Source organism: Homalodisca vitripennis, chromosome 2 (assembly GCF_021130785.1).
Source record: "Homalodisca vitripennis isolate AUS2020 chromosome 2, UT_GWSS_2.1, whole genome shotgun sequence".
NCBI classification, from domain to species: Eukaryota; Metazoa; Arthropoda; class Insecta; order Hemiptera; family Cicadellidae; genus Homalodisca; species Homalodisca vitripennis.
Window position 1 is genome coordinate 38,065,495 of NC_060208.1, and position 72,089 is coordinate 38,137,583.

Below are 72,089 nucleotides of genomic sequence, written 5' to 3' on the forward strand. Positions count from 1 at the left end.
GAGTGTCCTTAAATTGATATTATAATCAATACAGGTGATGTTACTTGTGCTGTAGCTTGACATTATTGTAAAATGTTTTTTCTGTTAATAAACAACGGTTAATGTATTTCAAATTCCTTTAAAAAAATCTACGTTAAACGATTACTGAACCTTATAATTATTTTGAACAAAAACTTACGTGGAGTACTTACTTTAAGACCACTAAAATCTCTAATTCCTTAGTCGTAACATAATGATAATTTGGAATTTGCCTAAACAGATTTTGCTGTATGAATAACTCATTTATGATTAAAAATCAAACCGCCACATATTACTAAAGTAACAATTTTGGCTTAATCTTTCAAAAGAATTATAGGTTTTCTTAGCCTACAGAAACCTCAGGTAATGACATTTGGCTCATACACTCGGTCGAGCATTGGATTATGCTTAATTTCCTCCAAGGCTATATCCCGCCTTACTATTGGAGGGCGACGGAATCTTCTTGGAGTCCCATGAGCGAAGGCTAAACATAATAAAGCTTTACTAGACGGTAGCTTCTGTTGTAGAGGCTCGTCGCTCAAGCTGGGGCCGCTCAGTCGCTTGTGATCATATCCGCAACTGTATGCGGGTTAATTTAGGTTGACCTCTCGGGGAATTCAATGTTGGGACTCAGAATCGTCTTTGATTTTGGTACATTATTTATAAAATTTCTGAATTACAAACTGCATTTATTTAAGGTTTTTCTTCTATCACATAAATAGCCTACAAGGTCAAAATGATGACCGTATTTTGATGGGTATTGTGGATAATGACTAAAATCAATAGTTTCCATTAGTAATAATGTTGATAGACTGGTTTATAAGACTAAGAACTTAAAATTAGAGCCTTTAAATGAAGAAATTAAAAGTAAATGTATTATTTTAGTAAATTTTCTACGAGTTTCCTAAATTCTTAAACGATAAAACTTGGTACCTGTGACGGATTCTCTACTACATACACGTGATTTCGATTTGATTGCCATATGAATTTTTTCATGATTCCACACGATGTAAATAAGTAACCTTTTTTAAATGAATGAAAATTAGCCTTAGTCAAAAATTCTTACACACATTAACCGTCAGCTGTTTAATACCTTACAACACTTTAAAGTTTTGTTGTTCACAATTGTTGTAACTTTTGAAAAGTATATTTTCTTACAGATTATACACTATTTTGGAGCGAATTGTATTGAACAAGTATTTTTATATTGCAGTATTGTTCTCATAAATATACTTGAAAGAAACAAATTATGAAGTTATTTTGTACCAGTTTTTAACACGGATAACCTCCTCTAGATTGAATAGAGATTCATTAGCTAGCTGTAATTAATCTCTCAGAAGCGACGCCTATCAATGTTGATAAATAAACTGAAAGGGTTATCATCCACTACCCGTTCTATATACAATCTGTGTCTAAATCGCTCTGTTATGATTTTATTCAAAGCCTTTGATTGTAAAGAAACACGTCAAAAATACATTTTGAAAACACGAGCGATATAGAATATTAACATATTCAATAACCTGTAAAAGTAATAGTCTTGTAACATTGTGGTAAGTAGTTAATTTCTTCAATAATCAGTCAAATAGAATTTTGAGAGCACTTCGGAGAAGACCTCCGCCTCTAAATGACTATTTCTTTAGACATTTGAAAACGAATTATAACACTTATTAAAACACAATTTTACCTATTGTGATGAGAAACATTACAGGATATCCACGTGATATTTCCTAGAATTTTTGTTTTCAGTTCTAGAAGGTCTAGTCATACAATAAGATCTGATGATCTCACCTTGATAGTTATAAGGACAGTTTCTAGTCCTTATAAATAATAATAAAGTCAATAATTCCTTATAACAGTAATAAATATTTGGTGAATTACCAAGTTACGAACTATACTAGATCTCGCTTGGCAGTGTTAGACTTCAATAAGAGATGTAATAAGTGTTGCGTATCTTCATGAGAGATGTTTTCCAGCATACATGAAAATTATTGATTTATATTATCTCAGAAATGCAGCCTCCCACTACATTAGGATCAAAAGCTTTTGACTTCCATGTGATTAGTAATTGATAATATTGCCAATAATTAAGATTTAATTTCGGTATTCATAGCACTTACAAAGTACAATACAGTGCACAGTGTCGATGCATTTCACGAGTTTCATACATTTGGAATAATACAATTTGAAGACGTCCGAGTATGTTATACTTTCTCTTCCTAAGAAAGGAGTTTGCTCTACGATTGGGTATATTATAAATAGTAGACGAATTAAACTTGGAATGGAATAAAAATGTTACAACTTATTTCCACTACATAAAGATACCAAAAAGAATGATACAATGAAGACGAATGTTTTTTAGCTACTTTCAATAAATATTTTCTGTATGAAGTCCCTAAAATATGGTTACACATGAGGTATGACAATTTCTAAATCAATTTTTAAATTTAGTAATAGTTTATTAAAGTGTATTGAATGTTTCTTATTTCACTGTTGTTTAATTTTAATGTCAATAAATGTATATTCGGAAGTAAAATAACATTAATTATAATTATTTGTTAAAATATTAAGAGAGGATGTATAAAAGACTCTTTGTTCCCAACCAACTTTATCGCTCACACCAAGTTCCGCTAGTAGAGCCTGATTAGTCCTGTACGTTAAATGAGATCAATGATTTCTGTCCAATGCTGACGTCAGTCCTCAGTTTCCAAATTCTTGACCTAACCTCAAGCCTCTCACAATCAAAAGTAGGAAGTTTAGCAGCCTCTTTTTGACTAATTACGTAGTCTACACCTAGCGGCTTCAGTTCTAAGGTGAGAAAGTGTTTCTTAAACTGACCTGGTTCAGTAGTTAGAGAAATGATCTGTAACAATAGGTCTTTGTTTAGCTACATCTGCGAGTTCCTAAGATACATGTTAGTACCTCTAATGAGATTCTTGCCAAATGATTACACAGAGAACTCTGCCACCGATGACAGTGCTAATCACTGAACCCTATTCCCTATTACCATCATAGCTATGAGCTATGTGAAGTTATAGGACAAGTTATACAGAACAATACTCTGTAGCTATATTGGTTATGGAGTTTTGAAGATCAAAATAAACCGTAGTTTGTTTGAAGACGTTACTGTTCAGTTCTTACAGGATGCTAGATGACTTTAATTTTTTTAATTTAGTTTCTTAAACTTTACCTATTATTTGAAGAAGTTTTAAAATGTTGCACTTAATCAGTAAAACATCAAAAATTAACTAACAAACAAAATTAACAGTAAAAATTAACTTAAAAATTCTTTTCTTAAAAAATAAATCTGAAAACGATATATAACTTTAAAATCATCAAACTTAACTCTATAATTATTAGTAAAAGTTAATTTTAAGGACAAAAAATCTAAATGTAAGAGTTAAATTTGTAGAAGTGAAAGTAATAAAAAACTTCGTTTCCTCTGATTGTCTTGAGAAGGCTTGCATCTTATTTAGCCTAGCTGACATCAATAAAGAAAGACTGGTAGATTAAAATCTGCTCTTGAGATTAAATTTGCTCTGCGCTGGACTTTTTCTTTCAGACACAGCCGCAATACTTTATATTCAACTTGAAAGTAGTCTAATTTCGTAATTTAAAGTTGTTATTTCAAACTTTCCTTAGGTAATTTATTCTTTATCCATTAATTATTTAATAACACATGCTTTTTAGAGAAATTTTGGTAAAAGCGATCGTTGTTAATGAATTCTTAATTTCTATAACTGTTTTATATGGGAAATTTTACGTCAGATTTTAAAAATACCACAATCCAATATTTTTAAATATAATAAGTAATGACAACTTGTTATTTTTCACTTTGTGATATTAAATGTCTAAGGTTTCATGACAGCGACCATTCTAAGTCTAAAAATGGGATAGTTAGGTATAAATTATTATGCATCATAGAGAAAAGTTGATTTTAAATCTTCACTGATTAAAAAGTGGTTGTTGTTAGATCTCACGAGATTTCCAAATATAAGGCTTAAAAATGTTAAGTATGTTCAACGTTACGAGAGTAATTTATTTTGAAAACGATAAATACCGTAGTTCTTATTAAATTAAGGCTAAACCTATACAGAGGCTGTGTTTGTCTATAGATTGGATTAATTCGTTTTCTAGACGAATAAATAATTTTAAAATCACACTCATTTACATTCTAGCTAAAATTTTTACTCGAATAATTTCGAATAAATAGACACAAAGCTTACCTTTAAAATGTAATAAGTATTTATAACCAACTTTTTTGACACATTCTAATAGTTTAAAAATAGCGGTATTAAATTTTTGGAAAGAAAAATGCTATGGTTATATATGGTATATATATCCACACTATAAAGTGTATATACATATATATATATATATGTATGTATAAAAGTGTTTTATATATATATATATATATATATATATATATATATATATATATATATATATATATATATATATATATATATATATATATATATAAAGTTATAGAAGTATACGCTTAAAACGTTATAACTGAATTAAGTTTATAATCATAATTTCGGGTAAGTTTCAAAATATAAGGTTTACGTTTTTTTAAATCCATGATTTTGAAAATTCTAAATGTTTGAAGGATTTGATTATATCACATGAAAATAATTAGGCTATTTAATAAAATTTCACAATAATTCATCCATCTTCAGTATGAACTTAAAGATGGCATGTGAAATCTTCTTTTCTTCCTTCAGAGCCGAAACAGATATTTAAGTAAGAAAAGTTTAGATACCAAGTTATCTTGTGTAGATTTTACTTAGGCCACATGTGTTACAATGTTAAAATCTCATACATTTTGTATCAGTCTGTTCTAAAATTTATTTTTTCCTCTATTTTCTTACTTCAATCATGTTTACCCATGATACGAATGTAAATATTCAATAACGCCAATTTAGGATATTCAGTAGAACGAACTCACTAATCAATCATCGAACTAACTCTATATAGAAGTGAAGCTTAACGAAAATTCTCTTAATCTGTTGGTCAGTTCGTTTTTGAAGTAACTTGCGAACGGACAAACATAAATAATATATTTCCGGTCATAAGTAATAGGCCTTACTATCGCTCATCAATCCAACACTTTATGAACCTGTTTTCATGCTAATAAAAATATCACTTCGGTGTTAATATTGCCATTTAGTTAGTTATTATTTGAATGATTTTCGAGAGCTGTTTAGATGATTCAGCATTTATAAAATGATATACTGCTCTATGAACAACAAATTATTTTAGTAAATTAAAGCCTCATGTTTCACTCATATACATATACATACTTGCCCTTTATATTCTTTTAATATCAAAAACATTGTCATGCAATTTAAACATTATTAAAATAATATTCATATAAGACGTGGTGAAAAGAATGTAACACAGTACCTAAGGTAAAATGCGGAAAAGGCTTTCACTTGCAGGGCACTTCAAAGTACTCAGAGAACAGTGAATTAGGGTAAGTACAACCCTTGGCCAAGTTGAGTTCTTTGAAGTTTCTTTAATATTTTACAACTTAAATTTTGATTTATCAACTTACCCAAAATCAATATCATGTTCACTTTGGTAAAGGTTGCTTTTATATTTAGCATAGCTGTTTTAAAATACCTTTGCCAATAAAGTGAGCTTAAAGAATGGTAAACGCAAAAGCTATTGCTAATTAATAGCCACGCGATAAAATATTACAGTGTTGAAACATGATATGAAATCTATTTACAGACGTATTACGAATTTACTATAACTAAATGTATACTACACAGAGTATTGTCGAACGTGTCGATAAAATTACAAAATGTAACTTTATGAGGCTATACTAAGCTCGTCACAAAAGAATAAGCATATTCCTTAGAATGGGCTAGAAATTTTAACGAGCACCAAGGAAAAACAGTATATAGTATTTCCATTTTCATAATGTAATCGAGGAATCGAGCTCTAAAGCCATACATATAACACGCAATTAACACGTTTTTTGTGTATAAATATTCCTCAACCCATTCAAAAGTAACTTTAAAATTAAATTCTAACTAGTTACACTTTAGGGACTGGTGATCCAATTTACTTATTTTTTGCATCTAATAGACAGGATAATCCCATGTTTAATATTTAAAAGGTGTTTTTATAATATTTAAATAAATACGTTTATAATTGGATAGGAAACGATTAAAGTGTCTTAGTAAATTCACATTGAATGACTATGAAAAATAATGATGTAGAATCACGGATACATGCCATAATATTTTTCAGGGTTTATGCAAACAGTACTGATGGTTTTTAATTCGCAAAATTATTGAGTGAGTGGTTATTCCTAAACGAATTGAGAATAAGCGCAAAATTTTACAAAAATAGTTTAGTTCATAGAAATATCAAGCGATGTCCACTATATGAATTTAAAATCATTTGTAAGATGTAATGCCATAAAATTCTAAATGCAAGACATACATTGAAAACTTTGATCTTGTGTATCGCTTTGGTTACTTAATTAACAAGTACACAAGCCACAAAAACAATGAATTGGGCATATTCCTAAAATATTTTTGGTGTTTGTATAAAAATATACTTATATCAATCTTGATTATTTGGATAGAACGAATTGGATTCTGGTTATACAAAAAATTTACGCCTTAGGCAAACCAAATTCTTCCATCTATGAGTTTATTCTTTATTTGAAGTTTTTTTTTAGAATGGAAGTATTGTGAAGGAAACAGAACTTGTCCGGAAATTTTCCATCACTCATTTTTTTTTTTGATTTCTTTGTACACGTTTACCTCCCATTCTGGCCAAGGTTTATAATCACAACAAGCCAAATAAAAGTAGTCAGTGTAAACCTTATAACGAGGCCTTACATTTTAATATACCTGTAGGAGGTTAAATATGCACCCAAGCTCTAAGACCCGCTTGTTCAAAGACTAAAAGTGCAAAAGTTTCAGTAATATTACCTCAAAAACTGACATTCTCTCAAGTGATAGGCTTTTCTAACGCTCAGCTTACTAAATGACAGTATAAGGTTTAACTGGCTATCACTAACGTGCTTTGTTCGTTTATAGTTTTTTCGTTATGTATTATAATATGTAATTTTTGGCAATAATTACAAATGTATTTTTCATATATAAAAGGTCTGAGTAATAAAGGTACGTACGTGCAAATGGTAACGGTTTGGCAATAAACTTAATGCTATGTTTCTCAATATACAGAGTGAAATAAGGTTCTGTGCGTCTGTTAAAAGCCAACGGGAGAGGCATTGAGCAAATATTGCTCTCTCTGATGTCAGCTAAGAGCTTCATTGGCGTGTATTCTTCACAATATACGAGATAAAATGGACCTTATATATTGTCCTGTATTTCTTTAAATCTACTTTACTAAAGCACTGCAAAGCTAATTGTTTTATTTGCAGTTTTAAATAAATAAACTATTAGTTTCATCCTATACTGCAAAATGTACTTTAAAAGATAAAATATTTCGAATCTTAAAACGAGATTACGACGAAAGTTTCTTATATTTTATATCTGAATCGAATATGAATTATATATTGTTGTTATTATTATTATTATATTTACGGATTGATAGCAACTTATCTGATAATGATTTAAAATTTTTGACGACGAAATTTCTCAATAATTACCATTGCTTTTTATTACACGGTTTAGAATAGAGAAATTTCAACAAATTGCAATGTAAAAGACATTTTTAAAAGCATGAAAAATTCATAACTGAAGGTGAAAAGTCACTTAGTATGATACATTGTCTTACACGCTTTAGAATAGAGATATTTCGTCAAATTTCAATGTCTATTGCTTATTTTGAAAGCATTAAAAAAATCACAATTGAAGGTGAAAAGTCAGTTAGTATGATACATTGTCTTACACGCTTTAGAATAGAGATATTTCGTCAAATTTCAATGTCTTTTACTTATTTTTAAAAGCATTAAAAAATCACAATTGAAGGTGAAAAGACACTTAGTATGATACATTGTCTGTATTAGTGTATTGCATTTTTTATAATCACGACAATGCATTACAGAATTGGCAAATATGTAGTGCATTTCTTACTTGTAGTGCACTATTCTATGCCTTTAAATATACCTTCGTTTGTGTCCGTGTACGAGTTTTTACTATATGGCGGTAAATTTAATACTATTACAAATTCGAGCAACGTGACAAATTTAATGACTCTAGGTGTTTGGAAATTCAGTTTGCTATCCACAATATGATTTTACTAAAGAGACAAAACAATTAGTTGTAACTTTTTAACTCTAATACATGACATTAAATATTAGCCAATCCTATTTCTCATATATAATCACATAACATCACAAACATGCTTTACCGGTTAGCTTGTTTGGGAAATAACATACGAGCTAAGGTTAACATATAGTTTAAGGTTAACATTTTGAGCTTTTCAAAAATCTTACTAAATAAACGTAACAACTTTATATAATGTGCTGATAAATGTCAAGTAAATAACCTTCATTTCTCATTTTATTTATAAATTTGTTTTTTTTATTTTTCTCCCTGCCCACGTTGTTACTTATAACACAATATAACTATTGTCATTTGAGAACCTATAATTAAAACTCCTTTTTTTAGCCATATGACTCGCTCGCACTAAAAGGCCCAGGAATCCGTACTCTCGGAACTGCTTTCCGCATTACAGGAAATTCATTAGGTTGCCTACTTATGCCAACAGAGGGCTCCTACAGTACCTTTCAGTATCCGTCGATTAGGTAACACCGTGCCGTATTACATTTCTTCCAATTTATGGTTTTCAGCAACCCCTCTACATAAGCAGAAACAGTATTCCAAGTCTGTCTGTCAAAGACCATTTTCCGAACAAAGTTGTAAGGTGAGAGTTGGTCTATGGCAATCGTTTATCCACTTTCTGCACAAGAAGAACGTGTGGTTGACGACGGCGTGCTTGCCGGGGGAGTAATATAGGGGCAAGAGAAGTAAAAGTACACATCAAATTTCAATTCTCTAGGTCAATTCGTTCAACATTTCATATTGCCAGTCAGAAATCGTATTTCGTTTAACATTAATTGGCAGGAGAGTCTTTGCAGAGAAAGGACACAAATACAAATATTCTTAGATGATGCCTTCATTTGCTATGACAGAACTGAGATCTGAAACGTTATTTATTACTTTACAAATACGGGTATACATAGTTCTTCTTGATTACTAGGCTGATGAGAAATTTATTAAGCAATTCTGTAGCAACGGAGGGAAGCAATGATATAATAGTAAAAATTTAAAAATTGGGATTTTCAATCAAAGATAGGAGGCACAAAAACCATGTTCACGACATGTGAGCCTGGTTGGACATTATTATTAGCCTTTTTACAATGATTCCAACCGAGTAAAGAGAAAATACTGCTGGTTGCATTTATATATCTATTAATAATAAACAAATGTAGGGAACTATACAAACAACAGAGTGCAGAATATCAAACAAAATAGCGTTTACACAATTTTTAAATAAAAGACACACGTGCTTGTAAGTTACGAACTGCAATCTGTCAATATTCGGTCTAGGAGATATATAGTTATGAATGTTTTGCAATTCAGTAATATCATTGTGCTAGTAATTAGTGTTAAAGTATAAATTTAAACAATAATTTGAAGCACAAGGCATTCATAAAGAATAGAAACTGACATATCATCAATATCAAAGTTATATAATAAATCTACCCTACATGTGTAACATTGATTTACTTTGTACACGGCCACTTTAACAGTGATTTAGTGCGCACCCATTACAGTGATAGCCTCTTCCGTTTCCGTCTGGTGGTATATTACACCATCACACGGTGTTCAGTTTCGATAGGTATTAGTCGTGCAAAAATATGTGACAGATAAAGTTTGTCACATATAAGTATATAAAGAATTTCTTTAAGTAGTTTTTTCTACAAATATTACAAATAAGTATAGTACAATTTATTTTTACGTCATTATGAGTTCAGCTTATTTGGACCGCCTTATGATAGTGAGTATACACATTTTTTAATTAAGACTTAATAAATCAGTGGATTAAGTTCTGAATGTGCTTGAAAGTAAATATCCTTGACCACCCATTTGTTAACTTAATAATTATTGCAACAATCAATTAATTTAAATAATATATACTATAATTTCGTTCAATAAGTTTGATGAACAGTTTTAAAATTTTACGATTTGTTTTAAAAGAAGGTGCATAACTCTAGCCTACTTGTTTACTTAATTATACTCGATACTTATACTAACGATAAAACGTATGGTAGGAATAAGATATATCTAGTTTTGTTTGAAATGATTCACTTTTACCAATTCACTGTATAACTGAAAGTAAGTAAAAAGATTACTTAAAATAATTGGAATAATTACATAATATATCTAAAATAATACAATTGTTTATATTTTGATGTGTGAACACTGACACTGTTTACTGGTTACTGAAACTGGTTACCATTTCAATATATGTAACTTATGATGAATGGAAAAAATAAAATACTCTTCAAAAAAGTTATGAAATTTTTAATCTATATGTATCAGAAGATTTTAATATCCAGAAATAGATTTTACATTGTTTGCTTAAATAAACTTCACACACACACACACACACACACACACACACACACACACACACACACACACACACACACACACACACACACACACACACACACACACACACACACACACACACACACACACACACACACACATATATATATATATATATATATATATATATATATATATATATATATAAATTAAATTGTATAAGTGGCAATAGCCTTATTTAATTTCAATAAACATTGAATCACAAAAAGTACTTGCTCCGCCGGGAGTCGAACCCGGATCTCTCACTTGCCGGGTGAATGTGCTACCATTACACCACAGAGCGCTTACTTTTTTCCGATTCAATTATTTTGTATTTGGCCGTATCTGTCACATATGGGTTTAAAAAAAAACTCCCGGCGGAGCAAGTACTTTTTGTGATTCAATGTTTATTGAAATTAATTAAGGCTATTGCCACTTATACAATTTAATGTAAATAAAAGTCGTTTGACAGGTATTTGGTCTTCCGATCATATGTTAGTTTGCTTATTTTTAAACCCATATGTGACAGATACGGCCAAATACAAAATAATTGAATCGGAAAAAATATATATATATAAATAAATACTCAAACTTTCAACCATTTGTTGTAAATCTTCATCAAAATACGTATAAATTTATTTCAAGTTTAGAAATTGAAAAAAGTTTTTTTTTTATTTCTATAAGGAGAGGCTCTTCCCCTTTCAAGCCTTATTCTGTCCGTCCTCATGGGCCACTGGCCTGTGCGAGGATCTTATCAAACAGAATAATGGGGAGAGTCGATACAGTAGGAGGTTGATGGTACTGATGAAAGTGTAACGGTCACAGACAGGATTTGAATCTGCGTTATCTCTAACTCAGACCCAATGTCCAACGACTTAGAACGCTCGGCCATCGGCACTCCTAAAGGTTATTGTGTACTGATAATGTTTGTTTTTAATTTTAAAGTTTGCAAAAATATAATAAATAGTTGTTGTTTTATGGTCTAATAAACACTTTTATTTAATATCCATATACATCGACAGCAAAATTAGAATTGTAATAGATCGATTTGTAAGCTATAAAGCTGTCCGCATTGGCTGCTAAAAATGTATTATGAGTATTACATTGTTTTCTTACGCATACTAAAATAATCACGCGTTCAATGTGTATGTATGAAAAGATTTTTAAATCTATTGATAGGTTTTCCATAGTTATACAAAATAATGCCACATATTTTGTACTATAAAACGTTCTACACTCTGTGCACAACTTCATGTCAATAAAACAATATATAATTAGAGTTTATACGTTGTAATAGGAGGTAGCCTATATTGACATAATATGGAATTATATCTAATAATGGACTTAATGAATTAAATTACCACCAGTTCCCGATTATTATTTTAATATGCTGTACACGGATGGAGTACGAATGTATTAACATGTTTTGTAATATCTGCCAGGCAAATTTACATAAGCCTGGTCCCTGATCTGTTACTACTGTAATATTATACATTATGATAACCTCTTATATTAAATCACATTTACACAAAGTATTAGGTTTTTATGGTGTCATATTAATTATTGAATTCTTAATTAAAACTAATTTACACTTACAGTGGTAATTTGAATTGTGATGTTTTTTATATTTTTCTTTCCCTGTGGTACCAATTCTTAGTCATTTCTGTTAAGCTTCTCTCTACAGTTAGCTCAATATACCTTCAGTAATTAATTGTGTAAACAAGAAAAAGTAAGTAATTATAAAAATACACGTTAGGTTTAAACATTCTCTCTTTCTTTTAAATGCAAGAGAGCTCCGCAAACTCTTTGTCTACCTGAACACTCTCGTGTACAGTAGCGAGTGAGGAACGACGCATCCGTTTCTTTCCTCTACGGATGAGGTTCTGTATTTAATTACAAAAGTAAGTATTTGCCTTCCACTCTTTCTTTAATGTTAACTTTTAGTCACACACACACAATGGAGTTTTAAACTTCAATAAAAAAGTGAGCGTCATCCACTATTTCCTTATATTTACTTTTTTCTAACCAGCTCATTTGTACTCTACCATCTTGTTCTATTATTAGATTTCTTAGTATCTCACCTCAATTTAAGGTAAAAAGGTCCTTAATATCATGGGTACGCTTTTATAAGTCCTAAACTAATGAGTCCCAAATAGTAAAATTTTCATCCTGTAATATTATATGATAAAAGTGATATTATACCATTTTAATTTTAATTTACAGATATTACAATACTTCTTATAAATATTACCAATATCAAAATGAACGTGAGTGTTAGAAATACTAGATTTTTCGTGTTAAATATATTTCACATTATTACATGATTACAAACAACATTACAGCTTAGACTAAATAAATAAAAATGAATAAATAGATAATTTAAAAACCCTTCATGCCATTACTAACGCAGCCAAATTTATCTCGTGTGCATTCAATGTCTCAAGCTATAGTTTAATGCAATGGATTTATATTTCACTATATGTTTTCTAGGATTGGCTTTCAAATGAAATACTTGAATTTCAAGATTTGCATCAAGGCAGTTCTACTAATTCTGATCACTTACGAATGGTATAATTATATTAGTCATATAGTTGTTAATTGTGAGGTAAATATAATTTGGTGATCCAATTCAAATAATACATTTCATGACGGTAAATGGTAATTGGATATGTAACCGGTTTTAAAGCTCAAATATGCTATGTAACCTACACGCATTGTAGGCTTAAACTAAACAGCAAAAATGCTGTATTTTGATCAAAGACCTCTCATAAAACAAGTTTAATAATCTAATATTATAGTTTTCTATTTATATCTTTAAGTTGAATTGTAGAAAAGCGTTGTGTATAATCATAAAAAACAGATTTCCATACTAGGTACTGTGATATTTTATTAATACGTTTAACAGTTCTTGCTTCATCTCTTTTGTACTTTTGTCACAAAGAAATTTTTACTCTCATTTATTAGCTTCTGAATATTCTACTTCTGATAATAGGCCAGATTCCGGAGTTAAATTTATAGCTATCTTAGTACTAATAAATTATACTGCTTTTATTTTTACATCATTAACACACATTTTAGACCATTTATATTTATATCACTAAAACTTCATCCGAACATTATTTTTAATGTTGGTAACAGCCAAAAATTGCATCGTTAGAGGTTTATTACTCTCTCTCTATTAACTTCGGGAAAGAATTTAAAGGACTATTACTTGAACATCAGTTAACGAAATACTGTATTAGGGATGTTATAAAGAGTACTTCAAAGACGTTTTAAATACACCGAATGGAAAGTAAATTTAATTTTCATTTCTCAGATGCTGTCACTGGCACTTTCTCTGTATCTTATCACCGTATATGTGAGAAAGACATTTTTGTTTCTTTTAGACCAGTTGAACATTATTATTAACATAAATTAATAAGAGATAGTTAGATATTTCTTTATTAATTTAGTTATACAACTGTCTTAGTTATGTAGACTATTTTATATCAGTTACTCCTTAAAAAATTAACTTAGTTTAAAAATTAAAATAATTAAATATGTAGTTCGGTTATATTTTCATAAAACTCTTAAAAACTTGTTGGTCTTATTTAAAATAACCTTTATTAGACGTAATAAAATGCAAAAGCAAAACTATACACCAAAGGAATCTTAATAAACAGCTTAAAATATAAAATACTATCAGGAAACTAGAGATTTCATGATTGTCAATGTTAAATTTCAATTACCATGTTAAATGTTAAATTTTAGTACACTCTCTCTAAAAGCTTTTTATTGATTGCGGAACACGAACATATATACGTATAACATTACATATTAATATAATAGTATAGATTTACACTATTAGAAATTATGCATTATGTCTATTAATTACGTTTCTATCTAAGTAGAAATCCTTTGTGAGTATCTGTAGTTACTAATAATTATTTAATTGCATTTGTATTACAATCTACATAATATTATAAATATCTCTATATAGTAAGAATCTTAATAACGTCTTGAACAATGTTTTAATTTATTTCTATACATACGATGATGAGGAATATTTGTAAAGCTGTACGTTACATTTTTGAATTAAGCAACATTATGTGTTACAAAATAAAGCACTTATCAATTACATAATTAACTAATTATTTCATAGGTTTTTAAATTTTGAAATTGATTGTGAAACCGTGGATAACTAGTATTAAATAATGTATAAAGGCATTATAAAATATAAAATAAAACATTTTGTTATATATGACACCATGACATTTGCCATTATTATCTGTCATTATCGTTACTACTACTTTAAGTTATTATTGAGTAAAAATCTTTAAAAAAAACAAGAAAAAGTGTACCATACCGATGTTTTACTACTATGGATAATAGCTACAATTGTCTTGAATAAAACTGAGAAAACATCATTTCCATATTGGTATTTTATCCTGATTTACTAATAAAAAAAACTGTGTACCATATTTAGTATATTGTGTTAATGTATAAATGTAAACAGAATCCCAAATAAACTCATGACGTTAAGTTGTAGTAGTCACGAAAAAAATAGCAAAACAAACATCTACTGCTGTATATACACACCACCTAGTGCATTTGTTGTGTTACTATTTCATTGTAAATATTATTAATGTTTTGAAACATGTACTTAATTCAGTTTCTGTAGTAAGGCAATATTTGTAAGGAGAATTTTAGTGTGTTATACTATTCGGTTATTGTCAGTTGGTAGCCACAAACCTCATAAATATTTAGTTGGTACCTGATATTGTAAAACTATATCAGACATAATTTATGGAATTGTTTAATTTTTGCCTTTGAATAATGCATACCTTTGAATGCATACTAAATTCTATTAAAACGAATAATTGAATCCAATATATTTAATAATAAATAAACAATAAAAACTTGGTACTCAGGTATAAATAAAGGTAACTCATATCCTGACTGAAAAATCTACTTGGATTCGGTGAATAAGAGATAATATTATTAACAAAAGGCAAAGAACCCACCAACCATTTTACAAAAATCATGCTATATGGCTTTTAGAGACAACCAAGCTAAAGAAAAATCCTAATTATGAGAACGAATCGTTTTACCTCACGACATACACGACACGATAACCTATTAAACTCTATCCATAATGCTGTAAAGTTGCAATAAAGATAGTAGAGCTAAAATTTATCTATATCTGTAATTCGGTTCAATAACATTTGTGAATAAGACCTAAAATATTGGGCACTTATGATTTTACCAGTTGTACATGTGACTTATTAAAAATATCCATTTTATAGGGCAACGAACTGTACATATAAAAAAGGTACGCATATTCTTTGTGGTACAAAACAAAGATACGATGCTCACTGACTCTTACAAACAATAGAGTAATGACAGTATGGAGTTATTGTTACGTCTTAATTAATGTTTTATATGTTTGATAAACGTGATCTACTTTGAAATAAGTACGTAAACAAGCCCAATAAATACTTCTATCGAATTAAACATATCAATAACCACAAAAGCAGGTTTTTTCGTTTCATTCTAATGAACTAAAAGACAATTCGCACTTGGGTATGCTACTTCATTATCAACTCTTCATATAATTTATGGACAAAATTAGTATTTTTCCGTTACATACATATCCAAACCATGATTACTCTCCTGTTATAAACCCATAGCCCGCGATAGTGCAATATACCACTAGCAGGAAATAGTGGAAGCCATCACTCTAATGGCAAACCACTAAATTATTCCTACAGCTTTCTTGTACCACTAAATCAACAATATCTAGAATGGAGAACTTTACCGGAGTGCCAGATCTATTTCATTTAATTTTTTTGCTGATCTATTAAACATTACAATCATTAATAAAAATAAATTAATGCTTCTTTTGCATAAATTCTAATAATTTTTAATAACTTGTTATAGTGTAACAGAATTTATTCAGTGATTGTATTTTTTGTTACTTAATAAAGAACATAAAAATATTACAGAAGACAACACTGTACACTTGTCCCAGTAGGAGTAGATTGCACTCATAATAAGTAGCAGAAAAAAATGGATGATTTTGATAACAGTATTGTTATGTATTATTATATAAAAACGGCATAAGTGAAAAACATACAATTGGCTTATACCTATGATATTTTTTGGTAACTAACAATGTTTTATGGACAAGGCCCAATATTAAAACAAACAGTGCGAGAGAACCAAAAACGCTTCCGCAACAACTTTAATAGGGAAAAAATAAAGTCAGCAATTAAAACTTAACTGGTTAGGAATATGTTCTAAAGCCATATATAATGTATTTATAACATAAAGGTCATGTAATACACAATTTCTTAATGTATAAAGCTGGCTACCTTACGTAAATCGTAAGCCAAGTTTCAGGCTTCCTAATTGTTGAAATAGTTATTGTGGATGAAGTTGTCTGCTGTAGCAATATCAGATTCTGCTCCCCTATCTGACTGTCTGGAGACCGGGCATCTTAAATCCCTTTTTATTGCCTTATAGTAGGAGATTCAGGTTTTGTGAGCCCTGGTTAACACTGAACTGTTTATTTAGATCCTCATAATATGTAAACGGCATGGCGTGGGGAACCCATGTGCCAGCGTACGTACCATTCATACGACTCTGGATCAGTGCAAAAACGTGTATCACTGTGAATAGCATAAACCTGGCTGCACCTCAGCTCATTGAACTATGAGTGACATTACCTATTAGTGATTCATTAAATACTTTGTGATGTGCTCAAAACAACACTCAGGGGAACCTATATATGTGTGTGTGGCCCCCACAAATATTTCTTGTCCCTACAAATGGGTTAGAATAGATAGAATACACCTTACCTAATTAGTAGCATTGGTCTAAAAATTAAAGATATTAAATTAGTATTAGAAAGAAACTTTATGAAATTATTTTGTCTCAGGATTACTAATAATCCACGTTTTATGTGTTATGTTTACGGGAGACAATAAATAACTGAGTATTTTGTCATAGAAAGGAAATTGTAATTTTTCAATGGATTGTTAGGTTTACGTAATAAAACTTTAAGTGCGACTAACAAAAACGATATATGATGCTTGTTTATATTATTGCTTTCATTGCTCTTCTTATGTATAAATTTAACTTGTGGCCACTGTAAATATTATTTCCGAGACTCCAAAGTGTTACAAATACAGTCTTAAAGGCCAATACAGAACAGTAAACTCACTTTATAACCGACATTAATTTTGTATTAAATTACTACATTGGTTGTATGGTAATGATCATGGGGCATTATGTTTTTTATCAATAATTATTATCATGATTTTAATACAAGGAATCACGATGTACAAAATTTGTATAAATCAATATATGAATAAGGAATAAAAATTAGAGAAATACAGCCCCAGTATAAACAAGTAATTGCATTAAAGGAAATGTAAAGTTCCATGCATCTAAAAGAAATCTAATGCTTAATTATAATATTGCATATCTATATATTCAAAATTAAGAGTCTGATCAGAAATTGATCGTGGAATGTTACAGAATAAAATAATCACAGTGACATTCGTTACAAGAGACAGATATCTGTCAGGCGAGGATTAGATTTACTTTCAGTCTTTGTTTTGTAACATTTCCAGCAAATAAAAACTTTTCTCTTCCATAGGAATTTGTGGTAATACAAAAGATTATGTTCACTTATACGGTTATAAAAAATTACATTACGAAAGAAATTAAAACACAACAAACACCTTAAACCTTTATCTCGAAAGGTCGTTATTAAATAAGTATTTAACTTGTATGTGTATGGCCAAGATGACACAAGTGAACGGGTTGATTAAATGTAGTTAGGCCTATTAATATTATTTAACAAAGGAACGCTAAAACTGTTCATAACAAGAGCTAAACTAAAAATCAATTAAACTTTATTGTGTTTTTAAATGGTCAAATAGGCAAAGATATCCTCACATGCGCGATATAATACTTAAAATAACCTTGAAAGATATTTGAAATACAACTGAAACGTATACATAAGTTTCAGTTACAATCAAGATGTTCCAAACTGAGTGGGTCCAATTTTTAGTAATCAATTAGTTAGTAGTTAGCTGTAAGTGTTTAGAATATATAGGATTAAGCAGGTTTTTAAAATAATTTCTTTGTAAATGTTAATGTTATAGTTATATAGTTTATTCAACTAGCCAACAATTAACATGAAATAGTCTGTTATATGCGCAGTTTAAATGTTAATGTGTAGACATGAAACACGTACGTATACAAGATCAATTTGTTTTCCGGCTGATTGTTTTGGAAAGCGACTGACATTCCATTCCAATACGGAGTGTCTTGCAGTAAAATTTGTACTCTCTCTCTCTCTCTCTCTCTCTCTCTCTCTCTCTCTCTCTCTATATATATATATATATATATTATATATATATATAAACTTAATATTACAAAAAAGCAAATAATTGTATATATATATATATATATATATATATTATGTGTGTGTGTGTGTGTGTGTGTGTGTGTGTGTGTGTGTGTGTGTGTGTGTGTGTGTGTGTGTGTGTGTGTGTGTGTGTGTGTGTGTGTGTGCGCGCGCGCGCGTGTGTGTGTGTTTTGAGTTCTGTAATACTGCATTTCACAACACTGGCAGAATTTAGGAGAAAATATTTTTACATTCGTCATATGAATAACCTTAGTATGAACGAGATAGTAGCTGATAGTAGTATAAATTTAATGTAGATGATAAATACATTTATACAAAAAAATCTATATAACAAGAGAGATTTTAACATGTTCCATATTAACACATGTATTCTTACTATCCCAACACATAAAACATATATCGCAATACATCTCGAAAATTAAAATTAGCTATAGATTTTTAAATTTTGCTTGCAATATGTGGTGTAGTTATTCCTTGTTTATGTGTAAGGCGTCGGAGCATACTTAATTCCTAAAGTGTATGCACTAGATTAATTTATAGTATTTATAAAGTTGTAGTACTCAGGGTTTCATTAGATTAGTTTGAAACGATGTGGCTCCTACAAAAAACAATATCAACCTCCTTGTACCATAAACTTTATTCCACTTCGTATATTCCTCTAAGAATTGGGTTTAAAACACATATTATAATATAGTAAAAAATAAAAATTAAGTGTATTATATATAAAAAAAACGGGACTATTATGAGAGTAAATTGAAAAAAAAAAATAGAGTGACGAGATTTCTTGTACTTTAGTTTGATGTACCTCTTTAGAATGTATAGGATTTCAAGAATTGTTTATGTAACTCTTCTTTGCTTACATTTACTTTTTAACGATGCAAGAATTATAAAGGAAACATAGCTTTTCAGTCATTTTAAATCTTTTAGTGATATAATAAATCTTTGATACCGTGTTTAGAGATCGGAAATATGATCTATTTTTCGGGTGAATAACTAATCTATCACATAACTTCAATATAAGTTAAATATAAAAAAAATCATACCAGAATTTGTGACACTCCTAAGTCAGGAATAGCAACCAACATATTGTGACAGAATTTCATGTACACAATTTCCTAAAAAGTGGACTTAAAAATAAATCATTAGTTATTTAAGCTAAAATAATAAATAATATAAACAACACTATATATAATTAGCACTAAACGGCAAACTAATAGCAGCAAAAATAATGTACTTTTACACAGCTTTAATATCTTTGTACAATGGCATTTCTTACAAACAAACCTGCATTCGTTTTATATGAAAATTAAGGATTAATTACAAAGTGATATACTGTGACTAATATGGTATTAAAAGTAAGAGATGTTTATTTTACGACTCCCACCATCAAATGAAACAGAGGTCATTCTTAAGAGGACTGCATCAGTACTAAGTAACATATCGTCGTAAAATGGATACACAGATGTTGAACATCACTTATCAAAGTTACAATCCGAGAGATTAAGTAGTAACAATTACTGTACAATACGTAGTTTAACCTAACAATGGAATCTCTGTTACACAGGATAATAAGGGTATTACCAAGTAATTCACTGTAGTGGCATTGTTCATTCTCTATATGATTAATATTATTTAGAAATAACATAACCCTCATTACCTCATTAGTTATTGCAGTATTTATCATACGCTATGGTTAACGTATATAAGGGAAAACATTTATTTACTCTTTAACCTTGTAATGTTCGAATAAACGATAATATGTAGAACAAGACTTCATGATAAACTATTAATCAAGACACACAAGAAACTTTTAGTGTTATTGGCATAATAGAGGTACATGCAACTTGTTTATTGCAGAGTAAACATAAGAAAAGTTTAATGGCAAGTCACACCTTTCACGAGTATGGAGCCGAATGGAATTCCCTCAGTATCGCATGCTGATGTGCGTTTTTGTGTTTGAAAGTGTTGTTTATTTTTGTAAACAAAGGATATATATATATATATATATATATATATATATATATATATATATATATATACATACACAGACCTGAGAAGTTTGCATCTGTTTAAAGACATCTACGATGGTTTATAGCCTATAACAGCTTACTTTGTGATCTCAATACTATATATCAAAACACATTAAAATATTTTTTGAATTACTTGAATCTAAATTTTTGCTTTGCTGTCACAAAATATTGTTGTCACAGAACAGTTAGTGACATATAATAGAGTATTTCAATCTGTACTATAGTATAGCAATATCTTTCTTTTTCGAACTACCTGATTTTTTTCGTGAACTTTTACAATATTGTAATTATTGTTGTTTTGTTATTCAGTGCGGGAACAAATTGGAGATAATTACAATCAGTACAGATATTCTTGTTTAATAAACGGTGTAAATAACCCAACTTGTTTTACCTATATAGGTTATACAATATTAGTTGAAGTTTCATAATATTACCACCGTATTAGTTCAAATCCATGCTATTTGCATATTAGCTTTATTCCGCTATTATATAATGCTGTGTTTCCTTTGAACTTAGTTTTCTAATATAACAATTTAGTTAAAACTATTCTCTTGTAGTTCACAAAACGTATTTTGATGGTGTTTAATCTGATCAAATGCATATATTATATTGTTATAGTAAAGTGTCCATACAGTATTTTTTCACGATAGTACATTTATCCAACGGGAGCATAATTTATTGAAATCGTGTCGTAATTTTATGTTTATAAAACATATTATTGCTTACATTATAATCATAATATCGTATTCAATGTACGATAAGTCGTATACTATGCAGTTACAACGCAACAAGTACTATATCTACGTAACGTATATTCTTTCATATCCGCTATATTATACAAAAACAATGTTTTTCTAAGTAACCCAAAAGTTTCTAGCTCGACAAATATACACCAATAAAACGTTTAATAAACAAGTAATTATTAAGGTAGTCTGCTGATCCTATCACTGGGATTTATCTTTGTTCGGAGTGCACAAAAACATTTCCTGTTAAGGGAATTCTAATAAAAGAAGTGAAAGGAACTGTCTGGCTCGGCACAAACAAATGAAAACTCCTGTCCAATAATAGAACGTAATTTTATCTCTCCTGCCTATTACTAAGAGAAATCATGAAGAGAAGTAACTTTTATTAATCCACTTACAACGTAATGACCTCATCCTAATGCTTCTATAACTGTTATGTTCTAATCAATAATATTTAAATATATTATGAAAAATTGAGCGGATTGAAGTGATACTTTGTTTTTGAGTCTTTATAATTTTAGAACGAAAGTTAGAGTTTACATAAAGTAGAAGCATCTCATGGTAAAAATTAGTACCAATAAATATAAAATATTACGTAATTGCTATCACTAAATCAAAATACAACCTTTTTCTTTGTAGTAATGTGGTGAAATCTGTACCGAAATATGGCACCATCTAATAGAAATTTAGGTTTACCCCAATACATGGACCTAAAGAGGTGAAAATTTAAAAATAACTTTAATAATATATACAACTTCGTTTTCCATTTTAAGAGTTGTTCCTGCCATGCCTTGTATTTAAATGCCTTGTATGTATAGGCTAGCCACCATAATAAAAAAATAGCTCAAGTAATTATATTTAGCAAAAAAGTGGAATCTTATAGAAAGTTATTTTATGCCCACCAAAGTGCAGTTATATTTTTAAACTTGTAAAAATTATAATAAGATCATGTTTTTCACTATGTTATTCTAGCACTGTAGCGTAAGTCACTGTTAAAGGCATTAAAATAATTTTAATTATTGTAACCAATTATTGGAGAGTCGGTGCCTAGCCGTTTAGGGCACCGAATTTTTTTCGCGGGATAGCGCTGGTTCAAATTAAAATCTTGAGTGTGATCCTTGCACTTTCTATCAATAGGATACTGCACCGACTCTTCTCTTTATTCTTTTTTAATAACATTATCGCACAGTCCAGTCACCCATTATGATGGTCATAATAATACCAAAAAGCGGATTAGCCTCTCATTATAAAAAAATTAAATACCTGAATGATCATATACTACACAGTATAACTAATTGCCGTTAGTACAATGTAGTGTTGTAAACAAGACGTAACACGAAACCTGATAGTAACTTGTATTTTTAGTAATTTAATGTGGTATTTTGGCATTTCAAGGACTTATTTCAAATTTCCCATTTAAAGTATAACACTCTATGTATAACTTAGTTATAATTTAACTTAAAAAGGTTAAATACACAGCTCTACAAACACCAATAATTCTGTAATAGAGACTGTGGCTTGTTGATCTGCACCGGTTTTGAGTTTTGGTCTTAACTATAACGCAGGAATAACCGTTCTTCAAACCAACAGTTTAATAAATATATACATGCATGAGCTATGTATGAGCATTCCTGCGACAAACCTTGATAAAGTCATTCAGACTTGAGATATGCATACACGTTTCATCAAATCCAAGAAAGAACTCGTTCTATTAATTTATAGTTAGTTATAAAATAAAATATAAAGTAAAAAAATAAAATTCTAAAATTAACAGAACTTTTACACTTACTTACGGGGAACCAGGAAATTTAAAATCTGTACTTAAATTTTAGGAAAACTGAGTAGATACACATCGTATTTTAACATTTAATGCACTGTCCCATGTGTCGACGTTACTTAATGGATTGTTTGTAAGACTTTCTGTACGTTTTGTCGGGTTTCAAGATACACCGTTATATCTGTTTATTCAAATCCAAATATATATTTTTTGTTGGCATACCAGTGAATTGTATTCAGCTAATCACACCAACTACAAGAAGTTATTCATAAGGACAGCAATATGATAACTTGTTATTTATTGCGAAATATACTTTCGATTACCTAATTAGAAAAGAATCATAACTTTTCAATCATCTATTAAATATGCTGATTATTTTAAATATGATAGGAAGGAGAGAGATTGAAAGTCTGTAAAATAAACTAAATTAAGAATGACGCAAGCTGGCAACGCCAAAACAGGAAATAACAGCAAATATAAGTTTTGCCTCATGGGGAAAATAATGATAAGAGTTGATGTTTCTGGAAAGAGTTAGCTAACTGTTCCCTGATTTACTTCCTGTGGTTGTTGTTCATTTCCAGTTCAATGCCTTTGTTCGTTGGCCTTTATGGAGGCATATATACTTGTTTAACAACAATTTAGAATTTTATTGGTTGTTTTATTACATTTGATAAACTTTTAATAGAAGCAAAATACAATATATAATAAAAAAACTAAAACAAATTTACAGCTTATTTAGTGTTATTAGTGAATACATAATAAAAATTTAAATAGAAGCTAGTACGCATTATAAGTAATGTAACCTAACACTAAGATCTATAGCCACATAGATGTGGTAAAAAAATAAAATGAAATTAAAAATATCTGTTTTAAAGGCGAAGTTACTTTGAATGTGTGTGTGTGTGTGTGTGTGTGTGTGTGTGTGTGTGTGTGTGTGTGTGTGTGTGTGTGTGTGTTAACTGTGGATATATCAGGGGTTTTGTTGTTCTCTTCCCAAGAGTTACAAAACTTTGGTATTATTACATTCTGCAACAAAAATATGAAAAAAAGAAAGCACAATATTGTACAAGCGCCCATAAGATTATCCCTAAAAATTATCCCTTAATATAAAGGTAGGAGCAAGCCCCACAACATGCCGCACATCAGGAGAGATGGTATCATAGCGTAATATAACAGTTATATTACTAGTGTTTTAAATAGCAATAGTCCCTCTAGCTGTGTACCGAACTGAACTATTAATTACGAGTATTTATATTCCTTGGGTTTATTTTTACTCAGTATCTTGAAAACCATTCCAACAACAGAACATTCTCTTGCAAAATGTAGCAAATGTATCAAGCATTATAAACGTTTTCGTTTTTTGTACAGGTTCATAATATAACCGAGTTTTTGAAGATTTCAAAAGTTTAAATACCCCCAGATTGAATGAAATTGGCCACCAAGTTGGCAAAGGGAAATTATTCAAAACTTTATAAAATTATTTTATTTGCCAAGTAACAATTTTTGGGCTTTATTAAGACAGTTCTTTTCCATAAGTCGCGTATAAGGTATATAAATGTGTGTGTATGTGTAAAGAATTCATAACGGTAGGTAATTTTGGGTCTAAACTTCAAAACTAAGTGTTACCTAGGGGACGACTGTAATAGACTGAGTTTGTATACTAAATTTGTCTGAAAGTTTCGGTCCAATGCAATCACGTTTTTATCATTTTATTACATTGGATTTTTACTCTATTATTTTTTTTTTTATTTCAATACAATTACAAACTTCAAATTTTAAACGATATTTGATAAATTTAGACGTACTCAGTTTGTTTAAAAATTTATTTGTCGTTGTATGTTATAGTTGCTATCATTGTTTCCAATAAGACCCATGTAAAAATATTCGCTGACGCTCAGACACATTCCATGGAGTGACAGACGAAGATAAGAATTTTATACCTCTCCTTCGCTAACGCTCTGCTAGTAATATACTATCTGCCAAATCCCTACAAGCACATATTAAGGCAGACTTAATTTCATAAATTAAGTTTATTATACAAACTAAGAGAAGTAATTTTGTTTAAAATCACTTAAAGTCACATTAAACTATGTGAAATGTGACTTTTTCTTATAACTAATAACATTTATATTACTAACCAATATTAGAATTAGGATGATTATAAACAAACAAATAAGTCAAGTATATACGTATTAAAAAAATATACTGATTAGAAACCGTAAAGTTAGTGTAAAATGAATAGAAAATGTTCTGTACTTTGTAGTATTCTCTGGACTCTTAAGGATTGATTCTCTGAATCTAGTAAGTCTACTATAATGTAAGCCTTAGTATATATGCTATAGTAGTGTTGCAAACAAGACAGGTGCAGCCACGATTATTTGTAGGTTAATATAAATGTAATGGTAGTTACAGTTAACTCAATAAACTCTTTTTAAAATATGCACTTCTAATAGAGCAAAAAACCTTTGCAGGGCTTCTTGTCGTATATCCATTCTGGTCATAAAAGTTGACGTATTCATTTAATAGTTAATATTTATATTTCATAATTGAGTTAGCTACGTACTATCTCTCTGACTAGAGGTAAATATATCTTTAGAAAATAATAAAATATATCCTTTTGTAAAACGCCCTTACTAATGTGCAATATTTTTCACAATTAATGTAAAATTATTGACAGTTTGTTTTTGTCTGTACACCAAACCCTGGAATCGTTACTTGAAGCTTCGAGATTTAAAACAGCTGATATAAAAGTAAGTGGTAATAAATAACCAGTGAAAACATCTAGAGCCACTTTGGGATACTTTTAGCAATGTATATGTGTGTTTAGCTACTTAAAGACATGTATATCTTTTAAATAAGACAACAGTTTACTAAATTTCTGGCAACACTCTTTTGAGTTGGCTTTAAAACTTAAGTATCATCTGGTGCAAAATAATCAGCTATTTTGTATGTATGTATACGTTTCCGTATTATATTATATTAACCATATTATACACCTTATAATAACATTATCGTTTAAACTCTGACGGTTATAAATTATATTGAACTAGTGAATGAATCCAAAATATAGGATCATTTTTATAATTTGGTATGTATACAGATTACAGGAAGCAATTTTTAATATCTAGTATCATTATATATATATATATATATATATATATATATATATATATATATTAATATAATTATTATTATATAATAATTTACATTTATGAAACATGTTTTGTATATTTAAGCGCACGCACGCACACATACACACGCGCACACACACACACACACACACACACACACACACACACACTCATTCAAAGTAAGGTGAATTTTATCCATGTAATATTTATTTGATTCAAACGTTAACTTATAACGAACCTAAAGGTAGCTTTATATTCATGTTGTTGTGAGTATTATAACATACTTTAACCTTCTTAAAAATAAAGCAGTAGCCTTGTCATTACGATAATTATTACGGTGTTTGCTGGGTCTTAAAAATATCAGGTAATATAAGTCGTGATATAGTTTTTGTTCGATTCTTTTCATAGTGAAAATAATATTATTTAATTACTAAATTTATATGTATATATTAGGACGTTAATAACTCTGGTATGGGCTAAAATAAGATGCAACGATCATGTTGAAAGTCAATAATACATGGATTTTGTATCAATTTCAAATATATTAATACTAAAAATTATAAAATTCGTCAATATTTTTTATTATTGTTGATTCATTATGGTTAATTATCGTTATTTGTTTAGATTTTTTTTATAAGATCTTCCTTATTCCATTTTTAAACATCCCATATTGTTTATTAGGTTTATATTTCGGTTCTTACAGTAAGTTGGTTGCGTTCGTTTGTTTGCTGAATATGATTCTCATGGGACGTTCTTTTTGAACACTGTGAACCTAGTAGAATAAAATCCTTAAGATTGAATTTTTCAAATGTCACTTACCGTATGTGCTGTCGATTTTTAATATATTGTAAATGTAGTTTCTGTAAGTACACCATCTTGACAGGTAAAACACGAACATAGAAGTGTGGGAAGAAGCAACATTGGCCATCATCTTTACAAATAATATTATTAAACAAAATACTTGAAAGAACTTAAGCGATGTATGTTAGTGAGTATTTAAAGTCTGTCATTCCTTATGTTTTGATGTAAATTCAAATTAAGGCTAAATTCAGTACTAGATCATATTTGAGTCAGAGTAATATAAATAATAGAGATCGCTACAAAATATTTGATATTAAATATTTTCTTTTACCACAACTATTGCCATATTACGAACGATATTGGTATAGTAAAAGACTACTTTCTTAATTTTAAATTATTTTATTCAGATTTATATTTTTGAACTTATGGATTATGTAATAGAAGTAGTTTCTAAAAATATGAACAAAAAAGAGTATTAACAAGTAGATTTGTAAATTTAGTTAGTGTTTGTTAGTTTTTATTTAATTTATTACTGTAAATATATTATTAATCTACGAATCCAACATAAGTCACAAAGTAACGATAATATGTATTTATTACCTTATAAATATTTATAGATGTATTATTAATTACTTTTATTATTTAATGCCATTAAACTTTAGTATAATCCTCAAATGAATTTAAAATTCTTTGCAGCAAGCGCAAATTAAATGGACGATAGGCTCATATAATTTAACAAGAGCCAAATTTATGAACAAGTTCCAGGCCCAACTTAAGCAAAATGTTTAAAAATGTGCATGGAAATAAATATAATGAACAACGATTTTAAGTGGCGTGAGAAATAACATTGAAATAATCAACATATACTGGACGATAACTAACCAAAACTCTGATTCACTTTATACAGTGACGTTTCCCTCAACTTTTGACTTTTCAGATACTTACCAATCTTGTCACGCATATGCTGAGCTGCAGCATTGTACGTGTTGTTTGTCCTTTTTGTGTGTAAAGCCCCTCTTGTACTCACGGTAGAAAACACCACTCTCAACAGATCACATTTCTGCGCCGAAAGGTTGGTAGCGCGTTGCTAATAATCAGCGTTGGTTTTTACCTGATATTACTTGAGCGTCATAGTGCTTAGAGTTAATTAAAATTGTATCAGTCTCTGTAGACAGTATATGAAAAAATTATAATAGTGTTATTGCATATAATTTTTATGTTATTGTAATACAAATTTATTCAATAAAATTAATATAACTTTGTTTCACGAAAAATAGTGTATTTTAACGAACTTAAAAATACAAATCAAGAAAAAAATAATCGATGTTGGTCTAAATTGTTATAGCGTCAAGGACTGTGTTTATTGATATTTTAATTACCGCCTCTCATATAGCTTAATAGAATAGTTAGAAAGAATTGAATTTAAGGAATTGGTTCATATGGGTCCAAGGAAGAACTATATTGATTTTGGGGTTAGAAGGACGTAGGGCAGTACATTTTGTATAGTCAGTTTGTTTTTTTTTCTGCTGAGTCTCTGCTTACTCAATTGTATCGGTTTATTAGCATGGTATTCAAGTATTTTACTTAGTGAAGTTATTTACTGACAGTGTCAAGAATGTGACTGTTAGTCAAGAATCTCCACAGAATAATAAGCTGAACTGTAGATAGGAACTATAATATGTAATAGTTATGGGGTGCATATGCCAAACTATAAATAGACAGAATATTACTAACCCTAATCTTAGTCGCATAAATCGTGTTTAGAGTGAATACGCGTAGTGTATTATAAGATTACAAACTAAACTTTAATTCCTCCTTTAATACTATTATAAAGTCCTATAGAAAAAAACAATCAGTACACATGCTTATGTTTTAAAAGTACAGCATGATTTGTAGACGTTGTAAATACGTAAGACGATTATTGCATTTTAATTTACATACAAACTTAGGATTATTTTAAAATAGTCCTTTTAAGATCAAATACATAAAAAAAGTGGTCGCGAGTATAAATTACTCGTAGACCAAAGTGCTGTTATCGTGTTAAATAACTTTGGCAAACCAGGTGAGTTCGTAATTAGCTCAACCCTTTGTTGATAACAAGGTCTGTGTGGAAGCAGACACTTTAGTCAAACAAAGCGAACGCAATTACAGTCGCTACCTTTAAATGATTTAACCAGCTTTTATCAAGTTCTAGTTCTTACTTAATATTTGGATTGAGGAAATGTTGTTTATTTAATTTGATTAGATTTGGAACAAATTATATGAAAGTTCTGTTTGAATTAAACGCTGCAGTTTTTCAATCCTATTTTGTTATGTATGCAAAATTTTCCTTTTGCAAAAAACACGTTTACAGCAGCGAAATGTTATATATTGCTTATAGTGTATCATATTAATGTGACAATAATTTGTTATGTTAGTTCCATGTGCATGATATTTATAGTAGGAAAAGTGCTTGCACTTTTACTCTGTCATAAATATTTTCATATTATCTGAATATCCTTTGGAACATTTTACTTATATTTTATATATCTGCGCAAAACTTTGAAGTAAATTAAATAAAAATATAATAATATTGACTGTTTGAGTTATATTTTATATCATGTTAATTACTTATTGTATAATAAGCTTTATGTAAATATTTAAATTATTAGCGTTCATTTAATTTAATTTTCTTAGTTACTTACATTGAGAATCTTCAAACGGTTAAATAATAACTACACACATAAGGAGAAGGGATTCTCAGTAATTTTCTTAAGATGTTTTATTCGGAGCATATTAGCAATAATTCAGTAACGTAAAAAAAAAAAAACAAGCTTTAAATTGCTAAAACACAATTTAAAGAAGGAAGAAAATTATATTTCACTTTCACACCATTTTTCTATTAAGGAAAAATGTGAGATAATCTTTAATGCAGTAGGAGAACTATGACTCTGTCTGATGTTAAAGTACAAATTACTTATTATTTACTGGGCAGTTATATGGCTTGTAATCATTTTAACTACAGATTGTTGAATTACTATTGTACAATTACCTTCTTCTACTGTAAAATATATAAATATACATCACCAAATATTTGTATGTGTTTTGATAATTTCATGTACCAGTTTTTAGACACTGTATGAACACTAAATGCTTATCTACAATTCTTATTTTTTATTTTATTACCTACATCTTTTGTAGACTGTCTGTATTTAATACAAGTACAAATAATCACTACACTACTGATAAATACGTAGGATACTTGGGTATCGTGTGATAACTGCTTTAGTCATAATAATTCCAATACTCATGGCAGATTGCCGCAACACTATAACATACTGACTTGAGGAGGATGAAAAAAGTTCCCATTTATGGCAATATAATACCGATGCCATGATTAGAACGCCAAAATATTATTTAAAAGAAGGGTTTGTGTGGCATTCGTTGTAGTGTACAAATTTATCTTTTTTCAGTGCTGAAAGAAAAATGTAAATCAAGAAAAAGAATTTGATTTTTTAAATGACATTAGGATGGAGGAGCTTTGTTGGTGCGGCTAAATATCACCTCCGATATAAATGGCCCTGGGAGTAAGAGTAAGAGTAAGTAAGTAAATGAAATTAGAAAGAATATCTGACTTTGCTGACTGTCTATATTTATCAGTGAGGACGACTCTACATTGACGGCGACGAACGGAAGACATTCTTCGAGATACTATTGACCTATAAAATACTAACAAAACCTCTACAATATCTAAGTATGAATGCTAGGGAGACCTTTAAATACTGTCATCTAATTAACTTCGTATAAGTATTTTGGGGCAGATGATAAAATCTAACAATAATTTGATGACGTTTGTTCCGTTTAGTTGTTTTTAAATATTGTTTTAAAATTGTTGTAGATACAAAATATCGTATGTTTTGTTGTTTAATATGCCCTACACTCCAAAGACCATCTTATAAATTGGGATGAAGCCAAAATAATACATTGGGAACCTAATTTGTTTAAAAGGAAATTAATCGACGCTTAATAAAATAAATTGATTAACAAACCAAAAAGTCAACCATTAGTTGAGGTTAGGGCGCTTTGGTTGCTAATTCTATAAAATTAACTAAAAATAAACACAAAAGTATCAAACAGATTAGATGTTTGTAATAAACCAATGCGGAGCCACAGTATGGTTTTAAGAAGTTCACCAATAATAAGAAGGCCTACTCCTATTCACAGCAATCTTGTTTCTTGACGATTTCCATTTATTATTGGCCTTAGGTAGGTCATAGGTGGTTGGTCGGCGAATGCAGACCTTTTTTTTTTTTTTTTTTTTTTTTCTCTTTTAAGCCTCAGCTTTAAGCTATGCTGGCTTCGATGTACACTGGTTTTTTTATTATTACACTGATATTTATTAGCAAAGTACTCTGATTTATTATACTGGTATTTATTTGCAAAGTACTCTAATCGTGTCTATGCCTCTGAGAGCCGAGACTATATCCATTAGTCTACGGAGGAGGACTGAATGCAGACCTATTGGGAGCTGTATTCCGTAGTTCAGTTAAAAAAATACGTGATTTTTAGGTACATATTTTAGAGCTGTTGGTGTGAATATTGTAATGAAGTTGTTATACTACACAGTGGTACAATTTCTTTATTTGAACCTAGTTTGTAATTATGTGCTAGGTTAGTTATTTACCTGAAGAAGAGATCCGATTGCAGTTCTCGAAAAGTAGTGTTACTGATTTTATGTATCACTAAACGATGGCATATGTCCGAAAACATATAACTATAATGTTTTTAAGTTCTAACTAAAACTAGGATTGAGTAATAGACTTAATTCCATTTAGAACTCATAAAACTTTTAATTTTTTTAAATTGATATTTTATTCTTTAGCAAAATGTTTTCCCTTTCCCTAAGATTTAAAAGTTAGTTTTTTGTGACACACGCATTTATGTCACCACTTACTAAAATTACAAGAAATACAGTATAAAAATGAAATTCTAGTTTCCAAAATCCTCTGTGACAGCACGTTAAATGTGTTTAAGTAAATATAAGATCGTTAAAAATTTTGCATGGATGAATATAGTTAATATTGTTAGAACTTAACAACGTTTGAAACACTAGAGGCCAGTAAATTCCACGTAAAACTTGCAGGCCAGTACGGACGGCCAATTAGCTTTGAGTGTTGAACTTTGATCAATTCCTGGTCTAGTACCAAGTGTTCTGTGAACTACGCTATTCCTACATCATTGAACAGAATATTACACTGTAAATACAAAAATAATGAATGCATCATTACTTTCAAGTAAATTTAATTGTAATAATTTTGAAAATAATTAAAAGTATGTACTAAAAGGAAAGCATCCAGTGTATCGATGACCTCTTTCGTAGAGTTTTAATTAAAATCGTAATTGTCAGCTCTAATTAAAACATTTCATATGGTCTGCTGAGCACTAGGTTTTTAACTTATTTTTATATTCCTCGAGCCGGCAATTATTAAAGAACCTTTAAGCATTCAATTATTGTGCAGCAATTATTAGTGACTGACTATCGATTTGTATCGTTTTTACGCTGATTACTCAGCTGGAACAACTGCTCAGATGAGCGTAACGATTGCGTTGCCGCGTTTGACACCTAGAAGCATCGGTCCACCCATGACTGACTATTCTTTTTATTTTATAGTTTTCAACACATATTTTTAAGCTATGTTGATTTAAAAAACTGGTATATATGTTCTGAGAAATATTTAAACCAAACCACTTGGTTATAGGTAAACATAAGGATAGCCTAATATAATTAGACATATATAAAGTTAAATAAAGAGGGAGTGTGAATAGACCAGCTGATGTATCCTAGATTTAATCGTTCCTACTTTACCTCTGCTAAACCTCTCTGCTCTCTGCTTTGTTCGCAATGGTTAGTGGGTAGGTATAATGACTTGGATTGTTAATATTAATATTCCAGAGTATTGATATTTAAATCATCAATAATACATCCAAGACGATATAAAATATTTTTTGATTAGTAAAGATCCTAGTGAATATTTAGTACAATGTATTACTAAATTTGTTAACTATTAAATATTATCTGGCTTGTCTAAAATAAAAATTACAGTTCTAAATAAAAACAATGGATTTATTTTTAACTTGCAAATTAATAAGTTCAACGTTTCAAAATTTTTATCATTCTATTTTCCACAAAGAATTGACAACCCGTTTAGTAAATTTAAAAATTCCCTTTGGCAAGAAATAAAAATATTAATCAAATATATCAAAATAAAAATCAGAGCTCTCTTCTAAAATAAAATAATAAAGTTTTAAAATAAAAATGAAATACCACTTGGAAATAACTAAAATAAAAACGTTCACTTCTAAGTTCACTCAAAATTCAAAATAAAAATTTAAACTTCTCTTTACACTATTTGAACCATAACTTTCAAGTCTCTGCAATTCAGATTACAACTCTCTCTCTCTAACAATTATTAAAGTTCATTTAATTTTCAATTAATAATTCACAATAAAACAGTTCCAGTTAAATATTAATAAATTACTACTTTTCCAAATCTCAATTAAAGTTATTAACAAAGTTCAATTTTAATTCACTTCTCTTGCAAGCATGAACCAAATGTAACTTGTATGATTCTATTATGCTCTATTGTTCTTCGAGAATAAGTTATTCAGAATGCTCTGTAGTTTCTTTGAATTTAATTTTTTCCTATAAAAAAGACAACAGAATTAATTTAAAATCAGATCAGGATGACTATTTCAATAAAACGTACAATAAATTTGGTGCTTACCTCAGAATCACTCGCGGAAAAATTTAAGAAATACGGCGCACTGCAATTAACTTTACTCACGAAAAAACCAAAAGAAGGGCGAAAATTATGAGCGGGCGCTTAAATACTTCGCTTTCCAATCAACTTTGCAGGACATCCGTGGTGCTCTCTCATTGGTCCAGCTGTATCAAACCAGGAGAACAATACTCGCAATAAGACAAATTCTAATCAATTCAAGGCAGTCAACCTGCCATCCTAACAATTTAAAACTACCAGTACTAACTTGCCAAAGGATTACATGTTCGTTTTTACCCTGACATTTCACAATCTAATCTAAAATTAAGTCCCAATATTTCGATCCCAAAATTTTTATTTAATTTAAGTTTTAATAAAAAAAAATAAATCAATGTAGCTTTAAAAACGCTACAGTAGGTCAATCAACTTATTCACCTTGAATCACATAAATCTAAATTTGTTGTATATTTTGATAATGGTATATATATATATGTGTGTGTGTGTGTGTGTGTGTGTGTGTGTGTGTGTGTGTGTGTGTGTGTGTGTGTGTGTGTGTGTGTGTGTGTGTGTGTGTGTGTGTGTGTGTGTGTGTGTGTGTGTGTGTGTGTGTGTGTAAAAGAAAACAAAACACGTTTCTTCAACTCGAAATGCTTAATATTTCGTTACTTTTCAGTAACATTTCAAAAGCATGTATCAAATAAAACATAAACAAACAAAAGAATCAAGGTTATAAAAACATTGCAAACAACAAAAACATATGGTATCAAAACAAGTAAATTAAACATGTAACCTTTCCTAAACATAGAGATAGATAAAATGTTCGAATAATAAATTTAAGTTAAGTTATGTATGTGAATGTAATGTAATACTCAAATTGCAGATAAATGTGTAAATTTAAAATAAAAATACCCTATTCTAACTGCGTATTGCTCTAGAAATGACGCTTTTATAAAAATTAGGATAGCCGATCTTAAGTGCATCCTACAGAAAAAGTAATGCTTATCTTTGTATGCTTATCTTTACAATTATATCAAGAAATTCGCTATGATTTTACATAACTGCAGTTTCAAATATCTGTCAAATCCCATAATACAGTTTAAAAAAAGTTGTAGTTTTCAAATGATAAATGAGAAATATTTCTTATACATCGAATAAAAACATTGAAACGGTTTAGCACAATTAAAAAAATAGTCTGCTGAGAAATTTAATACTGCCATGACGCAAAGGCATGTGTTAGTGAAAAAAAACGGGGAGACGATATAATGATCTTCACTGGAATAATGTTGATCGGAGAGCAAAGGCTTGTTCTGTGACAAAGAAATGTGACAGAATAAACGAGGCATAATGTTACCGCCAAGTGTTTCTATAGTATTGATAACATTGTTACCGTAGGCTGTGAAGGTTAAGCATATGAGTACGATTTGTTATTATAATTATGATTTAATTTTAAATCATTTTTACAGTAACGCAATAAAACACATAGACTGTTTTTCGATCGAGGTCGTACATTTCACGTACTGTATTATCCAATAAGTCTCTTTTGTAATTTTCTTAAATTAGTCTTATTTATTACGTATTAATCTGAATTAATGAAGGTGATAACTTACTACAGAGCAACGAGCACTATGTCGTAGGATGATAGTCCTAAAAATAGTATTTTGTCTATTAGGAGAAGACACAATACTAGCTAATATCTGTAAACAAGTACAAAACTTATCTTTACAAAAACTAAACTGATCGTTTTTGTTTGTAAGAGTCAGTTGAAATTAGAGAAGGAATACATAATTATAATTGTGAGTTGATTAAGACGAAGCGTTAAAATCTAAAAAACAATAACCATTAATTTATCTACACACACACACACACACACACACACACACACACACACACACACACACGCACGCGTGCACACACACACACGCACACACATTCATCTATTCGTAAAGTTCATTGTTAACAGAATGCTATAATTTACATCAGATTATAATCGAAAAGGGCAACTTTCTTTTCAGATTTATATATTTAATACCATCGGTATATGTATGTTATTTCTCAATAGGCTGTCTTAAACTTAAGTTTATAAAAAAAAAAACCACCATAGTCGGTTATTAAACCCTTAGTGATAAAATTAATAAATTTTCGAAATTATTATAAAAATGTCTTTAATACTCACTTTTACTTAACTTAACTTAAGTATTTTTATTGTGCTGTTAACATGTGGCTACTAATTAGGTATAATTTGTAGTTTTGTAGTTATGAAATTCTTTCAAGTATCAAGCACAGCAGGTGAGTATTAAGAATTTTGTTTGTCTACATTAATTAACAATATATAACAAGATGAGGTGTATTGAATAACGTTTAAGCTACACAGTTACCAAATAAGTCTAATTCTACAGAAACAGAATTACACTCGCATGCATGTACATTCATTGATCCGGCAAAAACCGGGAATTAGCCGAGATAACGGGCTTAGATATTGCCCTTTACTGTTCCGTATGACGTTGATTTTTTCGTATGCCAAAATAGTATAATGAAAGGTTGCAAGGACATAAATGGTTTCCATGTTAGACCGATATAATTATTTATTCACTAGTAAAAACTTCTACATTTGTAGCAACTGTATTACATTTTTACATAGATAAGCACCTTCCGTGGCATGTTCAGAAAAGTGGGCTTTTGTTTAGTTGGCCCTTGGTAAATTAGAGAAGGGCAAAGGACTTGATAAAGGTTGAATTCTGTTTACTTCCGGTCCTGCTACTATCGAAGGAAAATGATTAGACCAAGTAAATTTAGTAAAGGAAGGGGTAAACTTCTTTTCATGATAATTAAAAATATTAAGGTAGGCGTTTATATTCTTAAAAGATTAGTTCTACTTCTGTTCTTGCGTTGTTTCAATGGTCAAAGAATACCTCATTCATCATTAACTTCAGTTCTAAATTTGTAGTTTCATATAGATAAGGAAAAATTGTGATTTTTGATAGTACATATTTCTGTCCTGGAATGTTTTTTGCACTTTTTTACAGGAATAGATTAAATTTTAATATTGGGTCAAAAGCCAACTCTCTAATCCTCCTACACTGTGGCTGAGGCAGGGAGGAATTTAAATTGACATGGACATAAAGAATTTCCTGCGTATTCTATCTTGTGCCCAGATGCGAATACTTACAATATAGTTGTATTTGATAACAATGGACTAAAAATAGTTACACTTCATTTTAATTACTTATATAGAAATTTTAGTGACGGGAAGTTGTGAGTATTTATGGCAGTAAACAATACTATGCATTTCTTTACTATTAATATTCCATAACTAGTAATCTAGAATCCTGCTCATTAATATTATTGATGATATTTTAGCACTTGTAAGCAAGATATATTGAATATCTCTTATATCATCATTCATAGTTCAGGTACATCAAGTTAGTTGGACATATTTACTAAAACTCTATTTCTACAGAATTATAAGGTTACAATGACATAATCCCCCTTTAGAAACAAGGATTTTTTTTAATTTTATACTCTCTACCACAAATATCACTGTCAGGCTGTTACTAAATGGCCTCCAAACATTGCTCTTCTAGGTTTTCTCACAGATCTTCATTATTCACGTTGTTGCTAAATACAAAGAAAATGCTTGTTTATAATTTGAATTAGCCATATCATCTCGCAACAACAGTGCTGATTTTATGAGATGGCTTTTGGCTATCTCAAACAAAGTTTTAAAGTTTTAAATTATATTTTCTTGAGATAGTTAGTTGCTTTTCCATGTCCTTTTAAATGTATTTAGTGGATCATAAACTATTTTGTAAAATACGGTTAGAGCTAAATGTATTCTACTAATTCATTGTACAAAAAATTATGTTCTAATTCCAGAGATAACAGAAATCATATTAATATCTTTTAAACAACCTTCATTTCACCATTTCACCTCAATGAATCATGGCACCACTCCAAAACATCTAAGGTGGTCAGAGTGGTTTAGATAGCCAATACTGTAAAGAGATTGACAACTCTGTAAAGAAAAAATCTCCTCCGAATATTTGAAAATCACGCGTATATAAATGTATAGGTATTTATTTTGTTTTAAGACATTATAGTTTAATTTTAAATATATAAATAAACTTTTTCCCTTACATGTTTGACAGTTAGACATATTTTGAGCGAACTTGTGAAATACATTTTTTATATACTTTAAACGAAAAGTATTTATTTATAAGCCAGGTATATGTTATACAATTTTACTTTGATGGTGTGCCAGGCCATGGGAGGCAATCTAGGAACCATCGTCTGATTAGGCGCAATTAATCGTCTGTAAGGCGAGAGAGATCCTGATTGCTTGAGAGCACATGTTTGCTCTCCTCTAATCCTGGATAGTTAGTGTTACTGAAAGCTGTAGCATTTAGTTACTCGTATTTTAGTTCCTGGTTGTAGTTTGAATATAGTAATAATATGACATACATTACCATATATATTACATATAATATCGATATAAAAGTAATAAAAATAATATATCAATGAAATAACTATAACAAATTAAAATACTAAAACGTTTTTGAGTGTTACTGAAGTTATCTTTCATTGAAATTCATGTAATTGTCATAAAACTCATTATTGACGTTGGTATAAACTCATTATTGAATTATTAAGTGGTATTACTTTATCAAGGAGTACATTATTCTTCTCACTATCAGGACGTTGGAAAATTCTAACTTCTGTAGCTAGAACCAATAAGGAAAGAATCCGTATCCATGCCAACATTTCCCGATATGTTATTCTGGGTGGTTAAATTGACTAGGATGCTATGCAATGAGATATAAATAATTCGAAAGAAATAGACTTTCATGTCATCTCAAATGTTGATATGATAGAAAAAGTTAGTTTTGAGCTTCTTCGTCACCGAATTGTTTTAGATCTCTTCAGAAGGACACTGACTCCAGACTCCAGGAGTAATGTCTGTGAAAGAGTCAGATCTTAGACGCTACACTAAATAGAAGGTGAAACAAATTTTTCGAGCAAATAGCTAACTTTACGTCCGCTATCAGTGTTTTGCTGTGTTTATGATTTGCCATAAGAGCTATAAAAGGATTCCCATCTAAAGTGGTTGGTTATTGTTTGTGACATTTATACGTTATCAAGTCAAAGATGAAGATTTTATATATTGACATGAATAAGCTAGCTTTGTATTTTAATCTCGTTGTAACTGCAATAAACCCCATTTCCCTGAACGGTCAATTCATGTCAGCAACACTCTCAGTGCAGGTTTTTTTGTTTAATTTTTATAGTTGACCAATTTATTGAAGTAGTGACGTGCATTGAAGTAAAACTTTTAGTGTAGTGTTATAACAATATTGAAATATATTGTGTTTTTAAAAAATATAGTAAATTTTGTTATGAGCTATCCTAAGCTTAATTATCACTTTGTTAATAGCAAATTTCTTGAAATTACTACAACTAATATTTTATTAAAATTTAATATTATTTAGTAACTGTTTTTCCTGAAGAAAATAATAAAGTAAAACAATCCCATTTCATGAAATGTTATACATATACAAATTTCTTTTCTCAAGATGATCTGTTATATAATTTTGAGATATTTTAAAATATAGGTGTAAATTTTGAAAACTTCACACATACTTTTGCGATTATAGTACTTAAAAAATTAAAATTTTCTAGAACGATATGGTTATAAAGTTATTTATTTTTTTACTAAGAACTTGCTTTAGACAATGCACAAAAACAAAAATTCCATGCTCGTATTTTTTATATGTGGTAATATTTCATAGTATTATTTAATAAATAATATATTTAAAATATGATTTTTTAGCAAAATAAAACCATAACAAATACAAAAACGTTAGGTACAAAATATATGTTTTATGATAATTATAGTAAAAGGTTTTTACAAAGTGAGCCAAATTCTGCTGTAAACAAGGAGAATTAACAGTCACGCATCTGGGGTTAAAGTTACTAAGTGTTTTAAATAACAACAACTAATCAACCTTTTTTGTACAATTTTGGATAAGTAGCTATTTTACAGGTAATTCACGTAGAGTTGCAGTATAAAGAATATTGAGAACGCCCAATTATGAAAAGTTTATTAATTGCTGCTACTCAAAAGAAGATGTTTTATAGTAAATTCATTTTGGGCCATAGAAGGTTGATTCAGGCTTATATGAAACTGATGGTGAGAGATTGTATTTTACAACGGTGTATAGTGTATTAATCTGCATGTTTAAAAGCAAAATTCATTATGAATCCCATTACATTAGTGAGATTCCTGAAGACTTACGGAACGTCAAGTAAATGCGAAGTCATGTGTTGAAGTGTTTGGAGCAAAACTCGCCGGAACCAGATAGTGGGTAATTACTCTCGAGGGAAAACTACAATAGAACCGTTGTTTGTGGCTCTTATTTATAGGAGCTGTAACCTTCTGCTCCGACGGAAACCTTCATTAACCGTAATTTGGTTTCTACAAAAACTTTTTGTCGTATACGTGATACTATACATAACAAAATAGAACTAAAGTACGCTAGCCTGCAGTATATTGCACTATCAAATAAAAATGTGGAAAAGACATGGTCTATCTCATAGCAATTTCCTTTAATCAACAAAGGTTTTTTTAATGTAGTTGTTTCCAGAATAATATATAGAACATAATAACCATAGGCATACGTTATTTAAATACATAGCATAGCTATAGTTTCCATTATCCTATAAAACAAAAATTGATTGTTAAAATGAGTTCGATGTGAGTACTTATGTGATAAACTTATGTTTATCAAATATCAACGTCTAGTAAAAAATTTAGAGTTTTTTATAAACTAATTATTTTTTAAGCCAATAAATTACGTTAATCTAATTTTACCACATGTTCTGAGTTTTATAATAATGTAAGGAATGGTTTAACGTTGATATAGAAATAAAAATCACTATTTCATACGAAAATAGCTACACCAACATTCAGATTGTATTAACATGGAATAATGTTACACAAGCACATATGAGCAAATGGCAATAACTTTTTTTGGAATCCCTGGATTTGTCTTTTCGAGAAACTGGAACAGCAGTTAGAATTTTATAAAATCGATTTTTGATATTTACAAAACCATATTTTAAAGTTATGTGACTGATGCATGTCGTTTTATACGATCACATAATTGCAAAGTTTATGGTAGCCTACATAATACTCTTTAGGGATGTATAAATATTATATATGTATGTTTTAGGCAGAACAATGTAATAGTGGATACGCATATACATCTCTGAATTGTTTTCGTAAATATTTTAAGTAAAATATATAGGTATTCCATGTTGCTGTTTGAAAATGGGGAATACATAATTAATCGTTTTTGCTAATAAGGTAATAATTTAACAACTCTACCTCATACGAAAAGTAAAAGCTCTAAGAAATTTATAATGTTATGAAATAACATTAGCTCAATAAAACTGCTCGGTGCTTGTAAGTACGTGTGGATGATTCAGGGAAACACAAATATACTATTCGTTTTGATTATTATTGCGTGTCTGTATTGCTGTACGGTAGCACGTACAAAATCTGAGGAGCAAGAATTAAAGTAGGTACCATTTCGAGGGATGTACTTTTGTAACCAGAAATGTGGGATGGCGACGCAGGTCGTAGGCGCCATCAATACCCACACTGATGGCAAGTGGCAATTCAGTATCAGTAGTTTCCACGGTTCAAATATTTCGAAGCCACAATACACTTTTGGAAAGAAGAAAAATTCCACGGATATATTACCTGAATTTGAACCACAGATGACGTACGGGATGTGATTTTTTAAATCATTACAATATGTAACCAACATAAAAAGAAACATAGAAAGAAACTGCAGCAAACGAAACTGTATACGCGGAAGCGGTATCTTATTCAGGATACTACTTGCAGCTATGAGACTTATCGTCTTTATTTGATCTAAACTGTCTCAGCGTTATCTCCTTACTTCAGGCGTCGCGGCTTTGGCCAATGATGCTTGAGCGCACAACATTGCAAAATTAAATAATAATCATAACTTATAGATATGTTCGTTTTCCCCTTACAAGCAATTTATCTTTATTATTAATAAGTATCAAATTGTTTTCTTTCCAAATAATCGATTTAAATTCAGTAGTCTGACCAATAACTAAAGTTATTATTGCAGCCGGTATTGTAACTAACTTGACGTAAAATTACAAACATGCAGTTCCTAAAGAATAAATAAAATACCTATATTTATGAAATTATTATTATTTTTCCTTTTGTGCTTATATTTAATTCTCATTATACTCTATGTACAGGCATGAGACGTTTCTTCTTTTTATATTACTACTTAAAGTGTTTTAGGCCTAATTAAATTTGTATTAGTTAATTTTTGCTCGCGTTATCAAATTATTTCAATTTATATTGCTACATAAAAGTTTTCTAATTCTCTTCTGTACTGTACATTTAATTGCATGATTATATACCATATATATATATATATATATATATATATATATATATATATATATATATATGAAAAAGCTAATTACAATTCTCAAATTAATTTTTGCATATAGTTATATAGAATATAGGACTTTTATTTTGTCCATGTCTGCAATTCACAACCGTGGTTGATTATTTACTACGATAATGTTGAAGATTCATTCCAACGTTAACGCTAAATTATCAATGAAATTTGGTAATGAAATAGTTATAGTAAAGACTGAATTAAGCTGGAGTATAAATTGATTCAGACACATACAGGCAAAGGGCTGTATCTCCACGATCCGTATATGTCTCGTCGTTAAACTTGGACATTACTCCAGTTATACCTATCCCTTCATCCCCAGCTGGCCTGGGACTGATAGTAGTATTTACATACCCGTTTCTACTTGTGCATTCGATTATTAACAGTAAGTGGCAGGTGGGTCATAGATCTTATTCATATGTTACTCTAATTATATTGGAATTTTACCAAGACAATTTTAATAAAATATAATTTTATAATTATATCAGTTAATATTTGTAATGTAATTTTAATGGTAATGAAGTTTGGTTGAAGATTTCAGGACAGATAAAAATTCATGCAAACTGTTCAGAAGTAGAAATTTCCATGTTAGTGTGAAAACCATTTCCGTAAAGTTCGTTTCTCCCAGAATTATGCACAATATTAGTTATCGGTAATACTCATGTTATTTGTAATATCACTTCAGACCTTATTAAGAATCCACATTCTCATTCCTACCCAGATCTATCGGTGCCAACGGAATCGTTTTACATTCAATGGAGAGAGATTATACTTTGAAAAGAGCAATTTTTTGCCATAAAACTTCCCGACATCCAAAAAAGATTGAATTCTACAATCGTATGTCTTATAATTTTCAACCGACGAAGTAAAGATTTTTATGAAGATCAATAGGGGTTAAAAAAGAGTTCAACCCATTGAAGAAGTAAATTTGTTTTTCTCTCATGATATGTTCAATTCTGTTTTATTTATAGTACTAAAATACGTATTGACGAATAAGTTTAATACTTAAGCCTTAAATTAACTATGATGGATATTATAGAAAATAAAAAAATACGCTTTTTAACCGAAGTAGCAGTATTGGATTGGATAGAGCAACAAATTGAATGCAAACGCAGTTAGGAAATATCTTATACCGGAAGCATATAACAATAATATTAACTGAATTATGCTACTCAGACCTACGTTGGAATGTAAGTTTTGGATCGTGGAAACTTAGTAAACTCTAATATGTCATATAACATAGAATTTATTTCATCCAGAAATGTTATTAACGTGGAAAACCTGGAATAGTGCTGGTTGCTAATTTTTAAACTTTTAACCATCTAAATAATGACTCTGAATTTGTGTGTACCTTAAATAGGACTATCGTGACTATAAATAACCATAACGCCCACCGTATTACATCATAAGACATTTTACATATTTTTAGGTTACCAATTAAAAAATACTATAGATGAGACAGAGAAAATAAAGATATACCTCTTATATCTGTAAAAACTTGTTTCAACTCCACATTCAGGGCCTGTAAACAATACTTTATTAAACATAATCCGATGTCATGTTCTATTTTAGAATAATTAAACTTTATCTTCCAGTGACCAACATTTATTTCAGAAGTGTTTTTATTACACATTTAACAAGGATAAGCCTATCACATGCATAAGGTTATTATTAAAGGAAATTGCGGTAAAATCCGTGGATGACTGCTACTAGGTCATATAGATAAATATATGATAAATAGATGTAATCTCTATTTTGAGCCAGTTCGGAAAATTATCGCACTAATTTATTTTACCTTATTGTAAAAACATCGAATGGGAAAATCCTGTGTAGGGTGTGGACAAAGTTATAAAACCGTGCATTTATCGTTTAGAATTAAGCATATATGTTCATATAAAGACAGACCGAATAAATCTACAATTCCTCTCAGAATAGGAATAACAGATAAAAACTAAGTCACTTTGCGTTTTTACTAAAAGAAAGCGACTGAACATTATTTAGAAAATAAAACTTTCTTTGAGGCAGATAAAGTGATACCAGTTTTAAATTACGTGTAAAATGAGTGATGAGGCCTATCATTTAATATAAATCATTTCAGGTTTCAGATACGGTATATGAGAATCTTTTCCTTCAGTTATCTAAATGCTCTATATTTTAGATTGTAAACAGTTTAGATTTTGCAAGAAAAAATTGACGATCCATTCCATAACAAAACTCGTAGACACAGTTTTCAATCCAAATATTAAGTCTCGAATACAACATAATGTATCTAGACGAAACAAGGCCCTTGAATAAGATCTACATTTCAGGATAAACGGAGTGATTTTATCCAGATTTGTATGCAGACAACGGGTTATACGTTAAGGCACAATAAACAAAAACAATGTTTTGCCGCCAAGGAGTCAAAGTTTATGGCAAAAAACAGTTATTGAAATACAGCTGTTGGACTATTTCATTGCATATTAAACTGACCCTTTATGTCAGTGCTTACAGACATAAGGAAAATGTTTTACAAAAGTTCGTACAAACTAAATTTAATCTTTAGATACGCAGTCACGCAACAGAGAACATATTTTTATTTTAGTGAGATCGTAAAAATTAAAGTATAAAATATATGTATATAATATTCACTAATTAAGATATAAATTATGAAAAATTTTCAGTCGAACAACACTGTAATCGTACATCGTTATTTTACATAAATATATTATTTGGCGAAGTTATTTATATTATATCATTCAGAAAATTTTTTAGTGACCTAATAAAACAATACTAAGAAAACTTTTTTTAAGTATGAGATCATTAAATGGCGGGATAGGAATTTGCCCCGTCCTCTTTTTCCACTGGCCCGTTGTAAGCATTTCATCAATTAGAATTAAGGGGAACAGTCGAAACCGTACAATTTTGATGGCACTAATAAAAGGTTCTATGGTCATAAACAGAATTTGAACCTAGTATTATCCCTAGTCCAGTCACATAGTCTTAGACATTTGACAAACATCACACCCAAAAAGCCAAAATAAAAGTAAGTGAATGTTTTTTAACAAAGAATTTTATTTTTCAAAAGCATATTTTACTAATATTTGAATTTTAATTATAAATTTTTCAGACAGTATTAATAATTGTATCTTAAATTTGAGTAAAAATTAAGAGAATTGGAAAGAAAATGGCACAAATTTGAGAAATGAAATAGTATGCACAAAACGAAACAAAAATTATATATGCAGATATATTCCATTTTGCTTAAATCATTTACCTGACTGTTGTTTAATAGTAATAACTAAAATATATTTTAGTTGTGTTAAAGCTAATCAAATATAAAAAAATAATAGTGTATGATATTACCTACAATGCCTAAATTAAAGTTTTTTAAAATATATTTGTTAAATATATTTTTCAGAAATTTGGCAGAAAAATCTATACTTATAATTTTACGACTAATCCAAATTTCTTTTCATTGCCCTAAATTGGTGTACGTTTAGGACAAAATTTTTTCAATAGATTGATAGGTAAAAGAGTTAACAAAGTTTAGATATTAATTGTATTTTATAATATTTCACATGAAAAAGTAAAACTATGTTTTTATTAGTGTATATTAGTTATTAGTTAAAACTGGGTAGGTTTAAATTATGCGTGAATATATTAATGTTCGTACATTATTTTGAATAAATTTTTATGTTAGTGAGATCAGAAAAAAATATAGTATTGATATACCTATATTTTATAACCCCTTAATATATAAGTTATAATAAGTTTCAGTAAATTCACTGTAATGGTAAATCGTTGTTTACATACATTTTTTTGACGAAGTTATTTATTCCTTAACTTTTAAATTAAGGATACGAATGTAAACCAATGTACGTCCAACTCACAGAATTTATATTCCATTCACATTCCAGAATCAATACATCTGCCATTACCATAAACTGGCGGATAGACGTCAGCACTACTGTATATATTCTAACGATGTGGTCTCCTTATTTTTAAATTGCTATATTTACTTAAATCTAATATTCAGTTTTAGTCCATAGAAGTTCAATATTTTATTCACAGCATAACTAATAACTTGGAAGTGTAAAAACTTTTTTAGATACCATAAGTCAGGTTAGTCTTAGTCAGGTTGTCACTAATTATTACGAGGCGTTCCTCAATATGAGAGGAACCGAAGGTCAGATAATGTGATTCATGCATTTGGTCGAGTGTTAGTGTAAAGCTACTTTCCTTAAGATTACACTTGAATGCCTTCAAGACCGCATCCCGCACGACTAGTATTAGAGAACGACATACACTTCTCGACTCGTGTGGAAGGCTCAAACAATCCAACATCATTAGGCGGCACCGTCTTTGGTGGCGGTTTTATCACACGAACTGGTGACAGCGTACCATCGCCAGCGGACGGCTCAGTCGATTGTGATCGTGTCAACAACCGAATCAGCTTAACTCGAGTGATCATTCCAGGAGTTCGATGTTGGTACTCGTAATCACCTGTAGACGACTTTGGTACATTATTTATAAAATTTGTTAAATTATTAATAATAGTAGTTTAGTGAAACAGGATATTAGTATTTTGAATGATGTCTTAAACCAAATGTTTTCATTAGTAACAATTTTCGTATAATGGTCTATACGACTAAAATCCTAAAGTTCGTGCCATTAAATAAAGAATTAAAAAGTAATTCAATGTTTTTCCTAGACCTTCTACGAAGTTCTTTCAGACTTAAAGGGTAATGTTTGATGCTTGTAAATAATCCTTAACCACAGACTATTAGTTCCTTTTGATCGTTCGCTCATTTTTTTTAGTTCCACCCGATGCAAATCTTTTATTAAATGAAGGAAAATAACCCCTTGTCAAAACTCGTACATGCATTATTATCCAACTGGTATGATTGTACAACATTTAAAACTACATTGTTACAATTGTAGCAACTTTATAAAAGAAAAAAAAGTCACAGATCATACAATATTAAAGCTCGTATAATATTGAAAAAGTATTCTCCATAAAATAATGTTCTGCCCGTGTAGGTATTTGACAGAAAAAACTTACCTGGTTATATGTCACCAACTATTTTAGCATGTCAGGATAACCTCCTTTACATTAAATAGACATTCATTGGCTAGTTGCAATTAATCTCTCAGAAGCGACGCCTCTCAGTGTTGATAAACTGAAATGGTTATTATCTATCAATATGTAAAATTTGTGACGTATTACATCGTTCGGTTTGGATTGTAACCAAAGCCTTTCATATGAATATTTACTACGAATAAATATTCCGTCATAACCATTACGACGGAGCATAATCCTAGCCTAGAAGTTTACTCAAATTAAATGCTTACGTTAAAGTTAAAACGTTTTTGTTAAAAATTAGTTATATCTAGTTTTGTTTAAACTGATTAATATTAACCAATCGACTGTAAAAATAGAATATTGTGTACATAGAAAAATATTATTTAAAACTGTTTACGTTAAAATGTTCAACAATGTTTTTGTATGTAGGCTACTGTTTAAAGCAACATACTTTTATATTTAATAAGTTCAGACAAAAAATATATTTGTTTATAATTCGATTTTGGGACACAGAAACTGGTTGCTATCGGTTACCCATACTGAATACAGAAAATAATTACCTAGTTAAAACATTTGAAGTTCCAAATGTGTTTGTATAAGATCTTAAAATCCAATAATAGGTTTTTTCGTAATAAATTGTAAAAATATTTAGAATTTCGAAAATGTAAAGTCAAGTAAGGTAGAGATGTTACCAGGAGATGTTAGGGACAAGAAACCCTCATTATCACTTAATCTGGCAACCAATGGCTTAAAGGTGACTATTTTAGAAATTAGAATTGCGTATACTGTACTGAGAGATTATTTTAGTTATTATTATTATGTTACTGTTTTCAAAACAAATTAAACAAATGTTAATTTAAAACTTATAAAAACAATCTTTTATTTGATATGTACTTTACCAAAAAAAATCCTCTTACTTCGACAGGAAAAATAAAGTTATGACGGTCTGATTTTTAACCGCCAAAACTACATGTATATAGACTGCTTACAATGTTTAGAGATCATAATCTTTGGATAAATTAAAACAAAATACTCATGTGTTCAATTTGTAAGTTGTAAATGATTTTAAAATCCATTTATAATATTTCCACAGATGGATAAAATAATTTCCAACATATATTATAAAACGGTCTACTATTGAGTGTAAAACTTCATCATAATAAACACTATATAATTATTTAGAGGTTATAATGCGAGGTAACATATTAATTATTTCGATTAATAGACTTTGGCGATGTGTGGCATTATTGTACTTCGATTACATTAATACAAACACATGATTTTCATTTTCAATATGTTGTACATTTGATGGAGTACAAGTGCATTAGCATGTTTTGCATATCTGCGGGGAAAATTAACATGGACCTTGTCCCGAGTCTGTGTTACTACTGTACTAATATAAATTATGTTAATCTCATATATTCAAATTATGTTACATTTACACAACTCATTAGTGTTATATATGATGTCATATCAAATATCACATTCTTTATTGAACATAATTTACACTTTTAGTTATAATTACAATTATAATATTTTACACACTTTCTCTTCCCTGTGCTCCCAATTACTGTAGTCATTTGAATCTCTTTACGCTACAGTTAACTCCTAATTCCCTACATCATAAATTTTACGTATTTTAAAATGTAAGTAATAAAGAAAGATAAAACTTAGCTGTAAACGTTATACTCTAGCTTTCAAATGTAACAGAGAGTTCCGCAAACGCTTTGTCTAACTGAACACTCTAAATGAATGTGGTGACGTTGGGGGACGCTTCTTTTCCTTTCCCTTACGGACGAGGTTTCGTATTTAATTACAAATGTAAGTATTTGCGTTCCACCCTTAATGTATTTGACTCTTCTTCACACACTTTGGAGTTTCCATAAAAAAATCTCCATCTCCAGTACTTACAATATATTTAATGTTACCTAACCACTTAAATGTTATTCAATGATCTAATTCTGCTATTAAATTTTCAAACCATCTTAACTCAATAAAACAGAAAATGGCATTCAAAAACTTTGGTTAAAATAAACTATTTAAATTAAAATTAAACAACTTTTTCGTTAAAACTTTTTGTCTTGTGTTATGTAAGTGATAATAGAATAATTTTCATTTGTAAGTATTATAATATATCACTACACAACAACAGCTATTCCATATAAATATTATGAATATCAAATTGAAACTTAGTGATAAGGAATACTAAATTGTACTTGTTAAACTTATTTTACAATATTTCACACTTAAAAGCTACATAATTACTTAAATTTAATAGATAATTAGAGAGAATAATAAGTATAATTTAATCAATAACTAAATGTATTTAATCCTTTCATGCCATCATTGACGCAGACAACGCTGTCTCGTATTCGTGCAATGTCTAAAAGAGTTATTTTTACACAGATTTTATATTTAATTATGTGTGTTACGGAATTGGCTTTTGACTGAAAATCTTCCATTTCAAGAGGTGCATCACGGCAATTCTACTGATTCTCATTGCTCATCGAAGTTCAATAGTGGATATTTAAAGGTTCATTTTAATGTAAATATAATTTTTTGATTCAATTAAAATAATAAATTGCAAGGCAGGAATTATTAACAGAATCGGCATCAGTAATAAATTTTTATACCAAAAAAATGTTATGTAACTTATATGCAGAGTACGTTTGAAGAAACTGCTAAAATGCTGTTTTATTTAACTTCCTGGCATAAAGCAAATTTAATAATACAATATTAAAGTTCATCATTTACACTTACGAAGATAAGCCTCGAAAGTCTGTTGGTTAAATTTTAGTACTACTTATATTGAAATTTGATAATATGTTGACATGGTCAACAATTCCTGCTTCGTTATTATGAACCATTGTCACTAAAAAAACAGTCCTCTGTTTCGTCAAATTCTTGAACTTCCACTTGTGATAATTGGCCTGATTTCCAAGTAAGATTTATATACGGTTACCAATAAATTATTCGGTTCTTGTTTTCATATCCTTTCCACACTTTTGTAACCATTTATGCCAATATTAATAAAACTTTATCCTAACTGTGTTCTTAAGATGATTTTAAAATTGAGAATAAACAAACGTTACAATATTTATAATCTTATAACACTCTAGCGATGATATAATTAACAACAATAATTTTATAACACCCATTAATAAAGAAACATATCGGAACTCAACAAATAACTACTACCAAAGAACATTTAAATCTGACGGCATCTTGTAATTACTACGAAGGAAATGTAGCTAAATATTAAAATGTGTACGTTTACAGTCTGTATATTACCTCTAGCTTCACGGAGTATATTATGTTATATGCAAATATTAAAAAACATGTTTGTTTTTAAATTTATAACTAACTAACAGTTACCGATGTCTTCGCACTCAACTCTATTTGGACATTAATGGCACCAAGACCATATTCTTCTTAAATGGCAATCCTATCAACAAATACGTTAAAGTCACAAATAAACATTTCTAACCTCCCTGTAATATTTTAAATATAAGTTTAAGTGTGGGTCCTGAAGTATGAAAATTAAACTGTTTTATTTTATAAGTACCTCAGAAATATCTTGAAATCTGTCCAATATTTATTATTATTTTATTAAATAGCTCGAACGTTTTCAGTATAAATTCAAATATTTTAGCCCACTGCGGAAAAATCCTTAGATTTTCAGTTAACAGAAATGACAAAATAAAATTAAAATCGCAGTAAAAACAAACGCAGTTAAAGGAAAGCTTCTGTACGTGACATTTGTAAATTGTAACTGACTTTGACAGATTAACGGCAAGAATCATTTACCATTACATTTTTACATATTTTTTATTAATTATAGTCTCTACTCTTGACTTTGACAACAAATTTAAAATATGCTTATTCAGCAAAAAGGAAGTTTTCAACACTAAAGAGATTTTTGAATTAGAAATAGGCTAATATACCTGGGACCCTAAAAACGACAATGTAAAATGTATGAACAATCAGTCCAGTATCTTTTAAGACATTAAATAAAACAAACACAAACACACAGATATACACTATTAGAGATTTGAATACAAGTAAGCACGACTTACAAAAGTACACCACTTATATAAAAATTGGTATATATGAATATGTGAATAAGTTTACAGGAGTAACACGTTGGAGAATTATAGCTACCATACAAATAAGTAATTTATTTCATGAAATATAAAATTCAGTGCTTCAAAAACAAATCGTATAATTAATTCTAATGTGCAAATCTTTAGATTCAGAATAACAATCTGAAAATAAATTGTCAAGGAATGTTACAGAATGAAATAATCACAGACATTCGTGACAAGAGACAGACCCAGCGACAGATATCTGTCGGGCGAGAATTAGAATTACTTTCTGTCTGTTGTTTTCGAACGTTCTCAGCAAATAAAAACTTGTATCTTGCTAACCAATTTATGGTAATATAAAAACATTAGTTTACTTATATGGTTATAATAAAATTAAATTAAGAAAGCAATTTAAACACATTTGATTCCTTTCATTTTGTTCATGACAAAGGCAAGTTAACCGTACTGAACGGGTTGGTTATATCTATAACCTATTAATTTTATTTTCCAATAGAATGGTACAATTGTTTATAATAACACGATAAAACATAAAATCTATAAAACGTGATTGTATGCGTATATGGTTCAGTATTGATTGATTGCATTTATTAAAAAGATTTATATAGAGAGTCGTTAAAATACATAAAATATATATTTCTAGGACATTATCCCCACATGGGCATCAGCCTGTGTGTAGTGAAACGAGTTCATCAGTCTGCATTATATCAATAGCAGTATATATAGTGTAGAGAACCATATATGCACGATTTAATACTTTAAATAATAGCGAATGATATTTTAATACTAACACTATAAGAAATATTAATAAACTTTTTACACTTTTAAACTTTTATTTTTCGTACGATGTACATTTCGGAATCATTGATTCCATCTTCAGGTACAAAATAAGTTTAAGTTAAAATAAATAATTAAAATCAATTTGTCATGTGTTTTTTCTACCTTGGTGGCTAAATTTGTTGTATTTAATTTTATGTGAGATCATTTTATATTGCTTAAAAGTCTATCGAATAATAAATATTTTTGTTAGAAAATCTTTGTCATTTAATAATATATTATGATTAATTTTGGCACTTTTGTAAATTTCAAAATGTTCTAAAGTAGATAATAAGCGACTTTTTTTTGCTTGTGTGTACAATTTCAAGATTGTTTTCGATGTTAGTGTATGTATGGCCGGTGTTATTTAAATGGTCTGCATATTTTGAATTTGATGATGTTTTCAATGCTTTTATGTGTTCATTAATAAATAATTAAAATCAATTTGTCATGTGTTTTTTGCTACCTTGGTGGCTAAATTTGTTGTATTTAATTTTATGTGAGATCATTTTATATTGTTTAAAAGTCTATCGAATAATACATTTTTTGTTAGAAAATCTTTGTCATTTAATAATATATTATGATTAATTTTGGCACTTTTGTAAATTTCAAAATGAATTTGATGATGTTTTCAATGCTTTTATGTGTTCATTAAATCTAATTTTGAATGATCGGCCGGTTTGTCCAATATAGTGGGATTGACAATCGTTGCAATTTAATTTGTATACTCCACTATTGTTGAATTTTGAATTTTGATTTTGGTTTGTTGAATTGCTTTTGTTTTTGATTGAAAGTTCAAGGTTGTTCGATGTTTTGAATGCCAATTGATATCCTTGTTTATAAAATGATTTGTTAATTTTGTGACAATGTTTACCAAGGTAGTCTGATTGAATGTATTTGATATTTCTTTCTTCTTTCTTCTTATTTTCTTTCTTTTTGTGGTTCTTCAATAATATATCAATCTTGCTTGGTTTATATCCATTATTTTGGGCTATGTATTTAATAATGTTTAATTCTTTATAAAAATCTTCATATTTTAATACATTTGAAAACTAAGTACCCAATCTTCATCCATATCGAGATCTTCCACATTGTGTAGGTTAAATATTTTTTTTTAGTAAATGTAAGCTGTAAGTGTTTAGTATATGAAATATTTCAGGGATACTTATATACTCGTAGTAAATGTCAATGGTTCAATAATATAATTATAATTTATATAAGATAATTTTCATAGTGACTTGGAGTGTAGAATTGTATTATGTAACACTAATATGGACCCTAATTTAAATATTAGAAATTTGATTTTATCACGTGTCAAGATATTAGGTGATGGAAATTTCGAAGAAACTTAAGCATGGGTTCTATGATGCGACATTTAGTGTATGCGACACTTTCTTTTTTATGACTTCCAGTTTCTCTCTCTCTCTCTCTCTCTCTCTCTCTCTATATATATATATATATATATATATATATATATATATATATATATATATAAGTCGAGAAGTAAATTGAGCAATAGCTTATAAAGTTTGCAATAGGATGTAGTGTAATTATTAATTTTTTATGCATAAGTTGAAAATGTATACTTACTTCGTAAAGCTTCTGCAATTACTTAATTTATAGTGTTTTTAAAGTTCTATTATTTAGGATTTCATTACATGAGTTTGAAAAGATTTTTGTTCCTACAAAGAACAGTATCTAAATGCTTGTACTATCACTTTTTCACTAAATATATTCCTGTAAGAATTGCGTTTGTATAATATAGAAGTATAATATAGTATATCATACAAAAGAAGTGTAGTGTATAAAACTGCTTTGTCGTAAGAGTAAATTGCAAGAAACATCGTAGAGGGTCGAAAGTAATACTCCTACTTTGTAATTTACTTCATGTACCCTCTTTAGAATGCAGAAAACTTTATATAACTAATTGTTGTTTAGTGTTTGTTGTTAGTGATGGAAGGATTGTAAGGGAAACACAACTTTTAAAATATTTTCCATATTTTAGTAATTTAAAAAATCAGTAATATTACAATTCGAGTTCTGCAATCTGATCCCTTCTTTAGGTGGATACTAAACTTTCAAACAACTTCAGTCTAAGCTAGTATAAACATTAATACCAGAGCGTAAATAGTAATTAGTTAGGAATTACAACTAAAAATCTATGTCTCAATTCAATGTACACATTTCTTAAAAAATAAATAAAAAAAATAAAAACACTAGTTATTTAAGCTTAAGAAATTAGTAAATCAAGGAATAATAAATCTATACTAAATAACAAAATAATAACAACACCAATAATGTAGGATTAACGAGTTTTTGTATCTTTGTAAAATGGCATATGTCAATAAAAACACACCTGTATTCTGTTTTACATGAGTATTAGAGATACATGTCAAAGTGATAAAATGACTTACTATGACTACTAACGATATTAAAAGTAATAGATGCTTATTTTACATTTCCCCCGAATCGAAATAAAACACTTTTCATTCTTAAGAGAACTGATGCAATACTTAATAACGTACTGTCATAAATTGGAAATAATATACACTTCTTTATATATGTTGGAAATGGCTTATGAAAGTCACAATTAGAGATAATATGTAACAGGAATTACTGTCTGTACAATACGTTGTTTAACCTAATATTGGAGTCTCTGTTACACAGGAGAACTTGGGGATTCTCAAGTAATTTAATGGACTGGCATTTACCATTTATGCATTTAGTACCATATGTCTATGTATTCATATTTTAGCAAATGTATAGTGCAGTCTTAGTTACACAATTGATTACGAACATTCTAGTTACTATCTAGAAGACAAATATTAACTGTAGTTTAAGTACAGAGAATGAACTGTCATTGTAGTTGTAATACATTTAATTATAACCAAATGCTTCCAATAAAATTTATTAAACATGATATTTATAAAAAGCTTATATAATCGTTAAAGTGTAATATAATAGTACACAGAACAAATCACGATATCATACATAAAATAGCTCAAAGAAATAGTAAAATATAACGCAATGTGACAATTTTAAAGTAAGGAAATTTAACCTGTGATATTTGTAATTACAATAATTGTAACACTGAAAATAGAGTAGAAAACATCCTATAACCAAATATATGGTAAGTAAATAATATGAGGAATTACATAGAATGAATTATATCGTAACACAAAAACGAGGATTATTTAGGTGACTAATAATAAATCTCTATCAATTACAGTTATATGGGTTTAACAAAGTAAAATTTATGCTATAACAAAAAATACTAGTAAATAGCGCATTTAATAAACTGAAGGAAAGTAAGAAACTTCCAATTGTAATAATAATAATTTTAACAATAAATGTAGCATATACCTTGCTACAACTTATCCTATTTTGATTAATTATAATAGTTTGGGTTATTTAAATTTTTACAACAAGTATGTTGACGGGTAAATATTGCAAATATTTTAGTTCACATCACAGTAAAAAATAAGTCCATCAGGTATATTTTAAACCTTCAAAATTGTCTGTACGGGTTTAATGGAAATATGTTAAATGTCTTCGTTTTTTTTCAAAAGAAAAAAATAACTACTACCTAAGATTATTCTTCTTTATTATAAAAAACTGTATAATCTATGATTTAGGACATTTTTCATCATTATATATTATAAAATGTAAAACCCTACAATTTGAAATCTCCTCTCTTCGAGTGACAAACCTAATGATGAATAATAATTACTTAAAACCATTGTACAACGCCCGGTAAGAAACTTGCAATAGAAATTATCTTATCCGACAACAACTTAAGGCTTGTCAGGAAAAATGGGGGTGGCGTTGTCACTGCACATACATCACACCCAACAATTGATTCCAGTTCAAAAAGAAGAAAAAGGGTTATCTGAGGAAATCCAAATCTATAATCCTTTAAAACCTTCCGTCATTACTAGCATACTAAAAAGGCATATTATTTAGAAGTAACATAGTCCTCACTGCCTCATTATTTACTGCAGTATCTATCATATGCTATGATTAGAGTAGATTAGTTGCAAAATTCACTTTTTAACCTTTTGTGTATTTGAATAAAAGATAATATGGGGAATATTAGTTTATAATCAAATCCACTCAAAACAAAAAATGTATTAGTGTTATTTGAATAATGTAGGTAAACAAAACTTGTTTGTTGTAGAGCAAACATAACAAAAGTTAAATGGCAGGTCCACTTTTACGAGTATGGAGCGGGATGGAATTGGCATCACATGTTGATTTGAGTTTTTGTGTTAGAAGTTTTATTTAGTTTTTCAATATGCTACAAATATCACAAACAGAGTATGTATGAAAGTAAAGTACTATTTTCGGTTTTTCATATCCCCCTTATTCTATAGCTTTTATTGTATCTTACGTATTATAAAATACTTTATTGTATAATTACAAGAACACCATTACAATAAATGAATCCATTTTCCAATCTATTCTTTAAAAATGTATCTTTAACTTCCTTTTTTTCACGATTATTTCATTCCATTTTATCCACTAGAGTTATTAACGAAATGAAGTTATAATATTTTAAACATAAATCTTCTACGATGGGAGGGGTTGATTCAATGCAAATCTTGAACCGAATGCTCATCTAGTGTCCAGTTAATAGAGCTTAAATACATATTAGTGAAATTTTACTTCCTACATAAAATTAAAAATGTCCAAATACATTTAGGGGTTTCCAGTTCTAAAACGAGTTATTATTTTTTATTTATTATTTCGTTTAGTACCTAAATAAACACTTAAGACAGAATGCTATTGTATTGTAAGTAACTTTGCTGACTATCTCAACTGTTAGATTCATCGAACAATTCTTGCAAAATGGTTACCAGGCGTGATGAAATAATAAAGTATATATTGTTAGCTAAATTGAACTGTAGCCCGATTGGTGTGATCTGTAGATTTTATTAAGGGGGTTGCGTACCTCTCTATCCCACCCATGTTAAATTACACTACCTTGATGTACTCCTACTTTTTCTCAAGAACCAATAAAGATAGAGTTATATTTATGATTTTATTTTAGCTTGAAGACTCATCTACCCACTGGGTTTTTATTACTACCAAGAAAATGTTTTTCCTATTTAAAAAAAGATATATTTCTAAAACGTTTTAAATATTTTTTAATTTATATATATATATATATATATATATATATATATATATATATACATACATATATACATACATATATATATATACATGTGTATATATATATGTGTATATATATATATATATATATATATATATATGCGGGTTGCCATGAAGCCGCTGTTATTATTACACAGTGAGAAAGAAAATATTAGTTTGAAAAACATTACTTTCATAAATTATGCTCCTATATAATATAAGTATTTTGAAACAAATTCTATGTAGACACCTTACTATATAAACGTATCAATTGCAATTGGCCGTATTAAATATTATCAACGTAGTTTATTGAATTTAAAAGGAATACTTTCAACTGAGTTGTTATATTCTTAAATTAGAAAACTAAGTACTAAGAGGCACTGAGATATATTTATAAAGGAATAATTAAAGTTCTATTCAAATAAGTATGCATTAAAATACATTAAATTAAAAGTATGTATAAAATGATATTGAGGTAGCATAAAACACCTAATATTTAATAAAGTATGTTAAAACAAAGACGGGTAGTTACAAAATCTATAACACAAAAATGGCTTTATAGATAATAATGATCTCTGTTTTTTAGGATTTGTCTTCCCCCTCCCCCCGAATAAAGAATTACTAAAATATCGTAATATTTCACGAAAAATCAGGTAAAGTGAAAAACTAAAATATTTTAATGCTAGAGTATAGATTGAATGACCCTGTTAAATGTTATCAACTGTTCTGTGTAAATATTCATAACAGCACAAACATATTTTTAAATAATTTAACTAGCATTTTAAATGTTTAAATCATAACATACGTTACATACATAAACTTTAAAACATAGAGTAAGCTTGATAGTAATAACACTGCTTATTTTAATCTTCTTGACAACCTCTGCTGAGCCCAAAGTATCAAAATAAAAACTTTTTGTAATAAGAAACTTTTAACTTTAAAGTTTTGTATATATTAGTATGTATTGGTTGCTCAGTACTGTTTTTTCAGATATCAAAATCAAATAACTTATACATACTCTCTTACATTTATAATATATATTTCAATGCTGTTATAAAACCTATCGTATATGTCTTAAAAAATAGGCTTCTCAGATTAGTGCATGTATATGTATTTTCTTAAATGGGAAAATAAGGCTGAATCAGTTACTGAACCAAAATACTAAAACCCAAATAAATAAAAATGGCATTTTACACATTTCTTTGATAGGGGAAAACAGGATAAAATCATATAAGGAAAAAATTATATTAAGAACTAAATAAATTGCAATGGCTCTAAATATACATTTTTTGGCATATTTATATAATATTTCCAACAAGACGAACTAAACATTAGCGTCGGAAATATAATTCACTCGAATAAGAAGTAATCAAATCCTTACGAAATTATTTACGAAGACACTAGTACTAAACGTTTTACACAGGATGCAGCAAAGGCAATGAAGGATGTTAAACATTAAATATTTTCTAAAATGAGTGACGAACTATTCACTAAAAAGATGTATGAATAGTATAGCATTTTAAATATAATAAAATTCCGACACAAAAATCTTTTTGTTATTGTTTACCACAATAATAGTATTTAAATAAAATTACTAGTTAGTACTACTATTACTACTAGGTTAGTTAATTTCCTGAAGAAGAGATCATATTGCAGATCTAGAAATGTAGTGTTACTGATTTCCTGTTTCACCGAACGATGACAAATGTCCGATAAAATCCTGTTTCCTTCACAATCCTTCCATCGTCAAAAATAACCTTCAAACAAAGAATTGATAAAATTGTCTGTAGGAAAGATAATGGCTTTAGTTATTGAATATTTAAAAGGGAATTAGGTCATACAGATTGAATACTAATAACAGATATCAGGCAACATATTTAAGGATAGATATACATAATACTGTATTTTATTACTGTTTCAGCAATAGCTAAAACCTTCATTCTGACAAAATATTAACTACTTTCAATCTCAAACTGTACACCAATAATAACTAAGTATTTCAGTAACTTTATAGACTTGGGAAGTGAAAACTATAAACTGCACAAGGACGAAAACTTTCTGGAGGAAGTTATCTCTAACTATTTTCTAAATAATTCAGGCTTCAACTGACTACCACAGTCTCGTAACGATTATACTTGAAAAATATTAAATTATTTTTATTTTACAAATTTTCTGTAAGAAAAAAATCAATTATAGCACCATATTATAAAATAATTTAAGATTTGAAAAGATTTATATACATGTTTTTCCATGTCTCTACAAACGAGGGAAGACTCCCATTTTAAGTTTGTTGACAGAACTAATGTTCAAAGATCATAATGGTGACCCATACTGCAAATTCTGATTTAAAGGTTCCTTGAGTCTTTGAAACCCATGCTTTGACCCCCTAGTTAATATCTTTGAGTTATTTGTTGTAATCTGAAAGAAAAAAATATTAAAAACTTTATATCTTCGTTGAAATTAAATTCAGATAAGGAGAAAGTTTAAAATAGTTTTAATAGTGAATCAATTCACAATTTTACGTTATAAAACTTAAAATAAATATAATATTGAATAATTTAAAGTTAAAATTCCCTTTCTTTCAACAGGAAACCGGAATATAACGTTTTCAGTATAATGGAACCATCTTATGTTTTAAATCTTACTCCTATGGCGTATCGAGTAAGTGAATAGTATTACAACTTTCATCATAACTTAACATTGAACTGAATACGTAAGATACATTACTCATTCCAATTCTAATGAAACATGAAATTCAATGTTTAAAATCATTTCAGGATTTAAAATATGCTATGATAACGTGAGATACATTACTCATTCAAATTCTAATGAAACATGAAATTAAATGTTTAAAATCATTTCAGGAGCTAAAATATGCTATGATAATGATTATAAAAGTGCACAGTAAATAAGAATGGTTGATGTAATAAAATTACGTTTGTTATTAGATGTGTTTTGATCGACTTGAAAAGAATGCTAATGAGGTAATAGAAATATGAAAAAAGGTCATCATTTTTAGGAAAAGGAATTCACAAATCTCATGGTCTCGAGAATCGGGAGATGATAACTATCGCAGAGAATATAATAAGGTTGATTTAAATCGAAAAAGTAAATTGTATGTAATTGTTAGATTAAGAAGCAAAATTGCATAGACAATTCAGGATCCGTAATATTTATATTTAACAATAATTATTTTTTTATTTAGCTACACACTGACAAATTGGCATTTTATAATTGGTTGTAATGAGTTCAAAGACTATTAAGGGGGTTGTGTACTCAAAAATTAAAAAAACAATTTTTGTTTTATTTTGTTTTGTTGTTCTACGTTTCTTTTCCGGATAAAATGATGTATAATATGTGCTATTTGGTATTTGGTATATCAGTATTTGGAACATATTATAAAAAGATTTATAAAAATACATTGCAATGGTGAGTTTTTGTAATTTCTGAATCTGCACTAGTTTTTATAGTAGTAACAGACTTTATAAAGTAAGTATGAGTGGTGGGATATTTTGTTCTTTCATTGGCAGCACTGCCAGTGGCAACTGTTGCTATGGAGCAATTCATTATTGTGTTTATTCCCAGGTTTGGTTATGTTTGTTTGTTTCTTGTGGAAACAAAGTTGTTTTGTAAAAGTTGCAGTGAACTAATAGGATCATTTTGTTTGAATAGTGTTACAAGTGAAGATATTGTTGAATTGTAATGTATTATAAGTTAACTTTTAAACATTTTAAGGTCTTCTACACCTTCTGCATTCAAAAGCAGAAAAGGGAAAGGCGGTAGGCCTAGTCTAAAATGTGGAAAGGTGAGCCCTGGGCCTAGTGTGACAACTCCAGAAAGAAGTGTAAAAGGGGTATCAAACTCAAAATTGACTCAAAAGTTAGATAAGTACTCTGAGTTTGAAGAATCAATTGATCAAAATATCATCATAAGCCTTGACATATTAAAATCAATAATTAAAAAAGCATCAGTGTGTTGAGACTGTGGTTGCGATTTGACTGTAACGGTTGGTCGTTTGTATGGTTTGGCAACTGAGATTTTAGTAGAATGTACCGATTGTTGTGCCACAAGTAAATCATTTTCATCACCATCAATAAGCCCAGCAACTGATAGGCCTTTGTCACCTAGCAACAAACTTTGCTTATTTGATGTAAACGCTAGGCTAGTGTACGGTCTTCGGTGGCAAAGGGCCTACTGCAGGCAAAATATTTTGCGGGATTATGAACTTGCCACCACCTCCTACCCGTTTTTCAAAATATGCTACAGTTGTTGGTGATGCAGCACAGAAAGTGGCATTAGAAATTAGTGTGTGTGTGTGTGTGTGTGTGTGTGTGTGTGTGTGAGTGTGTATTGTACAATAAATAAAATTAAAGCTATGTATACGTATTTCTGATAGTCTATTGTTTTTATCATTCGCTTTTTTATGTGTGATCAAAAACGTTTATCAAAGGAAATCTAATAAAAGAAGTCAAAGGAATTGCCTCGCTTGGCACGAACAAATTACAACTGCTTTCTAATAATTAGACGTAATTTTATCCTTTCTGTCTATTACTAAAAGATTTAATGAAGAGAAATAAATGTTATTAACCTTCTTTCAACGCAATGAGTTCTTAGTAATATTTAGATAACTATTATATTCTATCCTATTTAATTACTGCTAATAATATATATATATATATATAAGAGTCGGTAATTTTAAGTGAATAACTGATATACTGAAAATTGTAAGCATAGTTTTTGTAATTGTAAGCACTAAAAAGTTTTTATCAATAGCATACGGAACTTCTCTTCTCATTAGTTTTTGATAAGATTCCCGCACAGTCCAGTGACCCATTAGTAAGGGCATAAAAACGTTATAAAACGGATCTGCCTCTCATTATAACAATAAATATAAACGAAAATGAAAAGTATAAATTAAAATCTTACTTAGACAGTGTAAGTAACTGCCGTTAATATCATGTAGATTGACAGTCATTTGTGTTTTTTGTGTGATGCAATGTTTTTCTGTGCTAATTCGAACAGCTTTTTTAAAGTATAATAGTTCTTTTAATTATGTTATAAATGTTGATAATAACTAGGGACACATTATCTTTTATAGTGATTTAACCGTTATTTTCCAAATAATTAATGTTTTTGACTAAATATTGTCACTTTTGTTTTCAAATTATACGATACTATCGTTCTTGCTCTAAAGTCCCCAATAACAAGGTTATATGCAGATTTAAAAAGCACTTCATGATGTTGTGCTATCCAAAGTATATTTATGATGACGGTAATAGATTTAAGAATAGATTAATGTTATTTGTACTTTAATAATCTCCTCTAAAATCAACAATAATCCAGCAATAAAGTTTAAAGATTGTGTATTTACACATGTTGTGAGTTCTGGAGTTACGCGGAAGTAAAAATTCTTCCAACCAAAATTTTAATTTTCAGAGACATCTCAATTTATATTACCTCTTATCTAGGAACTCCTTCACAACGTAATACATTTTATACATTCTGTAATTTCTATAAATATACAGCATTTTTCATGAATAATTTAAGTAAATACCTTGCAGAGAATCTCACGTCCAGGCTATTAAACAAAAAATTGTGTAATTCTACATTATAAATGTAGTTTTATGGTATAGCCAAGCGAGCGTTGAATTTCAAACTAAAGTAATAATGAAAGTTTCTGTTGTTATTTCAGGAAATTAAAAACATTATTCGTCTAGAAGGATTAAGAAGTTTATATTTACTCCATTATATTATTAACATCTTGTATTGTGAGTAAAAGAGTTACTTTAGCACTTCACAAACTAACAGTTACATTATGTTAATAGTTATAAGATCATTATTATAATTTACGTATTAGGAAACCACTTCGTGTAGATTCTTTATTTAAAGATTTATGGCAAAATATAATTTCACTTATCTTTCCTTATTTCATTATAAAATCACTATAGTAAAATATTTAATTTACTTAAATAAACAATAAATGTGTTTATAATATTGTTTGTTCTGTTGTTCTTACATATATCTAATTTTAAGTAATGATATTCATGAATCTATGTGAAAATATTATATTACACTTAATGGTAACTAAGATTAAGCCTACGTATATTCATGAATTATATATAATGTTCCTATTAATATTTTTAAAATTTCAGAATTTGCTAATCTACACAACTTGAAGTATTTTTCTTCAGTAATACAAAACTTGTACTGGGCATTTTGTATAATTTCGTAATAATGTCAAGATCACTTTAACTTACTCCTGGAAAATATTTCATTTACATCATAAACTATACCTTATCATTTAGACTAAAGGACATTTTTTATACATTCCTTTTTAAAATACTTAAAACGTATTACATAAAACACCTTACCTACGCTACTCCATTCTACTCTATTTTCGATCAGTAAAGCTCGTAGTAATTTTACACGACTAAATGAAACGTATCTCACACTTTAAAAATGCTGTCACATCGATAGCTTAACTGCGCACTAACATCATACGGTTTAAATATTAATAACAGGTATTAAACTAAGTATATCATGCGTTTTTTTCACATTTGTTTTACTACAGGATAGCAGGACGCCACAACGAGTCAAGTATCAGGCTTCTATGATGATGCAAGAAAAATTGTAAATATACAGCTTACATAATTTTGCCTAAATGTGCTGCTAAGTCACATGTTATTATTATTGTATCCGGTTTTTTCACAAATGTTTATATTGGACGGTTTTCTTGTACAGAAGAATCCACCATTATATAACTTTATGTTTCTTGTAAAGGAATGAAAATTCTTGTTAATTTCAGTTTAATTGGTTATTTCGTTCTCAAAATAGCGAATGGACAGACTTACTGATAAACAGAAATAGATAATTTCCAACCCCTTTTCAAGCTTTGATAACGCTCGGCAATTATAAAAATACCCATTATGTTGGATAGGCTATTAAAGATTCTCATTATTTTTTACTCATTATTGAGAACTATAGCTTAAATAACGCAATGGTTGCTTATTCTAAACATGGTATTTATGCTCCGAACAGCAGACACTAAGTTGGTTGCTTAGATGCGTCATCTAAGCATTATCTATTATCGAAGTCGCTTCAAACAGGAAAGACGAATAAGCCTGTAATAGGTCTAAACCACGAATTTACACACTGTGCGGGAAAGGAATTATTTGACAATTACCTTTACTTTTACAACCGTTACTCTATTAAAATTTTTAATTAAGTTTAGATAAATCTCCTCTAAATAAGTTTTGACCATGTGTTTTAATCGTAGCGACCGTCAATTACGAAAGGAATGTTTTTATTAGGGGCTAAAACCAAGTGGTTTATAAAAACACTCGTTAAACAAAAGTTAAAAATAAAACGAAATTATGCTACTTAAAAAAATATGATCTAAGGTTGACCCTGGCGCCAACCCATTATGAATCCATTTTATAGATTAGTGTAGAAACTAAATACAGGGTGCAATACTTGTTTAAGCACCTGACATGAATTCCTTGTACGAGTAGTCATGACGTTGTCTATACGTCTGTCTATTTGTCGATTCCTGCAAAAACCCATGCTAACGTCCTACAGACTTGGATGTTGGTATACATTTTCCTTCTAAGAGATAACTCAGTCTATTGTCTTATAGGTAAAAAAATTAAAAGTAAATAATACAATTAAAAATGTTGTCCGTAACTCATGGGTAACCATTATACAATTTAGAAAAAAAAATTATTCCAATTAGTTAATAAATCAATAAAGTCACGTAACATATTATTAAGTGATTTACTATCTCATTTGTAGAAGTTACTTTAGACTTTGTTTCTATCACTAACTCAGTTAAGCACCCCAAATATAAGCAATGTTTATGAATAAAGCATTTCATTTCAATTTGAAAGAAAGGTACTATCGATTATACATAATTAGAAAAGAATAACAATATTTTAAATATGTATTAAATTGTTAATTTTATTACAATATGTTGAGAAGGAGAGAGTTTGAAAGTCTGTAAAATTAAATGATGATTAAAATTAAAACCTGAGAGAATGGCGCATGTTGACACGCCAAAAACAGGAAATAACACCAAAGATAACTTTTGCCTCATGGGAAAATAATGATAAGAGTTGATGTTTCTGGAAAGAGTTTGCTAACTGCTCCCCGCTTTACTTCCTGTGGCTGTTGTTCATTTCCAGTTTAATTCTTTGGACGTTTGCTATTATGGAGGCATAGAACATTGTTAAAAAAACTATTTAGAATTTCATTGGTTGCCTTATTACATTTAATAACCTTTTAATGCAAATTAAATATAAAATAAACTACAAATAAAAATAAATTTATATTTGATTTAGTGAAAGGAGTAAATTATGAATACATAATAAAAGAAAATTTTAACAGCATCCAGTACGTATTATAAGTTGTATAGGCTGCCACTACGATATATAGCTATATATGTGGGGTGGGATGTTTTACTGTAGATGTTTCAGGGGATCAATTATTCCAGTATTCCAGTAGTATATTTCCAAGAGTTTAAAACATTTGTTATTATTACATGTGCGATTTATGTATACTATTAAAGCACGCAATTGTAATTTTATATATATATATATATATATATATATATATATATATATATATATATATATATATATTATAAGAGACGATTAAATTGCAATGACAAGGATAGAAGCACGCCAAACCAGAAGGCATAATATAACAGATTTCATAGCATCGTTGAGAAAACAATAGTCCTTCCTGCTTTTTTTGGAAGGAGTAGTTGTTAGGCACAACCTATATATTAATTATTTATTCTAGATGATTTGTATGAACGGAATATCTCAAAAACCGCTAGAAATACAAAAAGGTTTCTTGCAAAAGCTTAGGTAAATTTACAAGCATTATAGAACAGTTTTAGTTTTTTCAATAGGTTCATAAATAACGAAGTTTTGAATTTTTGAATTGTTTATACTGCTGCCATATTAAAACGAAATGGGTACCAACCAAGCTGTCCAACAAACTTAGCGAAGACCTTTATAACATCAATTTATGTGCCAAGTTTCATTTTGTTTAGGCTTTATTGAAACAGTTTTCGTCTGCACACGTCACATTATATAACATATATGTAGAAGGCTACTTTTACAAATATAAAATCTTTTATACAGATTTAAATTATAGTCATTTACAGATTATTTCATTGAAGGACGTTTAAAAAATATGAACCAAATTAATATTACAAACAAGTACACTTATACTTATAGTAATTGTTCATGAGACTTTAATTAATTTATCTCTTCAAATATAATGTTGATATGCAAATCCCTCAACAATTAAAACGCAACGTAAATATGTATTTATTGTTGTATAAATGCTGTTTTATAGTGTTAATTATAAGTACTCCTACTATATGACAGGTTTTCATTGTTTTAAATGTTTGAATAATATTTGGACAAAGTGGAATTAATTGTTTACTGTTCCAACGACAAATAATAACGGTTATAGGTTCATTTCATTAAAAAAACATAAGTTTGTAAACAAGTCCAACGCCCAGTTTATTTGAAATTTTAAACGTTGCGCATTGGCATAAATATTAGTGACAACTATATTAATATAGGTGGCAGGAAACAGTGTAATATTTACTATTGAAAGTTTTTAACAAAAATAAAGATACGATACATATCCACAGCTTTGACCAACAACTTTATACAGTATAACCTCTCTCAAACCTTTGACTTTTTAGACACTTAACAATCCTATCACGCATATGTTGAGCTGCAAAACTGTACGTGTTGTGTTGTCCTTTTGTGTGCAAAGCCCCTCTTGTACTCACGTTTTAACATACCACTCTGAACAGACAATCACATTTCTGTGCTGAAAGGTTGGTAGCGCGTTGGTAATGATAAGCGTTGGTTAGTAACTTGATATAATTTAGTGACAAACCACTATGTGTTAATTAAAATTGTATAATGCTCTATAGAGTCTATAGCACAAAAAGTAACTGCAAAATGCAACTTATGTAAAAAATGATGTATTTTTTACAAAATTTAACTGAAAAACTAAGGAAACAATAAGGGAAGTTATTAAAAAATCTGTATTGTGTCAAAAATGTTTTATTGATATTATAATAGCTACTCCATGGATTGGTCAAGAATCTCCACAGAACAAAGGCTGAAATAAAATAGAATTATAATATGTGATATTTTTGGAGTGTATATGCCAAATGAAAACTAGACGGCATATTTGTAACCCTAATCTTAGACTCTTAAATAGTGTTTATATTAAACTTGTATAAATACTTTTTAAGAATTGAAAAAGACAATTCAACTATTGACGTAGAGTTCGTGGCTTTTCTACGTTATGAAGATGATTATTTTTAAAGTGTCAAAAGGCTTTGGGAAACATGGAAAAGACATTTACTAACACACTGTATGGAGTACTTACGAAATAGGTGTTAACAGGACATTTTAACAAGTATTCTTTTAATTTGTGGTGAGAATCCTATCAATGGACTTCCTGGATTAATGCTATTAACAAGAAAAACTAACAATGTAATAAAAGACCCTTGTAGTACAGCTTATATCCCATTCTGGTAGTTGTAAATAAGATCAATGCAGTAATTCATTATAATCGGCACACCAACGTACTTGCTATGTAAAACATGATTGATTTTGCTCTGCATCATTGGGAAGTGTGGTATATGAATGCACACAAAACTTTAATTCATACCTTAATACTTATAAAAAAGATAATTAATAATAAATTCAAATGTTTATGCCTTAAAAGTAAAATTAAATATCATTTTTGTACGTTTGAAAACTATAATTCAACTAATGTTCGTTATTTATATACAAACTAGATATTAGTTAAAATAGTCCTCCTACAATCAAAAACATAACAAAAATGGCCACGCAAATAAATTATTCGTGGACCAAAGTGTTATTATCGTGTTAAATAACTTTGGTAAACCAGGTGTGGTCGTAATTAGCTCAACCCTTTGTTTATAGCAAGGTCTGTGTGGAAGCAGACACTTTGCTCAAACAAAGCGAACGCAATTACAGTGGCTACCTTTAAATGATTTAACCAGCTTTTAGCGAATTCTAGTTCTCACTCAATCTTGTTATTGAGGAGGTTGTGTTTATTGCAATTCGATTACATTTCAAACAAATAGTATTAAAGTTCTGCATGAATTAAATGTCGCAGTTTCAGCCAATAGAATGTTGTTATATATGCTAAACTTTTTAATACAAAAACACGCTTACAGTACTTAAACTATTATTAGTTTGTTTTGCGTTAATAACGTGCTGCTCATAATTAGTAACAGAAAGAGTTTTTGTTATTTAACTTTTTTCAAAATATAAAAATATAAGAGTTATTATGGTATATTTAGGTCGTGCGCCTAAAACTTTGAAAAAACGAATAATTTGATATCATATATTCGTTGAGCTATGTGATTTTATGGCGGCTAAAATTAATAAATATAACCGAAGTAATATTGAATAAATATTCCAGTATCTTCTTTTTCTTCTTCTTTTATGGGGCGGCCTATTGTCATGCACTTAAGCCTCGATGACCTTTTGTGCAACCTGGAAGCACACCATGAGGTCGACCAGTCTACGGTTTCAGCAGTTCTAGAAACCGCCAAACAACCACCGATCAGGTTCTCCCGGGAAAATTCGCCACCCTTGACCAAACTACCGCTCCCTTGCTTTTGCAGGACGGTCAAAGAGTCATATTTTCTACAGACTGGATCCTCCCGATGAATACCGACTCTGTGAAGATGTTTCCTTAGCATCCTTAGCTCCTTAGGAGGTATGAAAATCCTGAAGGATTGGTTGAAGGAAAATCTTTGTGGCATCTCATCAGAGATCATGTGCAGAGCATTTTCCAGAATCAGGATGCTAATTTTGCAGTTATCCTTGCTGCAGCTCAAGGCCGACCAATGTTCCGCCTGCTGAAGACAGTAGGCACTCCTCATGGCCATAGCCCAAATGACAATGTCCAGGGGGAGGTAAGACGATGGCAACAGTCTTGAGATGCACTCGGCGCAGTTGGAAAAGCACCAGTGGTAGCAAACCAAGCCAACCTTTTGACGCTAGCCAGACCAGCTTTTGTCATCTTGGCCTCCGTTTTTTGCCACCAGACAACATTAGTGCAGGTCTAACCGTAAAGACATAAAGCAAATACAAAAGCCTCGGCTTAAATCTCCAAGACCCACATGTAGCACGTCTGCATTGAATTAAAGATCATTTCTCTCTAGTGATAATAGTTTCCAGATCAAGTCCCTAGTTCATGACCCTATCAAGAATTAAACCCACGTACTTAACCACGGAATTCAACTCAACGGAATATCCTCTTAGTAAGAATGGACCAATACCCTCCAATTGACGCCTCCTAGTAAAGGCAACCATGGTAGCCCTGGTAGGGTTGACACTAAAGCTCATCCCATCACACCAGTCCCTCACCATGTTCAGAGTAGCATTGGTCGGTTCCGTGACAGCTGTGTTGAACTTGCTGCTTACAAGAACAACAATTTCATTCGCCTAGCCCTGTGCAAACACACCACTGCTTTTTAAAATCAAGAGCAGGTTGTCCGCAACTAGGTCCTACAAAAGAGGAGAAAGGACGCCACCCTGGTAACAGCGCCTCGAAGTCCTTGCACATATGCTTGCTCCTATAAGAGTGGTGGTAACCACCCTGTCTGTGAGCAAGGTCCTTATCCAATCACATATTTGACCATCAATACCAGGTCTCGAGTCCGCATTGATACTTATCTAACTGCCTGTACTGTCAAAAGTTCCTTCGATGTCTGGAAATACAACTATGGCCACTTCTTTCGCTGCCTGTGACTTCTCAATCGTGCATGCTAGTTTATGCAGGGCTGTCACATGATCTGAAGTGTAAGCATGCTGTTTTGTATGTAGAGAGCGCTCAAAGACAAGCCCCTCCCAAACAAATCTAGCAACCATGTTCAACATGGTTTTAATAATAAAGTGGGACAAACATATCGGCCTAAAGAAATTAGGTTTCTAGACCTAGTTCTTGGTGATGGAACCTTAATAATGTTAAGGAAAGGGAAAAAACCAAATTTTAACATCACTTACTAAAATCCCAATTGTGAAAATAGTGAAAATGCACTACTAGTTCCAAGTATCCTTTGCACCGGCATGTAAAAAGTGTTTAAGTTAAGGTTCGTTGAAACTTTGCATTGCTGAAAATAGTTAGTAGCCAGGATTTTCCACGTCTACCTTGCAGGCCAGTACGGACGGCCAATTAGCTTTGTGTTTATCTTTGATAATTTGCTGCTTAACCACCAACTGTTCTTTCATGTACGCTATTCCTACGTCATTGTACAGTATAATGTAAATACTAAGCTATCTATAACATAGTATTAAGTAGAATAAACCATATAATTTTTAATGCTATCAAGTATTAAGTACACAATTATGAAATTAATGGTCTGCTGAACACTAGGTTTTCACGTTTTTTCCGTTTAACTTACCCGGCAGATTATCTAAGAACATTAAATGATATTCATTAGTCAGTAATTATTTAAGTTATTTATTAGTTATCAGTTACTAATGTATGTACTGAAAAAAATTTCAGAAAAAAATAAAACTGTTTAATTATAAGTGCACATAGTGATAACCTTATTTAATTAGACACATATACAATTTGTAATCAGGAGGGAGTGCGAGTAGACTAGCTGACCTATACTTGATTTAACCGTTCCTATTTTAGCAGTGCCAATCCAACCTGTTCTCCGGTTGGCTGACAATGGGCAGTAGGTAAGTCAATCATGTTATGCTCTTCCATATTAGAGATCCGGAATTTCTTGTTATTTTTGGACTTCTTCTCGTCAACGTTACCTTCCGAGAGCGATACGAATTTAAATCCACTGTCTCTTAGTCGTTTTTATTGATAGAAAAGGTTCTTGAATAAAGGTGTCAAGTGCTCATTAACTTAGACGTGCGTTTTTGGTATTCCTTCAAGGATGTCCATTAATTTTATTTCTTGACGTTTCGAAGCGGCTTTACTCTTTTGAAAGAATTATATGTCACTTCTCATAAATATTCAGGATCAATCGATCGAAACAGTTTTGAAATTTTAAATCCAATAAAAATGTTATTTCCTTAAGAAATACAAGGTATTTTTTTAAATTTTAATTTAATTTTTAATAAAAAAATAATATTTATTTAT